General features: G+C 39.3%; 4 protein-coding genes and 1 long non-coding RNA gene across 10 annotated transcripts; 3 read left to right on the forward strand and 2 right to left on the reverse strand.

The window, feature by feature from the left end:
• The first annotated feature begins 3,277 nt into the window (after positions 1-3,277).
• On the forward strand, positions 3,278-6,171 carry LOC128734661 (methyltransferase-like protein 22). Of its 4 annotated transcripts, none has more exons than XM_053828954.1 (8): positions 3,278-3,547; positions 3,602-3,749; positions 3,863-3,964; positions 4,031-4,127; positions 4,187-4,471; positions 4,528-4,713; positions 4,770-4,949; positions 5,004-6,171. In XM_053828954.1, exons 4-8 carry the CDS (start codon positions 4,055-4,057, stop codon positions 5,294-5,296), a joined length of 1,017 nt encoding a protein of 338 aa, XP_053684929.1. In that variant the 5' UTR covers positions 3,278-3,547; positions 3,602-3,749; positions 3,863-3,964; positions 4,031-4,054; the 3' UTR covers positions 5,297-6,171. The 4 variants fall into 4 exon arrangements, with proteins under 4 accessions (XP_053684929.1, XP_053684930.1, XP_053684931.1 ...); XM_053828955.1 differs by having other exon boundaries at positions 3,602-3,659; XM_053828956.1 differs by lacking the exon at positions 3,863-3,964 and having other exon boundaries at positions 3,602-3,659.
• A 1,862-nt stretch (positions 6,172-8,033) lies between these two features.
• LOC128738474 (uncharacterized) lies at positions 8,034-8,446 on the reverse strand. Its single transcript, XR_008412117.1, has 3 exons — positions 8,344-8,446; positions 8,208-8,278; positions 8,034-8,145 (listed from the first exon to the last, which is right to left on the reverse strand). It is a non-coding gene; the product is annotated as an uncharacterized LOC128738474 (long non-coding RNA).
• Positions 8,447-20,350: 11,904 nt separating this feature from the next.
• On the forward strand, positions 20,351-23,150 carry LOC128733920 (G patch domain-containing protein 1 homolog). The gene is made up of 2 exons (XM_053827793.1): positions 20,351-20,463; positions 20,521-23,150. Exons 1-2 carry the CDS (start codon positions 20,403-20,405, stop codon positions 23,055-23,057), a joined length of 2,598 nt encoding a protein of 865 aa, XP_053683768.1. The 5' UTR covers positions 20,351-20,402; the 3' UTR covers positions 23,058-23,150.
• On the reverse strand, positions 22,629-24,206 carry LOC128733921 (oxysterol-binding protein-related protein 11). 3 transcript variants are annotated; one of them, XR_008411957.1, is made up of 3 exons: positions 23,876-24,149; positions 23,117-23,820; positions 22,629-22,968 (listed from the first exon to the last, which is right to left on the reverse strand). XR_008411957.1 is itself a non-coding variant. In XM_053827795.1 (3 exons), the coding sequence occupies exons 2-3, from the start codon at positions 23,958-23,960 to the stop codon at positions 23,273-23,275; spliced, it is 633 nt and encodes a 210-aa protein (XP_053683770.1). In that variant the 5' UTR covers positions 23,961-24,074; positions 24,183-24,206; the 3' UTR covers positions 22,966-23,272. The 3 variants fall into 3 exon arrangements, 2 of the variants coding, with proteins under 2 accessions (XP_053683770.1, XP_053683769.1); XM_053827795.1 differs by adding an exon at positions 24,183-24,206 and having other exon boundaries at positions 22,966-23,820; positions 23,876-24,074; XM_053827794.1 differs by having other exon boundaries at positions 22,966-23,820.
• A 17,433-nt stretch (positions 24,207-41,639) lies between these two features.
• LOC128735752 (polycomb protein suz12) lies at positions 41,640-60,600 on the forward strand. Its single transcript, XM_053830240.1, has 8 exons — positions 41,640-41,672; positions 43,607-43,796; positions 51,615-51,661; positions 51,723-52,575; positions 52,630-53,323; positions 53,389-53,746; positions 59,244-59,517; positions 59,648-60,600. The coding sequence occupies exons 1-8, from the start codon at positions 41,640-41,642 to the stop codon at positions 59,920-59,922; spliced, it is 2,724 nt and encodes a 907-aa protein (XP_053686215.1). The 3' UTR covers positions 59,923-60,600.
• The last annotated feature ends 2,135 nt before the right edge of the window (positions 60,601-62,735 follow it).

A 62,735-nucleotide genomic window follows, 5' to 3' on the forward strand; every position in this document is an offset into this window, starting at 1 on the left:
TACCAGTTGTTCAAATTAAAAAGTAACCCCGTTAGTTTGCATGAGGAATCGTTCAAACGAACGGGGGTCCACTGTATTGCTTTCCTGCTACCTTACTGAAATTAAAGATTGTTTTTATTATCCATGGTTTCCCACGATAAAGGGATTTTATCAATTCAATCCTATTTTATCAACAGCACATCTTTTCACTACACTTCTAGTGAAACGGCAAGCATGCGTATTCATACAGAGTCTTATGATTACCGAATAGTACAACTCTAGCACATTTTTCCAACACAGATATCAAGTTCGCCGAGGTTTAATCGTCACGCAGTAAAGAATTTGCGATCTGTTGGGACAACGAACTTGTGTCATTTTTTCTGGCACACTTCCCTAACACAGACATCAAATTAGACTAGGTTTAATCGCATTCGTAAGAAATCTGTTGGCACGAGGGGGCTTTGTTACTCTCTCTGGCGTACTTCCCAAGCAAGGACATCAAAATGGTCTAAGTTGAACCGCGGTGTTAAGAAATCTTGTTGAAATGAGGATACTTGGTCACTTGTGGTCTTGTTGAAATGAGGATATTTGGGCTTACTTCCCAAGCACAGATATCAAATTGGTATTGGTTTAGATCATTGTAAAGAATCTTCCAACCAATCACGAAGCGAGAATTCTGGTAAAACATAGGTTTATTATTTTCAATTTTTCAATAGTTCAACATCAAGAATCCATACTTTTCTTCATTTGGGTCAATTCTTAGAAGATTTTCCGATCGACTGGTGTAAGAATATTGAAAATCGATCAGAAAACCGCTGAGCTATTAGCGCTCAAAACCTTTCATTTTTCGTGACGCTCGCATTTTTCGATTTTTTGGAATGACAACCTATCTCATAACTTGCCGTAAGACGTAGTCCTACGTCAAAACACTTTTTGGTTTCGCTTTGTTGATGAAGCAGAATGATAAACGAATTCGGTATTGGTCTCAATTCGGCCCCGTGTCGTGATTTAACAATTATCAATTGGGTAGTGCTGTTTCTCACAAGACAAACGATGCATGAATATGATATCGTCAATAGGATATAAATGCAAGCGACGTAAATGGCTGCTAAATATAAACTGGCGAAATGGCTATTACCGCATCTGGCCAGAGCAACGTAGCGTCACGTGTGGATTGACTCAAAAGCGAAAGTATCGTTCCTAGACGATTGACCTACTGGTGTTAACTGTAAGTTCTATAAATAGGCCTCTACTGCCTGACTATCCAGCTTACTTGAATAGTCGATCTCCGATATATACTAAGGCAAGCTTGAAAAACTCTCACAATTTGACGTTCATAGCATATGAATCGTCAGCGTTAGACGCTGACATTGAACTTTGCAGTGACGTGTGGAACAAGAAGAAATTGGTTGGTATTAGTAAAATTAATCTACATACTATTACAAGCGGTTATTAGTTCGTCAGTTGGGGTGCTCGTTATAGTTGGGCTATCCTCGGGGTCGGAAATAATATTCGAAACACATGATTATTATACGTTGCATGAACAACGCCGTCATCGACTCAAAAACAAGCTAATAGGATAATGGACATACAACCTGTACTCGATTATCTGGGTGTTAACTAGAAATACTCAAAGATGAGAGATACGCGGAAGTAGCCATCTTGGGAGCCTATCGAGCAGCGAGAGTTTTCAAAAGGGAGCCAATCGAACACGCATACTTTTTGCTTAAATGTTTGATTAACAAGTATTGAAATAGTTATTAAATCTACTTAAGCTATTGTCACGCACCTTGCATATTATACTCGGACACAGTGTGTATAAAGCTTTGTAATGCATTTTACACTGACTAAGTTGAAAGATATAACAAAACAGAAGCGGATCATATGTCGACTAACATTTGAAAGGGGCGGATGAGCCAACTGTCAAACAGAACGAGTGAGAGTTCATTTTCCTATGCTGCTTCAGCAAAAAATAACTCTCACTCGTTCTGTTTGACAGTTGGCTTATTTTAATTTTGCGGTTGTATCGCGGTTATCTCCTGAGCGCGTTACCACCACCGCAGCAGGAGGATTTATTATAAGCGCCGCAATATTTTGATATTGCAAATTGCATCAAAGACGCGAAATGCAAGAAACTTGCAGACAGCATGGAAGTAAAATCCCAGCAGCGAGCTTTCAATAATTGATGTCAATTTAATAGAATTGACACTCACAATAAGTTGACAAATATTTGATAGCTCGCTACTGGGATTTTACTTGCAAACTGTTAACAAGATTTTTGCATTTCGCGTTTTTAATGCAATTTGCAATACCCTAAAATTTAATCGGCTGATTGTAGTACCGGAAGTCAAGGAATATCTGTGCTACTATCTGGGAGAGAGGGTTAATCGCGAAAAAGTTTTTCTTTCATTTAACTGTATACACACTCAAAAATTTTTACCGAACAGCGCAATTTTTTGACGAAATTAAAACTGCTGAACTTTCCGTAAAAAATTCGATGATGGATATTAAGGTGAAATTAGTCGTCATCGATTCTGTCAACTTCAAAAGCAGTTTTTTGTTTGAAACAAAAATTCTGTTCATAAAATTATATTCGCTGTGTTCAGATTCGCAAGAAAAATGCAGTATTTACGTTTATATATACATAATCCCGCTTTTGGACCCAAAAACTGCTTCCGAAATTTAGCTCTCCGACGAAAAGTTAATGACTGCTAATTTCCCGTTAACGTTTTCGAACCTTTTGTAACGTTTGGCATCAACGAAATTTTTACCGAACATCCAGCAGTTCTTATTTCGTCAAAAAATTGCGGTGTTCGGTAAAAAAATTTAGTGTGTACACTTATAAAACTTTAAACCTATAACAATTATAGGACCTGAACACATACTTTTCATGTTACTTAAAACATTATATTTATTTGCTTAAATATAAATATCAAAAGAAAATTCTTATTTATTATGAGACAGCCCATAAAAGGTATATGACGTAGAAATTATATTTAAGTGTGAACTGCTATAAAAATTCTGTTTCATATCTTATAGTCGAAAATTATGTGCTCTTGTACATACTTTTAATGGGGCCATAAATGTTATTCATGTATATTCATGTTTTATTCTCGCATTGTTACAGAAACATCTGAACAAGGACTGACATCCCTATTCAGACGTCCAAGCAGAAAGCGTACAGCTAAAATTTCGTGTTTTCACGGCAAACCCACCCTCAGATGAGTGTGTGTTGGTGATAATTGCTAATTTGCGAGCGAAAGGCCTTTTATTTTGTTGTGTAAACAGCGTACAGAAAGTGCAGTGATGGTCAGATAATTCTGCTCGCGGCATACCTCCTGGTCAGAAAGGCCAGAGAGTTCTACCGCGTTGACGGTCAATAACATCGTATTGTGATGATCATTGTTTGTATCAATGGATCCACTAATGCTGTTCGACATGCCTTAATGAACACCAATTCGTAGTCGAGAAATTGTTATTGTTTGAAATATTGCCCACTTGCAACAGGCAGGCCAAAAGAAACTATCAACAAAGTTGTTTGGCACTGTGAACTGTTACTGTTGATTGGGTAGGTATATTGTTCGAGTCGAATCCATCTGATCCCATTTTAAATTTTTTTTAGGTACAAACCGTCAGTAATAACAGTTTAATCATTAGAACACAAACATCAGGACAAAGAGGTAAGATAAAATGCCAATACAATATGAGTTTACGGTGTACAACCTGTGGTGACTATCTGCCAGCTGTTTTGTTGACTGTATAGCGTATAGGTAACTATGGTAACTATATACCAAGCAGCATCCTATGAAAAGCAAGATATTGCTTGCTAATTCAAGCTAAGATTATTTATATACAAAGTTTTGCTCTTTTGTTCCACACTCAGTTTGATGCTCAGTGTGAAGTGTAATAGCGCAGTAGCGTTTAGCTATTCTCTCGGGGTGCCAAAATTGCCGCTCTTAGTTTTCCGGTTACAAATTCGCAATAGGTACTTATGAAAGCTGGTATGAGTTAGACATCTGTTGAATCAAGTCTGATATTGCTGTCTCATTAGGAATTGAAACGATTTATTTAACGGATGGCATCGTTTGAAGTAACTTCGGAACTCTATGCGGAGACAGATTTTGCTACGACCAATTCGGCAAATGGAAGTAAGATGCTATTTTCTAATGTTACCTGCAAACACAATTTCAATTTTGATATTTTACAGACAGCATTTCTAAATTTACATTTACGTATCCATGTAGAGGAGAACAGTTAGATCGTCAAAATAGGAAAGGCAAGAAAGATATGAAAATAGATTTAAATCAGAAGTGTTGCAATAATGGTTTTTATGAGCGAAGCGAATCTTTGAGCTCAGAAACAAAATTAGGTAGCGTGAAAATTTCAAACGGAATTGCCGACAATAGTGAAAACAGTAACAAGGATTGCGTGTTGGCCGACAAAGATGGAGATTTACTTTTAGAAAGGAAACGACAAGGTGTAATTGAAATAGGTAATTATTTAATAAAAAATGCATTATAAAATATTCCTAAATATGTAATATTATAGAGCATCAGAAGTCGACAAATCTTAATCTGGTAGGGTTACAAATTTGGCGAGGTGCTCTGCTTCTAGCAGATTACATTCTACATAACGAAAAAAAATTTAAAAATAGAAAAATACTGGAATTGGGATCAGGCGTAGGACTAACTAGCATAGTGTCAAGCTTTTTCGCTCGCGAAGTAATCTGCACCGGTAAGTGAGATAAAAACGGAAATTTTCAAATGATAACTTGAATATTGTTGAATCAGATATCAATGTTGGAGGATTGTTAGAGCTTATCAAATCCAACATTACACGTAACTCCCATTTGTCAGACCCAGATTGTAACGTGGTCGTTACTGAGCTAGACTTTACAGTTAAATATGAAGATTATTCTGATGATTTAAAAAAACTGTTACAAGATGTGGAATATGTAGTAACTGCTGATGGTAGGTTTTAAATACTCTCTATATATACATACTTATGTGCTTTATTAATTTCAGTTATATACGATGACACCATAACGGAAGCATTTGTTCTTACATTGGAAAATTTATTGCTAGAGCTGCCAAAACTGAAAGGAGTTTTTATAGCATTAGAAAAACGTTATGTATTCACACTGGAAGACATGGATTCTGTCGCGCCAAGCTATGAGCATTTCCTAAGAGTATTTTATAGAAGAAATAATCGATTTGGTATCACACGATGGAAACTATCACAAGTGTCTTTAAGTTTTCCGCGTTATTTTGAGTATGAAAAAGTGAAAGAGCTAGTATTATTGAAAATATCTAACTAGTCAGATGCTTTCTTGTAATAATTTGAGATGATAACACGTCTATTAAAAATGATAATTAATTTATCAAATCAGTTTTCGGGGACTTTTCAAATCGCCGTACATGGCAATGAGGGATTCCCTTCGTGTCTCCTCTCCCGCTTTTCATGGTGATACTTATAAAGCATTGCATGCAGACGTCAGTGATTTTCTTTCGTCTCAAGTTTGACAGTGTTGTGTGGTTTGTTTTGATTACTTATTCGCAAAAAACTGCAAAAATGACAGAAATATATGTTGTGCAAAACTTCTATCATTTTCTGCTTCGGAAAAGTCAGGAATTTCCGGTTTCCGCAAACAAGCGGAACGAATTACTAGTAATAAATCCACTAGCAATAAATTTAGGTTACAAAGGGAATCAAAACAAACCACACAAAAACTTCAAACCAGAGTTGAGATCAGGTACCATGCAAAGGTCTATGCATTCTCGCCTGGGAGAGGCTGTTAGAATCAATAGGAATAGGATCGTAGCAAATGGCCCTGCAATGGATCATTGAAGATTTTTTTTTGTTAGGGGGGACTTAGACTACTTTGTCCATTGAATTGAACTTTTGTAGTATATCCTTATTTGCTGTATGTGTCAGGCAAACCAAACACCATTATACAAGCGATTGGCCATTTGCCGTTACACGTTCCCGGTCAGGTATGATATGGTTTATGAAACCAACCCAGTAAACCGTTTGGTTTGTATATCTCGATTGCAACTGAGGTATACTAAATCGTATCTGAACGAAAAAGTTATATTTTACGCCATATAAGAACATATATGTACCAAAGTGGAGGCGATTTACGTGCGAAAATTTTGACAATTATTTGTAATTCTATTTGTTACAATTTCCTAAATACATGCACAGAAACCAAAACCGTAAAAGAAAAAGACTCTTAGTTCGTTCCGGCCAGCCAATAATCACTCACGAGACGCATAGATGCCCTCAAGCCAAGTACCTTGCTCAAAATATCAGAATAGCTTTCGATAATGGTTGCGACAGTGAAACAAAACATACATTTTACTACTATCTATTTAGCTCGCCATTTACACCTGTCTCTCCTACCTTTTCCTTGCTTACTCTTACATATCACCTGTGCATTTCGTTGGGGGCCCCATAATAACGGCTTACTATTCCTCGACGGATGAACGGTGCTCCAACGTAGACTTAATCTGATGACTCCATCACCCGGACGAAGATACTAGAGAATGATGCTACTGCAAAATCGTCACAGCCGTTCTATCGGCAGTCGTCGCTCTCACCGACGCCGCTTAGCTTCGAGTCACTGAGTGACGTTCACCGTAAAACTTAATCCGTATGCACCGAGGCTCTCGATCGGCTATGCTCGCCGCGCTGCAAACGATGATCGTCCTCGGTGGATCGCATGAGCGCTCTTCGCCCTGCCAAACTGGTACGCTAGAGTCACGACGTCCACTTGCCAAGTTGCATCCAAAATAAAAAAGCCCTGTAACAAACACTGCGTTATCTGCCTGCATCCTGCATCAAAGGATTTGTTATTTACCTCCTTTTGAGGGCTTCTGTTTGCGTTCTGCAAAGGTGTTGACTCTGTTCTGACCTGCTGCGTGCCTTGGAATGAGTTTTCCGTGTGAACCCGTGAACCGTATGAAGTGCTTAGTATTGGACTGCAGATTAAATTTAGGTTAAGTACGACATTCATCCGCGTGCGTATCACATTTTTACCTCTAATCGGAAGATTTACGAATCGTTGTTCTGCTGTACGACCTTGCACGTGAAATACCGTCTGCTGTCTGTGAAATCCAATGTATGCATCAATTGGAATCTCAATTCCAATAGGAATCATGTGATTTTAATAGCTACTTTGTACCGTTTTGTGTCCAAATGCGAGTGTGGACCGATTAATGGTCTATCCGTGGAGGTAATCTTGTTTACGGCACTTAGTTTCACTGGATTAAGGCAACCGAGTTAAAACAAACGTGTTCAGCAGCGATTAACTTGTAGATCATGGACTAAACTAATAATTTATTGTGCCTTGATATTGTGGCGACCTTTTTCTTTAATGGTTCACCGGAAACTGCTTTGTTCTTCGCAGCAGTCAGGGAGAGTACTTTTGAGAGCTAAGCTTAGAGAGTACTTTCTTGTGTGCCTCTATTGAGAGCTAGTATAATGTCGCTTTGCATGTTTTTTTACTGCAGATGCATGGGCTGCGTACTTATAGGTAATGCACTATGAGAAAATTTACGGCATTCGGCATAATTTCGATGTGTAACATATTTTGCGTAGTTTTTATAACACGCAACTAAATACTCCTGAATATTGCCCCTTTTATGACTATTTAGACTACTGTGATAATCATTTAATGCACCGTACCGCATTTTGCACTGTTAATCTGACACTAGAGTGGCTTTTAGTTTGATCTACTAGTGAGTTTGACTTCTTTTTCTTTCTTCCTCTTCTTTTTCTTTCTTCCTCTTCTTTTTCTTTCTTCTTCAGTTCAGTTCAGTTTCTTTGAGCAAAATCGTGTGCGAGATTCGACTGTGATAATCGTGTAAATCGGGGTAGTCTAAATAGGAGCAAATGTCGCAATATAAGATTAAGATATAATCAAATATTGCAATCGTCTATACTGCTTTATAATTCACAGTTATGAATTGTGTTGTGACGCCGCAGAATAAAAAACGATCTTTGCAATTCGAGCCTTTTTAGCGTCGATCAAAACTAAAAATATATTTCGACCGTTAGTATTATTTTTGTCTTAATGTTTTTCTTGCTTTCTACTCACATTATTGTTTTCTATCTGCCTTTATGTGAACTTCTTTTCCTGTCGTTCGTCGTTCAACTTGAACCACCCTAATGAATATATTTCCGGCTTTAGTTTCATTTGTTACTATAATGCATTATCAATTACTCACAATTCCGCTATTTGTAGTGTTGTAGTGTTTTTACTTTTCCGTTTTAATCGTTTCCGTATGTACACTCGTACCTATAGTTATGAATCAATGGTTGTAAAAACATCAAAGTCCATCAAATTCTCTTCATTAGACTTACTCAAACTATGTTGCTTTTCCTAAACACTTTCCGCGAACAAAACAACTATCCTTCTCGCGCTTCCTTTAAAACTCACTTTAAGAAATCTGTCCAACTTTTATGCTTTCTAAATCTTCCAATTAGCTTTATATTTCCCTATTAACAAGTTTAACTTCAACTATCTAGGATGACTTTCAATTTTCCACAACTTTTCTTCTCTCCACTGTTTATTTTCTTCTGACTTGTTTATTTTTCTGACAACCATCCGACTGCCAGCTAGCATGGCTGTCAACTTAAGTTCGTTGCGCGAGGGCCTCACCAGTGTGGCCAGAACAAATTGTATATGAAGACGATGAAGACACGCATGACTGCAAAACAACTTATTGTTCACTTCGATTTGACATACTCTAATCATTATACAAGTCCAAAGTGAAATTGACATGAAAACGATTTAATGAGAACTTTCTATTACGATTTTGTGTTATCTGGGAATAACCTTCCCGGGATTAGCAGACCAAAGCTCACCGGGAGATAAACACCTCTTGTCGAGAAATTTAAATCTGCTCGTATATAACGCACCACAACTGCATAACAGTTGTGCGACATCATCACTATAGTTTCCCAACTAATTTGACATAAGTTTTATCCAAGTGGGGACCTTTCGCTTGGATGTCTGTTCTCTGTGGTACTACTGAGTGAAATTCACTGGAAACTGGAAATCCAGAACTTTCGGCTAGCTGCGAACATTGTGTGCGATTGGTCAGTTAGTTAGCAGTGATGTGATTAGTTAGCAGCAGCAGTGATTAGTTAACAGCAGAAGTGGTTCGTGCTAGTACTTTTGACACCCCGTCTTTAGTTTACGCATATAGTACTACTTCCTGAGCTTATCGCTACTTTAAGTCACTCACTGTCTGTGCACGTATATTTTTCATCCAAAAAACAAAAAGCAGCAGTAGATGGCACGAGAAGAAGTGGGGTTTTTGCGCACCGGCAGCGGGAGCTGGTCACGCGATTACGGCACAGAGAACAGACATCCATTCAGGAACAAATTTTTCGGGAATTTTTGGATAAAATTTCAAATTAAAATCACCTAATATGCTAGCGACACCACCACTATAGTTTCCCAACTAAATGATTCATTTGATTTGCCCACTGACAACCTTTGGCTTCTCTGGCGCTAGTATATATAGACTATATGCGTTATGCTAGCGCCAGAAGCTAGCTGTTGTGAGTTTAGTGTAGAATTTCATGCGCCTTTAGCGACACCATCACTATAGTTTCCCAACTAATTTGACATAAGTTTTATCCAAGTGGGGACCTTTCGCTTGGATGTCTGTTCTCTGTGATTACGGTACGTCGCTACCAGCAGTGGTGGTATCGCCACTATGCCACCCGACCATAACAATTCTGGTGGCTTTAGCTCGACGCTATTCATTTCGCTGAGCAAATCTATTGTGAGTAACTCGCAAAGCGTCAAGCAGAGCTGGTTGCCTTGGACGAGGGATAACGACACGCCGAGGGAGAAGATACATACCGTCCAAACAACAACAAATAAAAGGATTGCCACGACCAGCAAAGACTTGTCTCGGCTAAAAGTGGTTATGAAAATTTTTTCTATTCTTACTCTGTAAAAAAAAGAAATAAAGTGTACCTAATATAAATTTATATAAATTATAAAGTGTAAAGTATAAAGTGTCATTCAAGTTATTGGTGTTATTGGCTGCCATCAAGCACTTTTTATTCCACACCTGCTCTTGGTGGTGCTACTGATACGTTTGTACGACGATTAATCGACACATATTTCACACTTGCTCTCAACAACGCAGCAGATACGTTTGCGCAACTTTCATTCGACCCTTATTCCATCACTATTCCACACTTGCTCTCAGCAATGCTGCTAATTCGTTTGCGCAACATTCATTCCACTTTTATTCTGCACTTGCTGTCAGCAATGCTGCTGATACGTTTGCGCCACGTTTATTCCATCCTTATTCCACTACTACCGTCTGCCGGGGTGAGATTGTGCCAAAAAAGCATGCCTTTTCGTTCTTTAGCCTGTTACACACACAATTTAGCAATTAAATTGACTCAAAGCCTGTCAATATATACTTCAATGTTTAGTTAACACTTGCCGTAGAGATGGTTTAGTTACAATGGATTCTGATTATATTATAAGTATATGAACTTTGGCACAATCTCACCCCTTCTAGGGGGTGACATTGTGCCAAAAACATAACATCATGTTAAATACTTATAAAACAACGTAGAACAAGCATCTATGTGCAATACACATAAATAATATTGTGAAACAGTTCGTATTGGGCCGTCCATGAGCTATGTGGACTATTAGAGATTGGGGGTCGGCCAAAAATAACGAAAATTACAAATCAATACCTGAAAAAATGAGTTTCTGTTTGAATTATCCTCATGGACTCAAAAACTACTGAACCGATCGGCGTGAAAATTTGTATACATAGGTTTTTGGGGCCGGGAAAGGTTCTTATGATGGTTCCAGACCTCTCTCTCCTCTGGAAGGGGAGCCCCATACAAATGAAATATAAATTTCTGCATAACTTGAAAACTAATCAAGGAAATGGAACCAAATTTGGCATGTTGTGATTTTTGGAGGTAAGGTTTTTTTCTATGATGGTTCGAGACCACTCCTCCCTCTGGAAAAAACGAAGAAGAAACAAGGTGGGCGAAAAATCTTAGAGGACTTATCTATTTGATCATTTCAAAAGGTTAATCATGTAGAATTCGTTCAAGAACATGCAGAAACAAGACAGGTGATTGCAAACTCCCTTGAAAACAGTCAGTGTATATAAGGTATAACAAATTTCGCTTATTTTGAAGAGTTTATTCTGACCCTTCTAAACAAAAGTTAAATTACAATGAAACATGCCTTTTTAAGCAAGTTTTATTAATGATCAACAAATATTAAAAGATAAACAGAAATTTACTTCTGTTTTTTACGTCTGGTAGTCATATTCAGCTGTTTCTTTGGGGGTTCATTCTCCTTATTGTGACCTTCTTTCGTTGCCGTACGGCCACCAGGATGAATTTTCAACTTCGGACGTTTTGGTGTGATGTTCTGACCCTCGTTCTTCCGCTTTTCGTACTCATGGATCTCTTCAGCCGTAATACTGGATCCAGCAGGGATGTCGAACTTCTTTCGTCTCTTCCGTGTTCCACCCTTCAAGACAACTACTCGCTTCGAATTCAAAAACCCCTTGAAACTGTCTTCGATGGCAACAGGAGAACTGGATACAGCATTGATGCTTTTCAGCAGAGGTTCTACGCTGGTTGGATAAATGCCACATTTCTTAAATCCGGCCTGGAGATTGACTTTTTGGTTCTCCTTAAGGCTATCTAAGAGATTCTGAAGCAAGAGTGGGAAATCTGCCTTTTGGAGGGTCGATGCAGAAGAGTTATTTTGTTCTTTATAAGCCCGCAAAAGTTTTCTCCAGTTACGTTTCATTGTCCCAAAGAATGCTACATCGAGTGGCTGTGTGAGGTGGGTCGAATTCGGGGGAAGACACGTGAAGATTATATTGTTCGATTCGCATAGTTGAAGCACACGTGGCGAGAAGTGAGAACTAACATTATCCCCAATCAGAACTTTTTTCTCGTCCAGTTTCTTTAGGATGGGGAGCATATGAAATTCAAACCAGTTTACGAAAGTCGCTCCATCGAACCATCCACTTTTCGAGTTGTTATATCTTGCTCCAGGTGGCCCGTTCTCAACCCAGGTGTTCCAAAGCTTAGCTGATTTGTAAACCACTTAGGGAGGGTGCAGGTCCCCTGCCGCACTACCTGACATCATTAGTGAAATACTGCTTTTTGACGTGTTCAAAATATTTCCCGGATATTTAACACCTCTTTGCACAATACACTTCCGAGCACCAGGATCGTCTGTCAGGTTCGTCTCATCATAATTGATGATGTTTTGTGGGGGAATATCGGCTGTCACATTTCTTAAATTATTAATGTAATTCGTCAAGATCTCCGGTGTAATAGCTGCCCGATTTTTTTTAATATTAGGAACGAAGCGTACAGAAAGGTCGGAGTGCCGATTAAGGAACGATTTAGCCCAATCTGGGCCAGGATAGTTGTCTTTGAAGCGATCAACGGTTCTGCCGACCTTGACGAGGTAGTCCTTGACAACATGCCGTAAATCTTCCTCGTTCACAGGAAACCCCGCGTCACACATAGCTACCAAGCATTTCACAAAAATGTCTTCTTCCTCTGGTGAGAATAAAGTTTGACCACCGAACAGTTTGTTACGATTACCGTGAAGCTTGTTAAAAATGGTGCTCCTTGGAATTCCAAACTTTTCGGCCGCTTCCCGGTGAATCATACCATTTTTGATTGCCTTAAGACACAAATCCAACTTGTCCTTGGGGTAATTTTGGTAAGACCGTGACCCAGGAATGCGCCTATGTTTGCGAACCATTCTCTGTAAGTTAAATGATAGTTTTAATTACTATAATTAATATATGACTTAGCAGACTTACGACGCTGTTTGCTCTAAAAAAGATAATACAATGTAATCTGTCAAAATATTGTGCTCGCTTGTAAGCCATACGAGTGTATTAGTGTACGCCGGCGTATTTTTGTTGTGTGTATGAATTTCATACACTGGGTGGCTCATTATAGCTTGGCACAATCTCGCCCCAGTGAAGCGCGGAAAGTGCATAACGTAGGAAAATGTTTTTTTCGTAAACAAAAGCCAACTAACGCATAATAACCTTTCACTACATTATAAATGAATACTTTATATACATTCAGAATAGCAAGTTGATGCGATTTCATATTTGGGTTTGTTTATATGGGACATTTTTTGGTAACGTTTTTTTCGAGTATTTTTGACCCTGAACTTTGAAACACTATTTACGCCAAATCGTTCGTTAATATTATCTGTGTTCCCTTCCAAGTTATTAATTAATATGTTATGTTTCAAATCATTTTGAATTTGAGTCCCCAATTTTCATGGTTTTAATATATTTTCTTAAAGAAACATTTTCGGTTTTTAGCACAATCTCACCCCCGTGGCACAATGTCACCCCGGATGGCGGTATTCTACACGTGCTTTCTGTAATACTGCTGATACGTTTGCACAATGCTTATTCCACTTTTACTCCACAATTGATCTTAGCTGATACGGTAGCTTTTAAGCGACCGGTATTCCACACCTGCTCTTAGCTGTGCTGCTGATACGTTTGCACAATGCCTATTCGACTCTCATTCCACACTTAAATAACAACATGTAGGGTAACCAACCTATTTTGGACCCCATCAGCAGCTGTACATAATTTGGACACTTGCATTTGATTTTGCTGTAAGTGTCCAAATTATGTACAGCTGCTGAGGGGGTCCAAAATACGTTGGTTACCCTAGATGTTGACTAGAAGCTAGGAAAAATGTGAGATATAACGTTTAAACAACGCGTACTTCAGCAAATTCGCTTATTCAGCACCGGATGCTACCACACAACTCTTATTCCACACCTGCTCTTTTAAGTGCATCCGCTTTGCTCCTTGGGTATGAAATACTCACAGAACTTCTTAAAGCATTTAGTTCCACGTAACCAGCTTTTTACGCGCTATAATGGCGGACGCTATAAATTGTGTTCGTAATATGCGAACAATCTTTTTGACAACTCTGCATACATCAAAACTGGGCACTCTTCTCCTGTACGGCAGTGTTGCTCTTTCTTTCGTTTACGCAAAAGAAGGAGAGCAATAGTTTTGTTTACATTTCGCATAATTCTGATCTCCTTCTTTGGCGTAAACGAAAGAAAGAGCACGGTAGTGTTTATTTGTTTATTTATTTATTTATTGAATAAAATTCATCTGACAAAATATTGTCTTAATGAAAAATAAAACGAACACAGGATCATGATAGTCTTCTCATAAAAACATGCAATGGAATGTTAAAGTCAAAAATGCTGTAAGCGAGATTGAATGCACTGGCAATGGCACGGATTGGCTCATTTTGTCCGTATTGTCGACTACGAACTGCGAGGTGTAAAAAGTTGCGTTGACGTATAACTCTTTTTGGAGCATAGAAGTAAAACTGCCAGAGTAGTTCAGGCGAATCGACTTCCGAAGTGATGATCTTAGCAGCAAAGAGAGCTTGTGCGATGAATCTTCTCCGTTCTAGGGTATCAATTCCAAGTAGCCGACAGCGATCAGTGTAGGAAGGCAGGTTCGTAGCATCATGCCATGGTAGCCAACGAAGTGCGTAGCGAACAAACCTTTTTTGTACCCGCTCGAATCTAGCAATCCAACACGCTTGGTATGGACACCATACCACACTACTAAACTCAAGAACTGAGCGGACTAGTGCCCAATACAACGCCCGTAGGCACAGCGGGTCGCGAAAGTCTTCGGAGATTTTGAATATAAAACCAAGTTGTCTGTTGGCTTTCGTCAGAATGTCGTTGTAGTGAGGTTTGAAGGTCAACTCACAGTCAAGAGTAACTCTCAAGTCTCTAATTTGGTAGACCCGTTGCAGTCTGTGTCCCGCAATTGAATAAGTAAACATGATCGGTTTCTGTCTACGGTGAAAGGTTATCACATTGCATTTGTTGATACTAAGTGTCAAAAAATTCCGGGAGCACCAACTCTGCATACGTGTTGCAAGAGAAGAGTGCCAGATTTGATGTATGCAGAGTTGTCAAAAAGATTGTTCGCATATTACGATCACAATTTATAGCGGCCACCATTATAGCGCGTAAAAAGCTGGATACTTGATATACACTACTAATCAGCAAGAAAGTTCCACGGAACTGAATCTGAACTAATTATGAACTTTCGAGTTCGCGTGTCAAGTAATATTCGAACTTTTGGTTGCTTGGGAACGTATCGTAACGGAACGTCAGTGATGGTCGCATGCATTTTCAATGTGCGCATTCACACGCGTCCGGAACGTCATATCACGGAACGGCAAGGTACTCGCAAGCAGGGATGGCCAGCACCTCAACTTGCAGCGGGTGCGAAGAGTGATTCACACAGTTCTCTCAGCGAATAGCAAGGATGCAGAGGTATAATCATTAGTTCACTGGCTCCTAGATGCAGTGTAAGTGGCAATGGAACTGACGACAGCGTCTTTTCTTCTCCGAAACACCGCACAAAGCGGACATGAAAACAACTACACTGCCACTGTGAAGGCCACTTCACTGGCAGTGGCAGTGGCTTCACTGTGAGATACAAGTGTGACTTGGCTGTGCGATCCTTACTGTGAATTCACACTTCATAGAACTGTATAGTTCACCAGCGCGCTGCAGTGGTAAAGATACTGAGAAGTCACTTGGAAGCAGTTTATTGGGGAGTACGCTTTGTGTTGTTCCGTTTCGATGAGCTACACAGAAATCTAAATGCTTCTATGATGCATGTCAATGAATGACTTTTTCGCGTGGAGCTGGCGGTTATAGGATATTTCGAACAATCATATTTTTATTGCCGTAGGACTACGTCTTACCGCAGATTGCCAAAAACTTACTTGCACCGGACAAATAGCTCTAAGCGAACTTTTCAAAGATAAAATAGTTGCAATCGTTGATTAATAATATTTAGTCTATTTCCTACGCATTTACATTCTATTTTTTCATTTCCAAAAAGGGACTCGATTTTAGCACGGTTTCGAAATCCTACTGTATTACAAATCACACCTGGTTGTCCGCGCTCCATTCTGGTCCGATTTTCGAATAGATTCTATTGTTGCCATCAACGTAAAAACCGCGTGGGTTATTCCAAACTACCATATAAGGATTTAATTGTCTCGATATTGGTGTTTATGGCATATACGAAATAATTTTTGATTTGATTTTTAACGGCTAAACATTTAATTATGAATAAAATACACCAATGTTGCATGTTGTAGTATAATCGACGCATTTAGTTAATAATCGAGTCCGACATGATTTCGTTCAACCATTTTCGCGGTATTAGCAAGTAGGCACTATCTAAAAACTGACATGTAGCATGTAGCATGTTTTTATAATTTTCCCAACATTAATGTTGCCCGATGTTTCTAAGAAACTTTGGCCACACCCCACAAATATTAGGATGGCGACAGAAGTAACATTGATCAAAAATGAACAAGTCGCACCTTAATTAACATTGACACAAAACATTGAACAGTAGGCGAGAGTAGTCAACAGTGAGTCAACGGGAATAGCTAAGTCATAAAACAAGATCCATGATATTTACATGGAAAGTGAAGTTTGTGAACCTACATCGTATAATGCAGTTTGAAAAAAAAATGTTGATTTTTAAATATATTTTTCAACAAAAATCAATTTTAGGGGGTCAACATAAATTTTTTTGCGATCATTTTTAAGTGATGTTCAACAACAAATACATATTAAATTAAAACTAAAATTACTGCACGGCATCACATAGTAATAATAGTTAATATTAAAAAAACATTGTCCGCTAGTTCACTATTTTTTATAAAACATTCCTATTAGCAACGGTGACACACAGAGATGCGGGGGACACTTAGACATAGGGATAACCTGTAAATAAATGTGTTAGTTAACACTCCATTAGTCGCGCAGCTAAGCACAATGTAATTTCTTTTTTCTTGTTCATTCAGGTATATGCTTCAACTAATGCTTGTGGGATATTAATTTATCAAACATAAGGTGTTTGTCACAAGACAAGTCAATTGCATACGTTGTGTAATTTCTGAGAAAAAGGTACATAAAGTTTGAAAATCGTGTTTTCCAGGAGCGGCGTTTTATTCGGCGTGGTTGTTTTACGCCGCACTGGAATGCTTATGTGTATGACTTTGTGTATGATTTTTTTTCAAATAAGGCCATTGCAAATAATTTCAAAAGTTTTTGGGTTCTACAGCCTGAAAAACTCGAAAAATGAGTGTACGAGTTGAGTTAATGCTTCTAGCACGAAACAGAAATAGAAATTCGAACAACGGAGTTTCAGAATATCGGTAAAAATGCCTAAGATTAATATATTTTTTTTTGCTCGAAAAAAAAAACGAAAGAAAAATTTTTCGGCCGATTTTCGGAAATTTCGTTGTTTGAATTTCCATTTTTGTTTCGTGCTAGAAGCATTAACTCAACTCGTACACTCATTTTTCGAGTTTTTCAAGCTGTAGAGCCCACAGACAATTGATTTTATGCAAAAAATGAACTCATACCCTACAACTTACTTTTTGCCCCCCTGATTTTTCAAGCCAATTTCCAAGGGGGGGGGGCAAAAACTTTTGAAATTATTTGCAATGGCCTAACTTTTAAACGAAACCTCGGACTGCAAAACAATTCAATAGTGATCAGTAACACCTTTCAAACAAGCTTAACGGCGATCAAATCGGTTAAGCCATATCCGAGAAACAGATAACTAAAGTCAAGAGTTACAACACACACACACACACACACACACACACACACACACACACACACACACACACACACACACACACACACACACACACACACACACATACACACACACACACACACACACACACACACACACACACACACACACACACACACACACACACACACACACACACACATACACACACATACACACACACACACACACACACACACACACACACACACACACACACACACACACACACATTTTTAATCGTTTATGTCCCCTTAAACAACACATTCGACTAAAGATTGAGACCTGTGAGTTCGACTCTCACCCTCGGTCTATTCGCTCTAAGTCTATATTTTTGGCCTAATATTAAGAAAATAGGATATTTTCAATTATCTTAAACTTCGCATATGCAGTATGCTGCAACTGCAACAAAAATCCTGACAATGCTAAAACCCTAAAATATTAGTTGGTACTTGTCACCTAGCTTGTCACCATAAATTGCAAAATATAATTACTGTTTATTTCAAGCACAGAGAACAGACTACCAGGTAATCGACAAAAAGTGTGTAAAAGGTTTTTATGTAATCTACGAGTAATCCTTCAATAGAGCACCCCTCGAGCAGTAAGTGGCAAACTAAATCTTGATGTCGCTGCCATCACTGCTATGTAACTCCAGCACAAAGAAATATTGATAAAGGTACATGGATATTTTTTGTTGCGTTTGGCAAACTATTTCTGGAGGGCGCCACCGACAGATTTTACACACGAAAAATCGATTACGTCCTTCGAGCCTGTTAATCTGTTCTCTGTGTTTCAAGGATTATTTGTTTCGAATTGATAGATATCTTATTCAAAATTTATACTATTTTATTCAAACTCACTTGCTGCATCGAACGGAAAAATATGCTAGGGGTATTCACGTAGCGCTAGCAATGTTGCGTATATGATGTATTACGAATTTATACTGCCGCTATTTACATAACAGTCCATCTCCATAGAAACTGGGACTGTTATGCGAATAGCGGCAGTATATACACGAAATACATCATCTATGTAACATAGCAAGCGCTACGCGAATACTACTGCTATGTCTTCTATTCCGTGCCGTCTTGCATTTGTGTGATATCTACGCAGTTTTGGCTGTTCGTGCCAGCGCACGCTTCCTCTGTGCGAACTAGCGAAACACGATGGAAAAGAGGAGACTAACAAGTGTGAGTGTGAAGAAACAACACACTCACCTTTGAGTACGCTGCACCGACGCTGTGTGGCAAAGTAAATTGATATATACCAGGTATATGACAATGCGAGCTGTCATATACACTTTGCACTAACACATCTACACTAGTTCTAAGATTTCGAGCATTTTGTATGGAAAATTAGTTAATTTTTTAAAAAAATCGTTGGATACGCAAAATTTGTCTATTTTTTCTCTCACAGTTTTTATGTTTATGCTTAGAACATTATATCTAGTATGTATTTTCATGAATACAATGAAGTGCAACATTCCAAATTGCAAGCGGTAATTTTTTTGTCAAAACGGTATCAAGATATCTCAAAGAAATGTCGTTATATCGCTTTCCTACAAGTAGTAAAACAAAAAAGATTTTTTTTAAAATGCTCGGACATGATTGTTCAATAAGCAGCATGAGCAACATTGTTATCCGCCCGCGATATTTTTCGTCTGATTTCTGGTAAGCTTTTAAAGTGTTAATTATCTTCTAAGACCGTTTTGTAGCAATCTAAGATTACTTTTTATGGTTTTCTACGTAGTGTTGAGACGGGTAAATTTATGATAAAAAGGTATCATCTTGGAACAGTGACTTCAACTTAAGGATTTTCAAGCAGTAGCACAAGCATCTATTCGAATAAAACTATTTTTTAAAAGAAGACATCAAAGGCAGATATTCAAGAGCATCATGCAAGCAAAATGTTGGATGGAACGTGTTTTAATTTAAGCAACCTTATACCGTATTGATCGTGAAGTATTAGAAACATTAATTCATTTTTCAATTGCACATCGAAATAGTTAGTCATCCATGTTCTCAAATTTTTTACGTATAATAAAGAAGGCTACAAGTGCAAATGACTTTAAAATATATTCCTTACATTTCATTGTAAATGTTCAAATATTTCTCTGGAATAATATAGCTGCATTCATTAATTACAATTAATTTAGTTTTAATTTTCATGCAAGTTCCACCATATTTCAGAACTATTTCTTCTTCTTTCTACACACACTAATGCAACCCTCGATGGTCACATACCCGGTATATATCAATTTACTTTGCCTCCAGCATCAGCTGTTTCCCAAAATGAGGTAAACATCATGTATATACACGCGTATTTCGTGTTCGCTAGTGTGGGTGCTTGAGCTGTCAGAAAGCTCTATGCGCTCATTGAAAATGCATGCGACCATCACTGATAGCGATAGCAACGACCGGTACGAAAACGAGTGACTAAAAATATAGCAGCGCTGTTCAAAGTCACCAGAGCAACTAAAATACTAGCGCACCGTTACGGATGCTCTTAGTCAGCTTAAACCCAGAAAATTCGAGTAGCCGTAAAACTGCTCGATTTTTCCGGTTTTCGAGCAGTTGCAGATATTTTTTTTAGAAAATATGGCATCTCTGCTTTATTGTTTTGGTTCGAGCGAGACCGAGAAGAGAAATCTCACGAATATTTACTTTTATCGTTCTTGCGATTTAATATTTTCAAAATATGGAAGACAATGAAGAAATCTTTTGCAAATATGGGACTCCATTGCCCTCATATGGAGAAGGTTAGTAAATATATATTTGTTTAATTATTTTGTCTAAGATTGGAAATTTGTCTTCAGATGAAATTCCCGCAAAGAAACCAGTCTCTGTTGAAGATCAAATAGTACTTGATGTTAATGGTAAAAGACGTTTCCACGGTGCTTTTACCGGAGGCTTTTCAGCGGGGTATTGGAATACTGTCGGTTCGGAAGAAGGATGGAGACCTACAGAATTCAAGAGTTCCCGTAAGGACAAAGGTACGTTCAAATTGCAGAATCCAATGGATTTTATGGATGATGAGGATCTAGGCGAATTTGGAATAGCACCTCAGAGAGTTCAGGCAAAGGAGGATTTTGCACATTGCAGCAAGGGTGTGAAACGTTCTATAGCTCAGATCAACATGGCTGGTCCAATTCCTGGTCAACCAGTTTTAAAATCATTGTTGAGACCAGCAAAAGAAAAAACAGCTGTCTGTATATTGAAAAAAATGGGATGGCGAGAAGGACAGGGTATTGGTGATCGACAGAGTAGGACTGCAAAAAAGAAAACAAGGGAACGAAACAAGAAGGAAGAATATGTAATGAAAATGTACGGATGTGCACTTCCAACTGTAAATACCGAAAGTAATAGCTCAACCGATTCCGAAAGTGATTTCTCTGATTATGAGGTCACTTTTGCTCCAGACGATTTCGACCCTCTTGTAGCAGCGATTAAACAAAACACTTTTGGTCTTGGTTACTGTGGACTGCAACGTGAAGCTGCGAGCGGGTTCAACTTATTTGATACATTAGAAGTCGTTGACCAAAATAATAAGAAACTTTCCATTCGCGGTCAAGCTTTTGGAGTCGGGGCTTTGGAAGACGATGATGAAGATATATATGCTAAAGATGATATGTCTAAGTACGACTTTTCGTTAGAAAACGGATCTAAAAAGACAACTATTAAAGAGCTTAATGCTAAGTTCAACTGTTTAGAAGGTTTCTGTCCAAAAAAAATAACCTGCAAACAATCCAAAAAAGTATACAATATAACTATCCCAGAAAATTTTATACCGCGAAACTGGGTAAAAAGATTTAGCAGGTTTGAGCCGTTGGATGAGAAACGTGCCAAGAATTTGGAGAAGAAAGAGCATCATATTCATGGTCTTGGACGGCATGACATGACTCCAATAGAACGTAGCCATGTTTTAGGAGAAACTCAGGCTGCAGAATCGAAATCGTCAGAAAATATAGCTCCACGTATACTGGATAGGAAAACTGAAATCGATGCCGCCGCCAAAATATTTCATAAAGGCAGTTCATGCGAACAAGTAAAACAGAATCTTAAGGGTCCTCTGTTGTCCAATTTCCAGACACAGATGTCAAATTTGGGGTCTACTAAAGAAGGTTTCAAGCCATTCATAACTGATCCTGACAAACAAGACCGATACGAACAATTTATTTTATTCAAGCCAAATGAGCAGTATAGCACAAACCGACATTTTCTTGCTTCGCTTCAGCCTCTTGGGATGTCGGAATGGGATAGAGAACGTGAGTTAAATGAATTTGTCCAAGCTCAACGTATGTATCGGCCTATGGATGGTCTTATGTCCGATCGCTTTGTAACCGAGTCTAGTATAGTGGCGGAAAAGCAAATCGAAAGCTCAACCAAAACTGATATTAAAATGAGACGATCAAAATCTATGTGGAAACCAAATAAGGATCTTTGCAAACGCTTCAATGTTCCGGAGCCTTTTGGCGGAACGATAGAAAAGGAAATTGAAAAACCTAAAATAAAGTTTTCTGTTTTCGACTACCTTGAGACACCAATAAACAATAAGTCCAATTTTGTAACACCAGTGGTAATTCCACAAAGTAGCGCGAAACTGGTGGAATATGCACCGGTGAGAGAATCAACGATAACAAAGTTTATAGAAACAGATATACCTTCAACCAGCTCCGCCGGTATATCAAGGAAACCTTTAGTTTCCAACGAAGGTACCATCAAAGTTATTGAAAAGAAACCTGCAAAACAATCGAAGTTAGAACTGATAGTATTAGAATGTGTCAACAAAAAACCAGAAGAAAAGAAGGATCTTTTTCAATCAATATTTTGCAGTAGCGATGAAGAAGATAGCAATGACGAACAGGTAATGGAGAAATCGGAAGCATCATCAATGACCGCAAGTGAAAAGCTTAAGCTGGTTGAAAGTCTTGTTGCCATAAAACCAGCGAGTGAAATTAATGTCCTTAGAAACGATTCCCCACCGCGTGGTATCTTCAAAAGTATACTAGAAATTAAAGTAACTCCGCAATCACTAGGAACCAAGGCACCTCAACAACCTGTATCAGCAGAGTCTTCTTCCCATTCAGCACGCGCAGGAGTAACTGAGGAGTATTATGGCCCAAAGCTTCCCGATCCAATCGCAGTGAAACAATCCATTTTGCCAACTTTGGCATCTAATGAAGCATTGGATGCCCGTTTGGAAGCAGCCATTAAAAAATGTGCTTCCCATGGTGTTGTAGAAAAATGGATAGAAAAGGACAGCGCTGTAATCAGTAAAAGCAAAAAGAAAAAAAATAAAGATCATAAAAAGTCGAAAAAACATAAGAAAGAAAAGAAGAAAAGTAAACGATAGAGAGCTATTGCACTCATGTAATGTTGAAAATTTTATATTAGAGATATTTTGTTGCTTACTATTTATTGAATACATTTTCAAAGATAAAGCAAACGTAACGATCCGCTGTTTTTGTTTCGGCTCACAGATGTTTCTTTTGATAAATATATATCCGTTGAAATATATTTGTAATAATGGCCATAAATAAGATCTCAAGAAAAACAAATTGCGTCATGTTAAAACGCTGGTTCATTTCGTGTATCAGCAAACTCATTATATCGCTGCAAAAGTCCTAAGCACTGTAATAAACAGTGTGTACTGGCAGCAGAGAGGGCTTTCAACATTAGTAAATCTGGATCCGTTGGCAATAACGGATTACTAACGCTTTCAATTGCTCGAGCAAGCGCCGCATTACTTAATTCTGTTTGCTGCATTTGCTGTCGTGCTGCTCCAAATGCATCGTGAGCCGCCAGCTGATCTCTTGGAGCAAGTGATGTTGCTGAGTTTGAATGACTTTCTACGATAGCTCGTAAGCCGTCAACCCATTCTTGTCTTGCGCGAGCATCACCGGCTCGTAACTTCAGCATATCACCCGACGCACAATTTACTGTAAAAGTTTTTGAATCCTCATCGCTTGGACAGATTACTGCTCCAGCGAGATGAACTTGACCTCTGGGTGAGTTACCGACGATGTGAGGATTGGTATCGTCATTCGATTGATCGCACAAATAGTAACTAAGAAGACCAGCTTGTGCATCTACGACGAACCAACGATATTGCCATCCTGTAAGGAAAGTGATGTAAAATTTGTTTCAAGGTAGGTATGTAATGTTAAATACCTTTCATTACATTTGTATATTTATACAACTGTCCATTGAGCTGCTGTCGGTTCATGTTCAATATCCTGCTCAGATTGGATTCCATTGTCGAATCTGACGACGTTGAGTGATATTCAAAATATTTCTGTTTACGTTTTTTCCGAAATACACCACGCCAACTTTTTAAACTAACAGCCGTTTTCACTAAATATTTGAAGGTCTATAAAAAGAAGTACGATATTAAATTTGACGTCTTAATAAAAACTTGTCATTATTCTGATATTTTTATTCGATTTATTCCTTTATTTATTCACTACAAGTGAACTACAGTTCACATCAGAAATCATCACACGCTTAACCTCGGCTACTCAAAATTGAGTAAAAAACTACTCAGTTTCGGAAAAACCGTGGGTACGCAAAAATGAGTAAAGGTGCTGTCACTCAAAAATGAGTAGGCATACATTTTCTCCAAAATGAGTAGTTTTTGCTCAGTTTTATTTACTTGGATAAATGGGTGGAAACTACTCATTTTTGAGTAACCGGGCATTTTGTCAAAACAGAGTAGTTTCTACTCAGTTTAATTAACTAGAATAATGGGTGGAAACTACTCATTTTATTGAAGGAAATGGTTAGAAAATACTCATTTCGAATATGTTATTTCAATTAAAATATCCAATTTAGTATGATGTATTATTATGAATATTTATTTGTAATTAATTTGTAAATTAATGTAATGCATTACGAACATCGGAAAAAGTTTCACATTATTTGAACTTAAGTTTTGAGTTTGCCCTCATTCTACCGTTTTCAATCCGAATTTCGTTTTCTTTATCTCGTTTCAAAGATATGACCCAAAACTGGCACCTAAAGTAAGTTGAGGAATATTTTGTTGACTAATGGCCACTTCAGCGTCGGTTTCGGAACATCCGGTAACTGTTTCGGGTGACATTTTTGACGTAGGACTACGTCTTTGTTTACATATACTGGGTAGCAATTTGTGAAAACGAAAATAGAAGTGAAACGTTTTAATGAATCTTTTAAATGATATTGTCAATTGCAAGGAAAATTGTCCAATTAATCAGTGCGCAATCGCTCATAAAAGTGCTATTTTAGCTTAAATCGTTTCAGTCTCTTAGGCGCACTTATTGCTTGGAAGATAACGAAAAAGTGCGCCGAAGACACCGAAACGATTTAAGCTAAAATAGCACTTTTATGAGCGATATCGCACTTTGGATGGTACAATTTTCCTTGCAATTGACAATAATAACTACTAAACTACTGAATGAAACCGAACCGGGATTTCTGTCTATCTGTCTGTCTGTTCGTATGTTCCTTATATACTCGGAAACTACTAAGCCGTTCGGCGTGAAAATTTGCATTTAGGGGTTCTTGGGGCCAAGAAAGGTTCTTATGATAATTAGAGAACCGTATCTCTCCTAATACGGGGTGCTCTCATACAAATGAAACACAAATTTTTGCATAACTAAAGAACTTATCAAGCAAATGGATCCAACTATGACATGTGCGGGGTTTTGGAGGCAAGAAATTTTTCTATGGTGAATTGAGACCCCTCATCTTTTTAAGAGGGGGCTCCCATACTAATAAAATACAAATTTCCTCTTAACACAGACATAACTCTTATAAGAAAAATCAACAATAATTATCGTACCTAACATTTAGCCTGAACATTAGCACCATCTATGATCGACATTCCCAAATATCAAATAGCAACATGGGTATCCATCGAAGTAGCAAGTATTTTTTATGGGGAATTCCACTTCTTTCGTCAAAAAGCACCAATTTGACCAAAACGGAGACATTCCCAATTAACCTAAATTTGAAATGACGGTTTAATCGGTACGAAGAATGTAAAACGAGTGTTATGTCTGTTTGTCTGTGCTCTTAACTTGAGGACTAATCAAGCAAATGGAAACAAATTTGTCCTGTGGGGGGTTTAGGAGGCAATACTTTTTGACGTAGGACTACGTCTTTGTTTACTATACTGGTAGCACTGGTAGTCAGAAGCTATACATTAGTTGAATAAGCTACTTGTAAACAAAAATGTTTCTCGTGACGTGATTTTGCGGCTGCCGTGCGGGAATGGGATAAGCAATTGCAACAAAATATGTTGGAATGATAGCGTAAACCGAAGATATCAGATGGCTCTGCAACATGTAGGCTGGCTGCCTTTTCCCTGAGAGGGCCAGGCTAAAATACGCAGCAGGTTGCTATAGGCATTTCCTTGCAGCATGGAGGATTTCGTCACTTCACAACTTAACTTATCAATTTAATAATTTTTGCAACAAGTATGAGTATGAGTTGCTATTAAAAAATGTGATGTGATTTCATTATTTTTTCGTGCATGAAAATCTTACGTAAGAAATGATTAAACTCCCTCCCCCCATCATGCCTGGAAACAAGCAGTTGTTTTACGATTCATTAATAAATTAATAAATTAAATAACTTATGTAGCCTAAAATCATCCCAAACTCGGGAACCGTATATTATACGACTCCAAAATGTTCCTATTGTACATCAGTCTCATTTCATCATTTGTTCCGGGATCGACGCTGAAGTCGCCATTAGTCAACATCAACAAAATATTCCCCAACTTACTTTAGAGGCCAGTTTTGGGTCATATATTTTAAACGAGGCAAAGAAAACAAAATTCGGATTGAAAATGGATGAATGAGAGCCAGCTCAAAACTTGGGTCGTTTTCACCCCAATGAATAATGCTCATGAACATGAGGACCACCTACCGGTAGTGTCGTATAAACATGGAGAAACGCTGGCAATGGCTATAGATTGGATAAATTCCAAGATTTTTGAGAAGTAGAAGCTACCAGAGGACTGGATGGAAGGAATGGTTTGTTCCATCTACAAAAAGGGCGATCGGTTCGACTGCTGCTGACCCTAGAAATGAGCGCAAATTCCGCCAATGATCAATTCCAAACAATTCCGGGGCAAAATTTGTGGTAATAACCAAGGTCAGGCTGCAATAGGCCAAGGATACAACATCTTATTCTGCTCCCTGAAAATAGAAAGACGTACCAACTACTAAAGATGTGTAAGAATAAAAAAACAAAAGTAGTAAAGTAGTTGCTTAATAAACCAATACATACATAAAGAAATGATGAGAGTGCATTCATTGCAAAGCTTGGTTAATAAATAATGCATATAAATTATTATTGATATTCGTGTGCAATAATTGATGTATTCGAAATTGATGCAAGATTACAGAGGTGGGCACTGGTAATCAGCTAACCGCGAACTAGCTAGCGCATAGTGCGTTCGTCAGGTTTCAAATGGGTTAGTAGTTTTGTTAGCTTGGTATAATAGGTTTTTATAATCTTATGAACGCATAAGGTAAATGGTAAAAGATGGTAAATGGTTGGATAAAGCGCAAAACAGATCCCATAGTTGTGCTTAGCCTCCTATCCCTACGTCCACGTGATACCAGCCGAAATACGAGCTACCTCAGCGGAGATCCGGTAACCAACCCCGGTAGAAACAGAGGTTGTATACCAACAGGGAAGGAGGCACAGTGTTGTCTCGACACTTTAAGATGGCAACCCCATCACGAGACTTGGTAGCGTAGGCCTTAGTACCGTCTAGTAGTGTCTAAATCTAAAAAACTAAGAAAGTCAAGAAAATTGTACTCAGAACATTCGGCATAGACAAAGGCGACGAAATAAGGACATGCAATGGAATCTTGGTACTGCAACTGCAACTGGAACTGCAGATCGCTAAATTTCGTTCGGTGGCGACAGAGTGCTACTCGATCAGTTAGAACCCCGATATTTTAGCATCGTGGCACTGCAGGACTGTCGCAAAGGCGAAAAGGTATGCAGGGTCCGTGGCGGCAACGTGCAATTTTACCAGAGCGTCGGAGCGACCAACGAGCTGGGAACGGGCTTCGTAGTGATGGGCAAAATGGAGGATCATAAACATGTATTGTCCACACGAAGGTAGACCCGACGACGAGAAGGAAGCGCTCTATGCGCACCTCTAGGCAACGTACGAGAGCTGCTCACCACGGGACATCAAGATCGTCATCGGGGATATGAACGCCCAGGTCGGCAAGGAAGCAATGTTTAGACACAGAGAATAGACATTCAAGCAAAAGATCCCCACTAGGATAAAACTTATGTCAAATTAGTTGAGAAACTATAGAGCTTGATTAGTTCTTGAGTTATGAGGAAATTTGTATTTCATTTATATAGGAGCCCCACCCCTCCTCAAGTTGGGAGGGGTCCCAATTCACCATAGGAAAAATTCTTGCCTCCAAAAACCTTCACATGCCAAATTTGGTTCCATTTGCTTGATTAGCTCTCGAGTTATGAGCAAATTTGTATTTCATTTGTATGGAAGCCCCCCCTCTTAAAGGGGAGAGAGGTCATAATTCCCCTTCTAAAGAGGGGAGGGGTCTCAATTCACCATAGAAAATATCCTTGTCTCCAAAAACACCCACATGTCAAATTTTGGGGGGAGGGATCTCTAACCATCATAAGAATCTTCCCCGGCCCCAAAAACCCCTATATGCAAATTTTCACGTCGATCGATTCAGTAGTTTTCGATTCTATAAGGAACATACGGCCAGACAGACAGAAATCCATTTTTATAGGTATAGATTTGTATGGGAGCCCCCCCCCCCCTCTTAGTGGGGTAAGAGATCTCTAACCATCATAAGAACCTTCCCTGGCACCAAAAACCTTTACATGCAAATTTTCACTCCGATCGGTTCAGTAGTTTCCGATTCTATAAGGAACATACGGGCAGACAGAAACCCATTTTTATAGGTATAGATTACCAACAAATGCATATTTAATTTTTATCGTAGAAGCCACTCAAAAATCAAAGCGCAGCCTTCACGGTTTAATTGGCTTTGTAAGCGAATATCGTTTGCCAGACACCCAAATAAGTAAAACTGTTTTTAGTAATCATTATAAAATAGATACGATAATAAGAAAACCGCTTAAATAAACAAGAGATAATTTGACAAAACAGATCTTAAAACATTTAAATCAATCAAAAACTGAATTGCTTTCCATCTGGTTCCTCTCTGACGTCACTGTTCTGGGGCAAATTAAGCAGTGTCGTTTGGCCGACTGGCATATAGGCAACACCTCGCGATATCCTCTGCAGCCTCAATTCTTCGCATTTCTACAAAACCGTCATCGCCAATTTAGCCAAAAAAATTCGCTGCTTCAGCATTCCCCTCCGTCGATACGACAGCGGCTTTCTTCTTCTGTTCGGCATTCTCGATTATGAAACGATCTTGTCAGCTTCCCGTTAGGCAACTTGTTACATTTATATCGCTTGGGTAAATTCATTGCCGAAAGTCAAATGAGTAGCGGAAATGTGAATTGGCCAGGCTGAAGCCGACTTGCGTGTGTCGAGACGCACAATTAATTGGCTACTAGTAGCGCAGGATTAAGTACAATGGAGAGGAATTCTTGATGCGGCAAGAGCCACCGCGGCTCTCGGCTGGTAAAGAAAAAAGAAAGTTCTGGAAGCCTCCGATAAATTAAATATTTTCAAAATAATAACAAAAATAAGCATGAGATGGAAAAAATGATAAAATTGACCATTGGCGGTCGCGATGCGAGTAAATATAATTGATATAAATAGATAGTTGCATTATTTCCAAAAAAATCCTATACTTATTTAACTAAAGTTTATTTAGTGGAAGCTAATTGGAAGCGTTAACCCATTTAAAACCTAGTGAACACACTATTCGTTAGCTAATTCGCGGTTAGCTGATTAGCGGTGCACACCTCTGCAAAATTAAATTAGTAAAACATAAAAAGTCAAATTTAAAACTATACAATTTACGATTCTGCGTTTAGCACGCAGAACATCGTAGTTATGTGAAATAATTAAGTTCAAAACAATCTCACCGGCACTTACAATATGTTCTCTTGTCCGTTTCATCAGCAGCAGCACATCTATGAATTTGCTGCAGTCCAAAGCAGGTCAAGGTCATCTCCAACAGTAATTAAACAGTCAGCTCTAACCGCTCCAACTCGCGATTTGCACCGAACATCCACCAGCAGTATTTAAAAAGTTTGATGACTCGTGCATCTTGCGTTCACTTTTGTTCACAAAAATAAACCAGTAACTACTTTAAAAAACTTAAAAAAAAACAAACGAGAGCGAACAAGCGTTAAATCAACAACAAATTTTCGCGAAAAAATCTGATTGCGGCAACACTCAATTTTGAGTAGTTTTTGCACAGTGACAATATGCAATTCTACTCATTTTTTGACAGCCCCATACAACGATTAAAAAATTAGTAGTTTCAACTCAGTCACTGAGTAGTCCTGGCTAAGCGTGCACACAATCACTGTCATCTGTCACTGAATGTCGCAGTCACACAATGAGGTTTAAAAAGGTGTGGCAACTTAAGACATTTGATGGTATTAGTAGCGAAAAATCAGAAAACAACGTCAAACTACAAAAACAAACCGCATCGGACGATGGGGTTTGTTTTTGGAGTTTGACGTCACGCTTCATCGTGATTGGTCGATTTACGATTCCACCCACACCATGATGAAATTTCTTCATTGCACTAACACCACTTAACTAACATTGCCACACCTGTATATATCACATTGGCAGTCACAGAGAATCTGCATCTGATGCCAGCGGGGTGCTATCCCTATCTTAACGAACGGTGTTTGACAGTCGACTTAACGAAGGGCGCTATTGCAGGAAAAGCGCCCGTCTGACAGGTAAATTTGCTGCCAACCAGCCCGGTGTCACCAATACACTCTCGCATATGATTTGACAGTACCCCCATACTGATGGGCCCCTCGGTGCTGGACCCCAAACAACAATGGCGGCTCCATAGAATTTCTATGAAGTGATTTCCCGCCCAGTGCTTTTGACGTTTAGATTTTAGTCATAGAAAAATGGCGATGTGCCGGGGGGTCGCTGCCAACCTTTGTCGAGATGTGCTGAGATGTTGGCAACAAAAACATGGCACCCATCGCAAGCCCCTGATACCTACCTCTTTCACCGTACAGACGGTAGATAATCTACAGACGCGCAAAGAGAAAAATTACCAATTCGGCAACACTTTTTTTTGTTTATTTTATTTAAACAGTTTTGGCAACCAGTCAGAATTGGATCAATCTCCCTATAATCAGCAGTAAGTTGCGTGAATCGCAGGGTATGTTCCATGGAACTTCGCGAATTACGACGCATATTTTGCAAATTGAACAAGCCAATTGAATTTTTCAAAGCATTATATGATATATCGAGTGTAACTAATCCATATGTTGTTAGTAAATCAATAGTTAAAGTTTTAATATTTCAGGTAGATTACAAAACTTAGTCTTCCCTGCCTATACGAAACACAAGTTTGTTTACTTTGCTCATTTGGTGTCTCGATTTGACGGTTCGATTGGTGTTTTATGCCACGCTCTTTGCGCGTCTGTAGATTATCTACCGTCTGTATTTCACCGTTGTACGAAGCTACAACTGCTCGATTTTTACTGCGCGCAGCGCCAATGACTGGTAGTTGTGATAACAAAAACTAAGCAGAATTTTAAATTAATTATTATTTTGCAAGATTTTGGCAAAGATTTAACGCTAAACGCTCGGCATCTTGAAATTTGTGTTTACATTTCGAGAATAGGAACAAAAAACAACGCTTAGACCATGCAATTATAGATTATCGGTGATGAGCACAACCACGTACAACGTACAGTAGTATGTCTGTCACCCTTCCGTTGTACATGTACAACGCTGTACACGTACAACGCTGGTACAATTGTATGTCTGTCTAGGGTATTTGATGCCAACCATGTCGAGATGTGCTGATGAGATGTTGGCAACAAAAACATGGCACCCATCGCAAGCCCCTGGATAGCAGCCCGCTGCAGGAAAAGCGCCCGTCTGACAGGTAAATTTGATGCCAACCATGTCGAGATGTGCTGAGATGTTGGCAACAAAAACATGGCACCCATCGCAAGCCACTGAAAAAATATCTATAACTGCTTGACAACAAGGGAATGCGCCATTAACGAGAGCAGCGAGTACAACATCGAACAATGAAAATCGATGTTTTGCTTTTTTCTTTTTTTTCTCGCTATGTTACTGCCATTGAAATTTGACACTTCAAGAGCAACATTTCAAATAGGCCGAAGTCAAAACTGACAGTTTCGAGAAAATCGATGTTGAAACTTGAGCATCATTTTTTAACTCCTTATTTGATATAAACAGTGCTGCTTAGAATTGAATGTCACATTATGATGCAAAAACATAATAGTTTAATGTGTAATGCAACAACTAGCAGAAAAAACATTGATTTACTTTGTAATTTGCAAAAATATGCGTTTGGCCGTTTTTGGAGATCATTCGGTAATACGACTTTTTCATAAGGCTGATTTGATTATCGATTGTTGATGGGGCCTTTGACATGAGGCTTTTATTTTGTTTTATTCGTCAAGCATTTGTAGACTACATACAATAATATTATTACAATGTTTACTTATATACTATACATTATTCCTATGGCTAAGTCGTAGTTTAATTTGGATTCTGGACATAGTGATGTCAATTCTTTCGCAATTTTGATTATAAAGGCGCATCATGTTATTGACTGGTCCATTTTTCGCATAATTGGTTTTATATGATTTTTCCATAAATATTTTTCTAGTTCTAAGGTTACGACTCGGCGCATAAAAGTTTAATTGAGCAAGCAAATCTGCGGACTGGATGCGTTGAGAAATAATGTCATTGATAAAGTAAAGCATTGCTTGTTCGCGACGTTCTTTAAGTGTTTGTATATGGATAAGCATGCAGCGCGCTTCATAAGATGGTAATGGAAATACTGTCCAGTTAAGTTTTCGAAGCGCGTATAGTAGAAATTGTTTCTGAACAGATTCAATGCGTCCTTCGTGTAACGCAGTCTGTGGGTGCCATACAATATTGCAATATTCCAGAATAGGTCTTACATATGTAATGTATAAAAGTTTTATTGTGTATGGGTCTTTGAAATTATGACTGAAGCGTTTGATAAAGCCCAGCATTCTATTTACTTTGTTAATAATGGTATTGTAATGTTCTGTAAATGTTAGTTTTGAGTCTAAGATTACTCCTAGATCCCTTACAATTTTACATTTTGGTACAATATTGTTTCCTAAGTATATGTCAATAGAGGGAGTTTGAATTTTCCTGCTAAATGCTATTGAGTTACATTTTTTTACATTGAGGTTTAGTAAAGATTTGTTGCACCAAGTGTTGAATACATTGACTTCATTCTGAAATACTGCGACGTCATGGGCATTTTTTATTTCCATATATATTTTCATGTCGTCTGCATATACAAGTACTTTTGAGTGGTTAAGTATGTAGGAAATGTCATTTACGTGCAAAATGAAAAGAAGTGGCCCTAAGTGGGAACCTTGGGGAACCCCAGAGGTGACTTGAATAGGGTCCGAGAGGGCATTTTGAAAGCGAACAATTTGTTTACGTTCCGTTAAATATGATTGAAGCCATTTCAAGAGCTTCGGTTCTATTCCAATTTTGCCTAATTTGAAGATTAATAATGGTATGTCTATTCTGTCAAATGCCTTACTAAAGTCCGTGTAAATAGCTTCTACGTGGTTGCCACTGTCCATTGCATTAAGAGTAAAAGCTACAAATTCCAGAAGATTTGAGGCAGTAGAGCGGCCTTTAAAAAAGCCGTGTTGCTGACTTGTAATTTTGTGTTTTACTTGTTGAAAAATTTTTTCATTTATAATTGATTCAAATAGTTTAGGAATGCAAGAGATAATAGCAATTCCACGGTAGTTTCGGATGTCTGATTTTGTTCCTGATTTGAAGATAGGGACTAAATACGAAGATTTCCATATTTTCGGGAATTTTCCATTTTTCAGAGACATGTTAAATAGGCGTTGTAATGGTGTAGCAAGTTCTTCGGCCAGGTTTTTGAGAAATATGGGTGCTATTCCGTCAGGCCCCGGCCCTTTTGACGCATTCAAGCCTTTGAGTGCTTCAAATACGTCAATTTCTGATAGTTGAGAGACAGATATGTCGTTAGAAAATTCGGGGATAAATGAGAAATATTCTTGGTCGCGGTCTTCTTCAGTAAATGTTGTATATACTTCTTGAAAGAAATTTGCGAAAAGGTTGCAGATTTCATTAGTATTATTTCCAATAAGCCCGTCAAGTTTCATTTGGGATGGGAAATTACTGCTTTTCAATTTAGTATTTACATAGTTAAAGAAATTTTTTGGGCATGATTTGACTTCATTTTCGACTTTACTATTATATTCTTCATACGCGATTTTAGTGGCCGAGTTGAGTTCTTCGCTAATATTGAGATAATTATTCAAGTTAATGGTATTGTTTTCATTTTTGAATTTTTTGTGTGCTTTTTGTTTTCTATTTTTAAGATTTTTTAGATGTGGGTTGAACCACACAGGCCATTTACTATGTTTACTTCGTCTTCTTCTTTTCATTGGTACAGTTTCGTGTAAAAGGCACTTCAAGAAAAGGATGAATTTTTCTGTTTCATAGTCGACATTTCCTTCAGTACAAAACACATGTTGCCATTCTGTTGTACATAGTCTACGCTTAATTTCTATAAAATTTGCTTTGTTATATTCCGGCACTTCTTCATATTCCAAGTCAGTAGGGTAAGAGCTATTGTGTGTGAAAATTGAATATTCGATTGCTGTGTGAAATGCTTCATTCTTCCATAAGGGAGACAGTGAAGCATTTACAGCAAAGTCGTCTGTGCAGTTTGTAAAAAGTAAGTCCAAATAAACATTTTGACTATTTTTGACTGAATTTATTTGATGCAAGCCAAATTGTGAAATTTTGTCAAAAATGTAATGCAATGTTTCATTTTCGCCTACTACTGGAAGCAAAATGGATTCATTGTCAATGTCTACAATGAAGTCCACATTACGCTGATTGAAGTCGCCGTAAATATGTAGTTTTACTTCGGGTTCCATATTTGAAATAATGTCTTCTACTGCTTCGAAAAAGAGTTCATAAGACTGTTTATTAGCATGTTCGGGAGGAAAGTACACGGCTGAAAAAATGTGTACTTCGCCGTATATGGTTGCTTTGGCCCATATATTTTCAAATTCGATGTGCTTTCTAGTAATTATTTCTTCCGAAGTAAAGTCAGAGTTTATAGCTATGAGGACACCTCCTCCAGATTTTTTCTGACTTAAAGACAAATTACGGTCGTGCCGGAATACGTTAAATAGATTTCCAAAAATTTCTTCGCTTTTGACGCTTTCGTCCCAGCTACTTTCGGTTCCAAGAATGACTTTGAAAGAAGATGATATTACATTTTGATGAATTTCCTTCATTTTGGCTGGACTTTTCATGCGGTTGAAATTCTGGCAATACACAAGAATTTCAGCCGCATTCTGTTTTAGTGCAGAAGAAGTTTTTGGAAAATTATTACTACTTACATTTACGTTTACTAGCTCCAAAGAGCGCGTCGATAAAATTTCTTCTTCATTAGACTGGGCGTCGTCGTTTGGTGATTCAAATTCTTCCGTGTTGTGCGTCAATGGTAGAGAAAATTCGCGTTGTAAGATTTACGTGACGGTACAACGCTTGTCGAAAATTTATTGTTACTTTCGCGCAATTGCTGAAGGCGGTGAGTTCGTTCGCTTACTAAAAATTGTCTGTACGACTGCAAGTCAGCTTCTGCTTCCGGCGGTAAAAGTCCATATTCCTGGTAGACTTCTAGAAAGATGCGCTTTAGATGTTCGGGAGACGTCGGGAGTCCTTCGGATGCCAAAAGCATTCGAATGCTGGTTGATGTTAGTCCTTCTATACAGACTGACGGCTGCTGGTCTTTCATATATGCCAAGTACAGGCGGACGATTTTCATTATTTTTGGGTCGCGCAGTCTAGCTTTCAGAAAGCGTCCGTCGCCGTTTGTTGACTGCTGAGTGAGCCGGACTATAGGTGGACGCATTGGGTCGCATTCAAATAGACTGTCTTGAGGAGGTGCTGGAGCTGGGTGTGAGGTATTGTTATTGCTGGCGTTGTTATTTCCGTTTTCGTTCAGGGTGGTGTTGGTCTGGTTTTCGGTTCTATATGGATTAATTGTTTCGCCTTTTTGGAAATTTATGAATTTGGATGTTATGTCCGTTGTTGGTGGTCCAGAAAATTGAAGTTTTGCAGCTGCCAGCAGGTCCTTGTCCAGAGGTAATGCATAATTTTTTGGAAGCATTGGCTGATTGCTTTCGACAGTTCTATGGATATTGTTGTTGGTGTTGTCATAGTCGTTGCTGCTATAGATATTATTACTGACATTGCGGTGTTCGCTATTGTGCTGAGTATAGTCGTTATTATTGTGATGATTGTGACGTGTGTTATTATTGATGTTGTCCGAATTTTTACGCTGTCGTCTACGTTGTTGTCTGCGTCTTCGCGCTGCAATTTCTGCCTGTTTTTCTTGAAAGCGGCGGGTTCGTTGCCTGGAGTCAAAAGAACTCCAGTCAGCTTTCCAGATTTTTTTGCTGCCTACTATACGCCAGCCGGAATTTTGTGAAGGGTCATTTTTCGCGTCATTTACAGGTGCGGACGGATGCAGTGATCGTTCCATCTCTTCAGAAAGACTAAGGTGATTGACGGACACTGGTGTTGTATGCATTTTGGAGGTTTCAGCAGAAAGTACTTTTAGTTCGTCTAGTACTTCTTTTGCTGCAATACTACAATTGAGCTTACTAATTGACGAGGCTTCAATTGATGATTCAATTGCGTCAATTTTTGATTCAAGTGTAGCAAAAGCGTTTCCAAAATGCTTTTCCAAGAGTTTATTTGTGTGTCTTTGGATTTCTGCTACAATTGTGTCATTCACGTTTTCTGATATTTTTTCTTCGATACGATGGAATGATTCTGCCATTTTCGCGTTAAGCGGCTTAAAAAATTCGCTGTTAGCATTTCGTACGACGACCGAGAGGTGGTCGCTTACGTTTGCTGACAAAGAATGTTTTGATATACTGGCTAATGTGGTGGCTATTTGCTTATTTCCCACATGCCAATGTTGTTCAATGGCAGCCATTCGTTTTTCGATTTGTTCCACGGCGTCCTGCATATGCGTGATATTCTGCAATTGTGTGATGATTCGATGTTGGCTTTCTGTCTGCTTGCTGATTATTTGCTTCAGCGAGTATTTTTGCGTGAAGTCTGGTGTGCATTCTGTACATAGTGGCAGGACGAAATTCCGTAAATCGTCCTCCCACTCACGTTTATTTACTGTCAGTGGTGATATGATTTTGGTGTTGGGCCGATTTTTAGACAGCGTTTCGCGTTTGGCCTTTTTTGCTGGCTAGAAAAGGTTAAAAATTCGTGACTGGGACACCGATCAGCTTTATTATTTCTACTAGAAAAGTTGGGGTTTAATTTTATCGGCAAATCTGCCACCGTTGAACAGGTTTGTGAAGCAGAACGTGTTACCCGTGAGGTGCGGCAGTGCGGCAGTCGCTATTGGTAGTGTGAAGCAGCAGCAGTTCATTCATTTAGCATTTCTAACTCACCACAGCGTGCAAGTGCATCACGCCTTGGCAGTTCAGCGATAGTAAATGTCTCGGGCGCGCAACTAACGAACTCTGTCCGGTTCCTCCACAGGTGATATATATATACAGCGAAATAACTTTTTTCGTGTAAGCGGAAAAGTAACAAATTTTTGTTGCCGCGCAGGCTTAAATACTGAACATGTCGTGTCTGTGAATGACTGTGTTATTTATGCAGGTAGCATCGTATTGTTTTTTTTGGTCGTCCGTCGAGTCTCTCGCGCAATTGTACTGCGGGGATCATCTTCGCAGCAGCAGCAAGCAGCAGAAATCCCACAACAAAAATAGGGCCGAATGCAAAACAAAACATAAACTGTGTATAGGCTTTTTCATACAGAAGGGCCAACGCACAAAATGAAAACTTTGTTGCCAGTTTTCACATAAGGCTTTTTCAAATTTGCTTTTTAAGACTTATAAAGTTTTCAAATCGCTATGATGTTTGGTATTATTATAGATACTTAAAAAAGCTTTAAATATAACCAAAAAACCAGTTTTTTTATATTTTGCACTTGGGCCCTATTGAAATGTTGCTCTTGACTTTTGGAAGCGTTGACAGTTTTGGAAGCGCGATGTTATCCTCTGTCAAATACATAGCGAGGGATAGCACAGCGCATCCCCTCGCTTGACAATGATTCGATTATCGAAAAAATCTGCCCACTTTTTCTAGGGGTGTGAAATTGTCAAAATTTTGCGGAATAAATTAATGTTAGAGAGCCTTAGAGAGTCGCCACCTTAAACCGAAAATTCCAATCGAACAGAATCAGTTGTCAAAAGTAAGTCCAATCGAACAAGAGACTTGTCAAAACACCGATTAGAGAGCCTTAAAAAGAGTAACGACTAGAGAGCCTGTTAAAGATAGAGAGACGCCATCTCAAATCAAGAACATTTTGACGTAGGACTACGTCTTACGGCAAGTTTTGAGATAGGGTGTCATTCCAAAAAATCGAAAAATGCGAGCGTCACGAAAAATGAAAGGTTTTGAGCGCTAATAGCTCAGCGGTTTTCCGATCGATTTTCAATATTCTTACACCAATCGATCGGAAAATCTTCTAAGAATTGACCCAAATGAAGAAAAATATGGATTCTTGATGTTGAACTATTGAAAAATTGAAAATAATGAACCTATGTTTTACAGGAATTCTCGCTTCGTGATTGGTTGGAAGATTCTTTATGATGATCTAAACCTATACCAATTTGATATCTGTGCTTGAGAAGTAAGCCAAAATAAATGACAAAGTTTCCCCATTTCAACAAGATTTCTTAACACCGCGGTCCAACCTAGACCTTTTTGATGTCCTTGCTTGGGAAGTACGCCAGAGAGAGCGACAAAGCCCCCTCGTGCCAACAGATTTCTTACGAACGCGATTAAAGCGGGGTACGCTGCTGAAAAGTAATGGGTAAAAAGATAGGACAAGAAATGCTCAAGAAATCGATTTCGTTTACGATTTCTTAAGCCCTGTATAGAGTTCCGAGCGAAGTGAAAATCCCATACAAAACGTTCAACTTTTTCACTAGCGCAAAAACTGCATTTCGCTTCACTCGGAACTGTAAACAAACGTGATCCACCGAAATTAAAGATTGTGGATGACATCTTTTTCACTTGGGTACTTTTCTTTCGCGCGCGTCTACGTTCGTGAACAAAGCTGCAGCTAGCGAAAACTTGACGTTTCAAGCCAATGAGTGTGTACAGGTGTGGAAAAGGGAAATATTTATTAATATTGGCAAAAAAAACTTCATGACTCCAAAAACATACCGCAACGAGCAATGTGGATTTTTTGTAGAATTAGACGTCACGCCAAACCGTTATTACTGATTTTTAAGTTTTAAAAACGTATTGATAATGTTTTGCGCTACACTTAATTACTGCAGCACCATTGCCCCACTTGTAAATACCGCATTGGCTTTAAATTTGTTTTCACTTCGCTCGAACTGTAAACCCTTCAATTCACTTCGCATGAACTGTAAACCGAAAGCTCATGAAATTATGAAGAGATCCACAGTCTTTATTTTCCGCGAGCGAAAAGACACGCTTTTTCACTTGCTTCGATTTTCACTTCGCTTGGAACTGTATACTATGCTTTAAGCAGTACGCACTTCATAAGAAATATTATTTCACGTTCAGATGGCGCAGTTTTACATGCAGGTGAATTAAAACGTCACTTTTCCGTACGGAATAATATCCGGCGCAATTATTACCACAAGAAAAAATGACAGGTGGTTGCTTGCATTGGAGTTGTCAAAATTTCTTCGGTAAATAGCAAGATTTTTTCTTGAGCTGTTTTCTTTTCAGCAGCGTACCCCGCTTAAACCTAGTTCAATTTGATGTCTGTGTTAGGGAAGTGTGCCAGAAAAAATGACACAAGTACGTTGTCCCAACAGATCGCAAATTCTTTACTGCGAGACGATTAAACCTCGGCGAATTTGATATCTGTGTTGGAAAAATGTGCTACAGCTGTAGTGTTCGGTTATAATACGACTCTGTATGAATACGCATGCTTGCCATTTCATTAGAAGTGTAGTGAAAAGATGTGCTGTTGATAAAATAGGATTGAATTGGTAAAATCCCTTCAACGTGGGAAATATGGATAATAAAAACAATCTTTAATTTCAGTAAGGTAGCAGGAAAGCAATAGTTTATGCTCTAGATTTTGTTAAATTGTTTTCAAATGCACAATCTTTTGAGAATTGAACGTATGCAATGCTACTACTTTGATAAATGTTACATACAACGCATGTAACATGTATATATGTTGCATATAGCATGTATATATGTTGCATATAGCATGTATACATGAAGAATCGAATGATTACAAGCATGAATACATGCTACTATCACTACAAAGAGACTTACGTAGTCCTGCGTCATCTATATATGCGGTCGTGTCTTGTACACAACCCCTATGATTTTTTTTGAGTAGATTTTTCTAAATTTTTAGCAGCTTTTTATGAATTATCAAAGATAAAAGCTTCAGAGGAAGGTTCTTTGAGGATGTTATTATTATATGTAGCATCGAGAAACTCGAAATCTTTAATTTAAATCGCTGGTTCTCAAAAGAATTGGCAATAACAGACAACAGCAGCATAACTACTTACGGTACGACCATTAACTGTGGTAAAATTATCATGAAAAGGAATTACATATCCAGATTTTATAAAAGTTATTTATTCCAAATGTCTGTTGATCACAGAATAATCTGTGCGTGCGGCAACACTGACATACGCAGCTGCATTGTTGCTAGATTATTTGTTTCAGATGGCGTCTCTCTAAGGCTCTCTAAGGGTACCGCCAGAGTGCAAGCGACATGCGACGCGACGCGACATTTCTTGCTGTAGTTATACGCGCAGCCCTTTTTCGCCCGAAGCAGGACTGTGCATTTAGCAACATGAGAGCGAAGTCGTGTCGCGTCGCTGTCGCGTTTACTCTGTACGGGGCCTAATTAATGTAAACAAAACCATTGCTCTCCTTCACTCAAAATATTCTGCACATAACTAATGGTAAATTTCCATATGAAATTCTAGATGATTATCATGTGCCGCATATAAACACAATCCGCCTAGAAATACACATAGAAATTATACGGATATGAATACCCAGGTAACCAATAAGCATTAAAATAAGCAGTAAATCAGTCGTTTATTAGCATCCCTGGCGTTTTATACTGCAGGTTGTTGTTTATCAGCTTTTTGACTGCATAACTGTTGTAAATTGGCATCCACAATTCTATTTAAACTCTTGTTGTTGGTAACTAGCTGCAAATAAGCATTGTCAGCACTATAAGAGGGCTAGCAGTAAAGTAGCCGCATATTTTGCCAAAATAGCATTTAAGTAGCATTTAAGGCAACTTAAATGCTTATTGGCTTGCTTTTAAATTGCATTGGAAATGCTTATTGGTTACCTGGGTAGTATGTGCAATTATACACATAAAAAATATGCGCATATGAATAGTATGTGCAAAAGTTTCGCGTATCCATAAATTATAACTGTGTGGGCTATAAAGTTCATTGACTAGGCACATTGCAAAAATCTATGTGTGGGACACATAGAAACTATACGAAAAGTTTTCTCAGTGTTCTTTCGCGTAAACGAAAGAAAGAGCAACACTGCCGTACAGGAGAAGAGTGCCCAATTTTGATGGATGCAGAGTTGTCAAAAAGATTGTTCGCATATTACGAACACAATTTATAGCGTCCGCCATTATAGCGCGTAAAAAGCTGGATATATAAGATGTCACGTAGGGGCTTTAGTATCCATCTAGCGGTAAGCATGAGCAAAAGCTGCCTACAATGATCCATTTAGTGCTGGATACACTATATTCACAGATTAACAGACGTAACACTTCGAACAAATTTTCTAACATAACATCGTTTCAATGACACCCTTAAAACTTGGAAAAAACACTAGCATCACCTGGTGTTGTCTTCGCGCTACGCAGAGCAGGTTGCTATAAATTGAGCAATGCCGTAAATTTAGTTGTACGTTATCTGACAACAACGCCAGCGCAAACGAACGGCGTTCTCGCGCAGCTACTGTTGTTTGAATCTTGGCTTAAGTGAAAATTTGAAATGATCGTTTTTATTGGCGATGGAATGAGGCTTCAGTGTTACGTCTGTTAGTCTGTGCTATATTTATGCAGGAAGTGATTTACCCTGTGCTTGAACCCGTGGTTCAAAATCTCTTTTGATGCTGGTAACGGCAATGAAGTAATTTGCGGTTTCGTCACTAACGAGAATGACATTAGCTGAAGGCTCGTTTATGTAGGACGTACGAGTGAGAGAGGAGCAAATAGTGGAGGAGATGATCCGGGAGTTTGAAATTTAATGTTGTTGATATTATTCCTACTTCAAACAGCCTCAGCGAGGGCCCCAGCTAATGTCAAAAAATCTTTAATTCAATGCTTAAGCGGGGTATGCTGCTGAAAAGTAATGGGTAAAAAGATAGGACAAGAAATGCTCAAGAAATCGATTTCTTTTACGATTTCTTAAGCAGTACGCACCTCATAAGAAATATTATTTCTCGTCCAGATGGCGCAGTTTTACACGCAAGTGAATTGAAACGTCACTTTTCCGAACGGAATAATATCCGGCGCAATTATTACCACAAGAAAAAATGACAGGTATTGGCAACCACCTGTCATTTTTTCTTGTGGTAATAATTGCGCCGGATATTATTCCGTACGGAAAAGTGACGTTTTAATTCACTTGTGTGTAAACCAACGTCATCTGGACGTGAAATAATATTTCTTATGAGGTGCGTACTGCTTAAGAAATCGTAAAAGAAATCGATTTCTTGAGCATTTCTTGTCCTATCTTTTTACCCATTACTTTTCAGCAGCGTACCCCGCTTTAGCGGTTACTTGGGTAGGATGGGTTAGACCAAGTAAATAAAATACTCCGGAGAAAACGGCAGGATCCCAAATTTATGCATGCACAAATCTGTATTTGTGGCAGCTGATGGCAGCGCTGATTCGCCTACCCGCCACAACAGAATAAAAACCCAAATGACGTTCAAATTGGCAGTACCAGGGATACCAGACTTGCAGATTTGTCTGCAAATTGCAGATTTTTGGAACGGTCTTGCAGATCATTATAAATTTGCAGATATTTGCAGTTTTTCTGACTTTTATTGTTTTGGTGCAGATTTTTGTTCGAAGCTCTTTAAACTTTCACAGACTTCCTAAAAAAGTGTGCAGATTTTCGCAGATTATTTTTAAACCAGAAAATTCGAGTAGCCGGAAAACTGCTCGATTTTTTCGGTTTTCGAGCAGTTGCAGATATTTTTTTAGAAAATATGGCATCTCTGGGCAGTACTAGATTCCAGCTAGCGTCATGTCAAACGTTTACTCACCTTTTGAGCGGGTTTTATTTTCCGAACGTCGACTTTTGCTAAACGAAGCACTCAGTCCGGCCAAGTGAAAAAAAGTGTTTTTCATTAAGAAGTACTTAATACAAATAAAAATAATAGTTTCAATAGCTGATTGTGATTTTAGGCGCGGTAAACTATTGAGGTGTAGCAAACTGGCTATTGTGTTTCGAAAGGTTTTGTCGAGCGTGGGATCGATTGAAGAACAGAAGGCTCTTACTGAGAAAAAAGAACTCTCCACCATCCGCCCATTTCTCACCCTCGCCAGTTCGTTTAGCTAGCAGCAGCAATTCATAATCGGTACATAACCAATACCATCAATTGCTTTCAAGCTGGACGGAAAAGAAGCGAAAAGCTGCAGCAATAGCAGCGGGGTAGGTGGTAATGGAACTACAGTTAGCGGAAATAATAAAAACCGAAAAACGGTTCCTAAAAAACGGGAAAAGGATGCTGAATTGCCCAAGCAGCCAAAAATTGACCATTTCCAGACTGATCACGAGCTTTTTATGCAGGCCTTTGAAAGTGAGTATTTTCTTGTTTGTATGTGTGTATAGAATTGTTTTTGGCGTAGGAATACGTATTGCTTACAGAGGCGACAAGAAACTTTATAAATGGTATGCTACTTAGCTGCCTTGCTTTATGAATAAGACGAACTCACCGTTTGGTTTCGAAATGGGTTGCTTGTCGTTTTTGTAGTGTATGGACTGTAGCATTTTCAGAGAATGTTATTTTACAATATTTGGATTTAAGCTAGCGTCAGCAAAAAGTGCAAGTTTTTTTGTATCCGCTCATATTAAATTGGTTTTGGTATTTAGTTATCCACTCAGGATTACATTTTGGTGATTTTGGTGGTCTACTTAGGGACAAATTTGTGCAAATCAATCGTTTACCATATAGCGCTTACAGATTTACACAATTCATTAATGATACCCATCCGGTTAATATTTTATCTTAATTTCTTGATGATTTTTTGGAGTCTTCAATATATTTTTCAGCAGAATTCATTAAAAAAATAATGTAGGTATTAGTAGTTTGGCAATTGCCAAACGAATGATAAAAGTTGTACGTTTATTCTTCAATTGCTTAATTTGCTAAAACACGGGCGACAATTATAGTGGCCAAGTCATTTGGGTACAAATGAAATGTTGCATATACAGGTACAAAAATAAACTAGGTACCTAGCTCTAATTTTACCAAAGCATCGCCTATCCAAGGAAATAGAAATTGAGCTTTTTTAGTCACCCAAGCCGGCACGGAACAGATTGCTCGTCCGCTCACTGAAAGATCGAATGAACATTGCAAAAAAAGCCTTGGGCTTCACAGCCTTCACAGCCGGTTATTAGAGTACAGGACAATTACGGGGCTAGTACAATTCTATTGACTCTATAGAATGAACATTGCATTCATCGCAAAAACCACGGAGTTATGTTTGACCATTTTCAAAACTGTCGCAGTGGTTTTTTAAAGCCAGCGTCTGTCTGGCGTACATAGAAGAAAAGTTTGACCATATTTTTTTTCAACAAAAATCGTCGACTTAAAAAAGATTGAATTTTTGTATTAAAAATTAATATTTTGAAAATAGAGTAACCAACCTAATTTGGATCCATCTGAAGCTGTCATAATTTGGACACTTCGATTGGCTGTAAGTGTCTAAATTATGTGGTTGCAGACGGGCCTCACTGTGTCTATCCGTTTGAATAAATTCTAAAAATTGATTTATTGAAATTGAAATATTTGTACAGCGATTATGGACAACCGGTGTTAGGCGGGGCTGACGAGATCACTTCTTCATTATACCACATTTTACCACTCAAGTAGTACAAAATGTCCAACAAAAAGTACATTTACATCTATCCCTTTTCCTCTAAAATCATTATTATCATCATCATCATCATCATCGTTATCATCACGTGCATGATATTGATGTATATCATCCTCCTTTACTGGTAACACTCGCTTATCCTTGCCCGATACACTTTGAAGAGATGTCCGATGATAGGGAATTTGACTTCTCGAAAGCGGACTTTTGCGATCTACAAGATTCTTTAAAAAAATACGGACTGATAATTACTGCTGAATAACACCGCCGATGTCAACGAAGCAGACCAAAGATTTTCTTTCGCGCTGACCCAACTTTACAGAACTCACGTTCCCGCACCCCTTCCTCGACCGAAGCCTCTCTGGTCAAATAGACGGCTACGCGAGTTGAAACGATTGAGAGCCCGGGCCCTTCGTCGTTATACGTATCTGCGTGACGCTCTGGCAAACTCGAATTTAGTTATGCCAGCAATTCCTATAGGACGTATAACCGGTTTGTTTACTCAAGATATTTACTGTATACCCAATCTAAGCTTAAACAAAATCCCAAAGAAAAACGAAAAGAGAATAGACTCCCATCTAAAAGGTATGTTTCGTGATAAAGGGTTGTATAACATTTCGCCGAAGACCATATCGCGGAGTACCGTTTCGCGGAATACCATTTCGCGGAAAACATTTTCGCGGAAAGTACCAAAACGTCGAAAAACCTTTCGCGGAAAGGACTATTCCGCGGAAAACTTTTCGGCGGAAAGAACCATTTGGCGGAAAATATTGTTTCGCGGAAAACCATGTTAGTAGCAAACGTTTCCTAGATGATTCAGGGCGAGCCGGCCGCAGGCAACGGCGAGTGTTCGCCGGTGACCCGCCGTCGGAAGCGCCGGCAACTGCGGGGGGCAGCCCCCCCCCCCCCCCCGCAGAGATCTCATCTGTCTAAGTCTATTCGTTTTCCTAGGTCTACTGACCTCTAGTTAGTTTTCCCTAGTCCTCGCATCGATTTAACTGTCGTTGAGTACAAAGCGGCGCTTTTTACGGCTTCCAAACTGAATGAGCGGTGGTTCTCCGCCAAATAGTACTTTCGGCGAAAATGTATTCCGCGAAATGGTTTTCCGCGAAACAGTATATTCCGCGAAATGGTATTCGGCGAAATGAAAAGCTCGTCAGGAGTCGAGAGCGTTATCCGCGATCGGTAAGCTGAAGTCATCAGCCTACAAATGCTCTATGGATATGTAAAAGAACTTTTGGTAAGCAATGGGGACTGAAACCGAAGATGATCCAGTGGATCTATTCGGCTATTGTGAAACCCAGGATTACCTATGCCTCGTTGGTCTGGTGGCCAAAAACAAAAGAGAAAGCTTCTCAGAAAAAGCTAGAAAGACTTCGAAGGCTAGCCACTCTCTCAATAACAGGTGCAATGAGAAGTACACCGTCGAAGGCATTGGATGCTTTACTTTATATGCTTCCACTGCATCAGTTCATACAATTAGAAGCTGAAAAGAGTGCTCTGAGGATCAAAAGATCTATGAACCTCTTTGATGGTGATCTTACAGGTCATCTCAGTATTCTAAAGACTATTAGTATTAATCCTCTGGTAATCAATAATGAAGACTGGATGGCGAAAAAATACAACTTTGACCGAATTTTTCGTGTATTTGAGCCTAGGCGTGATTCCTGGGAAGACGGTGGTCCCGATCTTCGCCAAGGCTCGACGGTTTTTTACACAGATGGTTCAAAAATGGACAACCAAGTGGGAGCAGGAGTAACTGGCCCAGGAATAGACATGTCAATTTCTATGGGTAGATGGCCAACTGTGTTCCAAGCTGAAATTCAAGCAATTCTAGAGTGTTCTACTGTGTGCTTGCGCAGAAACTATAGACATTCAAATATATGCATCATGTCCGATAGTCAAGCAGCTCTAAATGCTTTAAAGTCGGCGACATGCACATCAAAACACGTCTGGGAATGTATTCAATCACTCCAAAAATTATCTTGCCGTAACCAAGTCAACTTATATTGGGTCCCAGGTCACTGTGGAATTGATGGAAATGAAAGGGCTGATGCGCTTGCAAGATTCGGATCTTCTCATCAATTTATAGGACCTGAGCCCTTTTGCGGCCTATCTGCTTCTGTTTTAAAAATGGAGCTGAAGGCATGGGAATGTAGGAAAGTGGAATCAAATTGGAATAACACCTTCAATGCTAGGCAGTCGAAACGATTTATCTCTCCAAACATTTCTATGACTCGCAAAATACTGGAGCTTTCAAAGAAAGATCTAAGCATCTATACTGGTCTAATAACAGGACATTGTCCGAGCCGCTATCATCTGAAGCAAATGGGAAAACTTCAAGATGATATATGTCGCTTCTGTGGCATAGAAAAGGAAGACTCGGAACACCTGTTATGCCGATGTCCGGCAATTTTTAATAAAAGATTAAGGTTCTTCGACAGAGGGCTGTTAGAACCCTTTGATATTTGGAGAACAATTCCCAGTACGGTAGTGCACTTTATCCGAAATGTATCACCGGACTGGACAAATGCTATTAGTCAAATAATGACGGTCGCTTCTAATAGTGGTGCGTCATCTTGACAACATAGCTATAGTAAAATGGGGGATATATCACAATAGATCAAACAAATGGTCGCAGTGATAAAAATACCCAACATGGAAAAAAAAAGTCATCAGCCTCACATATGGACTTGACAGAATTCCCAAAATAGTATTAAATAAAAGCGCGATTGCCTTTCTGCTTCCCGTTAAGAATAATTTTCAATAAATCATTATCACAAGCTGTGTTCTTGGCATATTGGAAGAAATCTGTACTGTTTCCGGCCTTTAAAAAGGACATTGCAAGTTACCGAGGTATAAGTTCTCTGTGCGCTACCTGCAAGCTATTCGTAATATTAATAGGGAAAATTATGTTATATGTAGCTAAATCTTATCTATCCATCAATCAACATGGCTTCTTTTCAGGTAAATCGATATCTAGTAATTTAGCTCAGTTTACCTCACACTGCACACTTAGAAAAGCACCGAATTCGGTAAAATTTTGCCGAAATCTCAACAGCCGAACATTCGGCACTCGGCATGTGTTCGAGATATAGCCTTGGTTGGAATTTATTTATTGTATATTGTGAAACCAAGATTGCTGGCTCGAAAAAGACCGATAACTGCATATCCATGATTACATCTTTCTTGGCTTCCTGAATCGCGATTTGGAAATGCTGGAATATTATCCTTCCTGTTACATGCTGCTTTTATGGGCTTGCAATCTTTTATATATTTTTTGTGTGAGCTCATCACTGCTACCAGTACAGTACAGTTAATCTATTGTGATATCACCCGGGTGTTTGCTGTATCCTGGCTGCATTTATTTTTGCTAATATCGCTACGGAATGAGCGATATTACTTACTTAATTGGCCTAAGGTCTTACGACAAGGCCTGCGCAGTATAATTCCTCCATCTATTTTGGTCCATGGCAGCTGGTCTCCAATTTCGCGGGCACCCAGTGCTCGTCAGATCTCGGTCCACCTGGTCTTGCCACCCCGCTCGCTGTGCCCCTCTTCGTCTTGTTCTTACCGGATTTGATGCGAAAACCATTTCTGCAGGATAGTTGTTCGGCATTCTAGCAACGTGTCCTGCCCAACGTATCCGTCTAGCTTCAACCAATTTCTGAATACTTGGTTCGCCGTAGAGGCGCGCGAGCTCGTGGTTCAATCTCCGCCTCCATACACCGTTCTCTTGCACTCCGCCAAAGATGGTTCTTAGCACCCGCCGTTCGAAAAATCCGAGTGCTCGTAGGTCCTCTTCTAGCAGTGTCCACGTTTCGTGCCCGTAGAAGACAACCGGTCTAATTAGCGTTTTGTACAGTATGCACTTTGTACGGGGGCTCAAATTGTTCGACCGCAAGTGTTTGTGGAGTCCGTAGTAGGCCTGACTTCCACTGATAATACGTTTTTTAATCTCACGGCTGGTATTGTTGTCCTCGGTTGCCAGTGAGCCAAGGTATACGAATTCGTCGACTACCTCGAACTCATCCCCGTCGAGTACCACGGTACTGCCCAAGCGGGCCCTGTCGCACTGGGTCGCGCCCGCCAGCATATACTTCGTTTTAGACGTATTTATCTTCAATCCAATCTTTTCTGCTTCGCGTTTTAGTCTGGTGTACTGATCTTCCACCGCCTCAAATGTTCTGCCGACAGCATCCACGTCGTCAGCAAAGCAGATAAATTGAAAATGGTGCCCGCATTTCAATCGCCGCTCGTCTTATAACACCTTCAAGCGCAATGTTGAATAGCAGGCAGGAAAGACCATCTCCTTGTCGAAGTCCCCTGCGAGTTTCGAATGTGTCCGACAATCCACCCGAGATTCTCACACAGCACTGGATCCCATCCATCGCAGCCATGATAAGTCTAGTAAGCTTACCCGGAAAGCCGTTTTCGTCCAAAATTTCCATAGCTCTTGTCGGTTACGCTATCATATGCGGCTTTGAAATCGATGAACAGGTGGTGCGTGAGGACTCGGAATTCGCGGCATTTCTGGAGGATCTATCGCAGGGTGAAGATTTGGTCCGTTGTAGACCGACCCTCCATGAAGCCGGCCTGGTAACTTCCCACAAATCTATTGACTGTTGGCGATAGTCGGTGAAAGAATACTTGGGACAGCACTTTGTTGGCGGCATTCAGGATAGTGATTGCTCGGTAGTTCTCACAATCCAGCTTATCACCTTTCTTGTAGTTAGGGCAGATAACCCCGTCTTTCCACTCCTCCGGTAGTCGTTCCGTATCCCAAATCATGACAATCAGTTGGTGCAGACAGCCGGCCAATCTGTCCGGGCCCATCTTATTAAGTTCCGCTCTAATGCCATCCTTTCCCTCTGCTTTGTTGTACTTCAGCCGCTAGATGCATTCTTTAACTTCCCTTATCAATGGGGGTGGCAAATCTTTGTTGCTTGCTACACCAATGTGGTCGCTGCCTCCGCTTCTCCTCATGGTCTTCCGCCTGCACGCCATTCAGGTGTTCATCGTAGTGCTGCTTCCACCTTTCGATCACCGCACGGTCGTCAGATACCTCCATCTTTATCTCTGCACATTTCGGCCCGCGGCACAAAGCCTTTGCGAGATCCGTTGAGTCTCTGATAGAACTTCCATGTGTCGTGAAAGCGGTACAGCTGTTCGAGTTCATCCCACTCCTTCTCCTCTTGGTAGCGCTTCTTCTCCTTGAAGAGTCGGGTTTGTTGCCTCCGCTTCTGTTTGTATCGCTCCACATTCTGATGGGTGGCTCTACGCAACATTTGTACCCGTGCTGCGTTCTTCTCAGCCAATATCTGCTGGCATTCCTCGTCAAACTATTCGTTACGTCGATTTGATGCCACACGGTCTAGGACGTATAGGGTGCATAAACATATTACATAACGTAACGTAACCTAAATCATACTACAAAAGCATCCCAGGTAACCAATAAGCATCACCAATGCTATTCAAATGCAAGCCAATAAGCATTTAAGTCGCCTCAAATGCTATTTTTGCAAAATATACAGCGACTTTACTGCTGACCTTCGTATGGTGCTGACAATGCTAATTTGCACCGACACGAAGAATTTGAATAGAATGTTAAATGCCAATTTACAACATCTATGCAGTCAGAAAGCTAACATACAACAACATGCAGAATAAAATGCCAGGTATGCTGATTTGCTGCTTATGTTAATGCTTATTGGTTACCTGGGATGGGTAGTTTAATATACAGATTTGCAATTTTTGCTCACAGTAAAGTAGAAAACAACTCCCCTCATTGCTTAGCCAGAGAGCGGATAGCAATATTCGCCGTGATTGTAAAACATTTTGCCGAACACCATTTCGCGAAAAAGCTTAAGCGGAATGTATCATTTTACGGAAAACTTTTGACTAACGTTTTATTGAAGAGTCGAATTTTTCGAGTTCGATTAGTTTTTGAGTTACGCAAAAATTTCTGTTTTATTTGTATGGGAGTCCTTATCCCCCTACCACAGGGGTAGATCTCTCACTAACCATCATAAAATAAATTCAAGACTCCAAAATCCCCCACATGCCAAATTTGGTTTCATTTGCTTGATAATTTCTCGAGATAAGAGGAAATTTGTATTTCATTTATATGGGAGCCTCTCTTAAAAGGGGAAGAGGTCATAATTCCCTTTCTAAAGAGGGGAGGGGTCTCAATTCACCATAGAAAAAAATCTTAATCTTAATAAATTCAAGACTCCAAAATCCCTCACATGTCAAATTGGGTTCCAATTGCATGATTAGTTCTCTAGTTATGCAGAAATTTGTGTTTCATTTGTATGGGAATACAATGTGTCCCCCCCCCCCCCTTAAAGGGCTGGAGGGCTCTCTAACTATCATAAGAATCTTTCCCGGCCCCAATTTTCACACCGATCGGTTTAGTAGTTTTTGATTCTATAAGGAACATACCGACAGACACAAATCCATTTTTGTGGGTATAGATTTCCATACAGCGGACCTCACAAGTTCTTTTTTATTTCTTCCAGAACCTACCCAGATTTATCGTTACTTACGAACGCGCAACATGATATCGGTGAGTTGATTGAGTTCTTTCGCACGTGCATATATCATTAATCTAAACATTTTTATTGCAGCCTATTTTTTTAAATCGAAACTTGTCCTACATGCGCCACCGGATGTCACGTTCGCACAAAACGCGTAATACGTTCAAAATCGACATTATGTTGGCGCAGAAGATGAACAAAATCCGCAACGATAAAGCAAATGGAATATCTTTGACCGGCGAGTATTTGACACTTCTGTTTTTGGGATTTTTCGACAAAACACAAGATGACGATCTAATGGATGGCATCGTTAAAAAGTCCGATGTTGAGAATACAAAAACAGTACAGGTTGAAACGGTTCTGTTGAAGATCTCACATAATAAACGCAAGGACATTTCGTCTGCATTGATGCAAGTCGCCGTTGGTAAATCAGACGTTATCTTGAACCCTATGGAACGCCCGTCGGAAGAAAAAGTACCAACGATTAGCATAGCCACAGAATCATTTAGTTCAGTAGGAGTAAACCAAGTAACTGGACCGCAACTTTCCTTCCTACTGCTCTTTCGGGTGCACATGCACACCAATGGAGGTAACGGATATTGCGCTATTGCGAACGCCACCGATGGGTATGAAAACGCTGGAAGCGACGATGAGCCTGCAGCCAAGAGACAAAAAATTAGCGGAATAACTAAATTATATAGCACTGAACTGATAATATTTGATAAGTATGGCAGGTGCTTGTTAAAGGATGGAGATTACGAACTCAATGTACAAGAAATATTACCGCATCAGCAGCAATTACAAAAGTACAATTCACCGAAGAAAAATTCTACCTGGGAAACTATTCAATCAATAAATGGTGATCGTAACAATATAGACATCTTGGATATCTACAAACAACAACACAAGGGGCTAGATGATCAGAACACCGTATTACTGTTTAGTAAGTCACCAAGTTTGAAGTTCCGCTTGCAATGGACTAAAGAGGCTCTTCCAGGTTTTGTTGACAGACCAATGCCTATTGCTATTAATCTGAACAACAATGAAAGTAACGATAAGGAAAACTATAAACCTGAAACTCTGTCCAACTCATTTAAGAAGAACCTCAATATCAATAACAACAGCATTTTGACTCCAGCTGCCGCGAATGGTCTTTCTAATACTGCTTCAAAGCTAGATGGCAGTTCTAGTGCTTTTGTGAATACGGGAGCTTTGAATATAAGCACCAAATCAAATGGCTCTTCAACTGAGTTGAAACGGTACGCTGATGAGCCTAAGATCGATCATATCATTTACCAGTTCGTGTATAATAACAACTCCCGCCAGCAGACAGAAACAAAGTTGGATTTCCACTGTCCTTGGTGCAGTCTAAATTGTAGCTCACTATATCCACTACTTAAGCATCTTAAGCTTTGTCATGCACGGTTTATATTTACTTATATCCCAATACCAAACGGAGCGCGGATCGACGTTTCGATCAACGAGTTATATGATGGTTCATATAATGGTTCACCGCATGATTTGTTAGATACGGTGAGTGCTTTCTCACGTCGTGGTCCTGTACGAAGAACTGTTGTCACGAATCTTCTCGTGTGCAGACCACGACGCCAGAAGCACAGCCTGATCGAGTTTATCGAGTGTGACGAAAATGAATTCGACAACCAACGACCATTTATCACTGGTCATAACAGGTGAAAGAGAAAAACCTATTTTAGATTGACACCTTTAGTTTTGATATCGCATATTTGCTTTACAGGATGTACCATCATACGATGACATGTCTGCCAGTTCATCCCAAGGAGTTAGATATTGATTCGGAAGGAGAAAGTGATCCACTTTGGTTGCAACATAAAACTATGCAGATGATCGATGAGTTCACGGATGTGAACGAGGGCGAAAAGGAGCTGATGAAAATGTGGAATTTGCACGTCATGAAGTTCGGTTACGTTGGCGACTGTCAAATTCCCATTGCCCTGGAGATGTTCATTGAGTGTCGCGGACGGGAACTCTTGAGAAAAAATCTCTATCGCAATTTTGTGCTGCATATGTCTTCGATGTTCGATTTTGGGCTAGTTTCACCCGAAGTCATGCAAAAGGCGATTAGGAAACTACAGGTAAATTATTGTTTTATGAATTATTCAGGGTACCCATTCGCAAAGAGATAATATGTTTCGTTGGCTAGTTCAAGCTTTGAACGACAGACATTTTCTGTGTATATATAGAATTTTTATTTTGTTCGACATTTGGTATTTAGATAGTAAGTAGCATTAAGTTTTAGAATCCGTTACACGGACTCTATTCGGCTGGCACCGGCTCCATACTGGTGTGCAATACTCGAGGTTGGAGCGAACCAACGCACAGATAAGTGATTTCAAACAAATATCATTGAAGTTTTTGGCGATACGCATAATAAATCCCACGTTCCTGCAGGCCTTGTCGACAACGAATGAAACATACTGTTTGGAAGTCAATTTAGAGTTCAGCAGTATCCCAAGATCTTTGACGCTATCTACACGGCGTAAAGGTACGCTTGATAATCGGTAATCGAGTAATACAGGATTCAGCTTTCTCGAGAACGTAGGGGAAACAAGGGAGACTTGATCCCCATTTTGTTTTTTGTATATTTCTCAAAAGTCTACTAGAAAAAAAGCCTGGGTTTTCAATTTTTCGGCAGTTTACAGTACAGCTTACTACCTACAATTTATCAGTTAGTGATACGTAGCGCTAAACAAAAGATATGAGATATTTTGAAAAGTACAGAAAATTGTACATATTCAAAATATGCGGGAGACTTGATCCCCTGTTTAGGCACAATTGATCCACTGGAAATATATATTTTTAAAGCTCAACTTTCATTTGGAAGTTTTATTAAAATAGGCCTAGTTCATATAGTATCATTATTTAGTGTATAACAGTTTAATTCAAAAGTATAAAAAGTATTTAGAAATCGTTAAGTGCATCGATCTGTAAAAGTATAGCTTTGGACATCTTTTATAATTTGAGACGAGAACTTTTTCGTTGGGTTTTAATTTTTGAAGCATTATATTTTTCCTGTTTAATAATCAGAGCAGCCTCCAGCTTCTATTTCGTTGGTGCATCTGTAAGGATGTGTATCTCCTCGTTTTCATACTCTTCGCATGTTTTTACGTGGTGATTCCTTTGGTAATAGTTTTATATTTACAGGTGTTTTGATAATTGTATTGTTTGGAATCATCGATTTTGGTACCTGATTAATAGAATTCTTCAAAGAAGATGAGCTGTTTTGTGCAGATGAATTCTTTGTCCGAGCAGTCTTTCTTCATCCTTGGAAAATGCACAGGTTGCTCCTCCGTAGTCCGGTTGGTAAATGATCTTTTCAGAAGCATTTTTTCGCTTTCTCACATATCGCTTAAGTGTCATTACAATCAAATTGAACATTTTTGCGGTCGTTCTGACCGGATTTCCAGACTATTCGTGATTTTTACATAATGAATGTTTACGACATGGAAAATTGTTCATTTTATTATTTACGACATAACGGCCTCCAAGCTCTTCACTACCTAACAAAAGGATCAAGTGTCACTGAAATTATGTGGATCAAGTGTACCTGTCGTAGTAAGTTTTACTGAAAATTAATTTTGTAAAATATACACAAGTTTTATTGTAAAATGTATACAGCATCAATGAATAAACATGTTTAGCTAATTTTTTGTTTGAAAAGTAATACAAAAATTTCAAGGCAGTTTTCCGTAGCCAAAAAGTTGAACTTCACTAAAAAAATAAGTATAGAGAATTATTCCGTTGCAAATCTTATTATATTATATTTTCCTTGCAATGTAAAAATTTATTACATTTTCGTTTTGCAATTTTGTTAGTTGAATGAAATGTACAACTTTGTTTTTTTCTACATAAAAACAACATTGTATTTACTGAGAAACAATGAATGGATCAAGTGTCCCAAGGGATCAAGTCTACCTGGTCTCCCCTAATCACTTCACATTAAATGTAGGGGCTTAGTACCAAAAGCGATTGTTTGCACCATCCAGCGAATATCAACAATTGCTCCTGGAGTCCGAGAGTGTACGATGAATCGTTGACTTTCGAGAACAGTCTCAAGTCGTCGGCAAACACAAGCATTAAGTTGACGTCGTTGAAATAAATAAGCAAAACCAACGGTCCGAGATGGCTACCTTGTGAGACTCCGGAAAAGCGGTGCAAGCCGGTGAGGTGAACCTAACGATAGTCACAGTAATAAGACGATTCGACAGATACGATTATTCTTTTACTTCGAACCGGTTCAGATGTTCCATGCAATTTCTTCCATAGCTTCTTGAGTCGCCACCGAAACATCCATATATCAGCTCACTGATTACTTTCATAACCTCCTACTGTGTTGGTGGCTCCACACCTTGACCATCGTTCCCAATTTTTATCCTGTTTCTGCTGATCTCCGTGCCAATCAAATATATGGAGTTTAACAGGCACACCATCGCCATGCGCGTACTAGTTTGATAAGTTAGGCAGTGCGCCCAAAATAACGGAAATATTTATGCGTAACGGAACATGAGCGAAACGGAATAGGGTGCATAAACATATTACATAACGTAACGTAACTCGGCCATTCCCGACCTTTGATCGTCTCGATCAACTAACTTCTACTGAGTATAGATGTTTATAAATATGGATTACAAGCGGAATCACGGAAAAATTCGTACTCATTACTATCGGATACGCGGAAAAGATCGCCTAATAGTTTCCTATCGATTCCGGATCAACATTTACTGTGATCATTAACATTAAGTGTTATTGGATTTATATAAAATTGTAATCATAACCTAAGTCAACATAAAACAAACCCGGAGCAGAAAACAGTCAAAACTGATCGGAATGGGTAAACTGTCTCCCTTCGGAATAAAATTTGGTCGTACAGAAACGAAACTTAATTGAATATCGGAATCAGGAACAAGCTTAAACGGAAACGGAATGTCCGGAAAACTCTAATTGAATATACACAAAACTAACGCGTCGGAATACCGAGTCGCCAAACTACTAATGTGTAAAATATCTGAAGATGGCGGATATGCGTTCTGTTTCGTATCTTTCGATTTTCGACGTAAATTGACTATCATCCTCCTCGTAACATCTTTTGGTTGAAGGAGCTACGCTCCGAAGCGTCGTCACAATCCGGTGTTCCACTGTAGTTTTCGCAGAGTAGTCGTAAAAGCCTCACTGTTGTCGATGACGGAAATTTGATTTGGTTTTCTTCCAACCAATCCATGACCTAAACTAGCAATCGTTTTCCTATTAATTTCGGCATCTAACTGGTGCTCGTCGGGGGTCCTCCGCCCCGAAGCGTCATTATAATCCGGAATTCCAACATAGTTCGGCATCTAACTGCTACTCGTTACGGGTGCTCCGCCCTGAATCGTCGCCGTTGTCAGATGCCTCCGTAAATCGGCGTCCGTAAATCGACAGCAAATGCCGCACAATCGACCAATGACGAAAGTTCGATTTTCCATACGATTTGTAATTGCACTAATAATTGGCGTGTTGTCCCACTTCTGAAGTTGTGGTAGTGGAAATTTAATACTATGAAAGATGAAACATTATGGAGGACGGAAAACACTTGCAAACTGAATTTTATAGCGTCTGCCTCCAACAATCGTACAATACGGAATAATCTTTCATGTCCTATCATGTACTATCATTTGTTTGTTGACTTTAAAGCCGCATATGATACCATCGACCGGAAAGAACTATGGAATCATGGACGAGAACAGCTTCTCCAGGAAGCTCACCAAACTGATTAAATCTACGATGGATGGTACACAGTGCTGTGTTCGGATTTCGGGTGGATTGTCAAGTTCATTCGAATCACACAGAGGGCTTCGTCAAGGTGATGGTCTTCCAAGCTTGCTGTTCAACATAGCGCTACAAGGCGTTATGAACCGAGCGGATATCAACACGCAGGACACGATATTTAACAAATTTAGTTAATTCGTCTGCTTTGCCGATGACATGGATATTATCGGCAGGACTTCTGTGGCGGTGGCTGAACAGTACACCAGACTAAAACGAAGCAAAAAAGATTAGGTTAAAGGTAAATACGTCTAAAACAATGTACATGCTGGCCAGTGGAACCGAGCCCGAACGACACCGCTTGGGCAGTAGTATTTTGATCGACGGCGATGAGTTTGAGGTAGTCAATGAATTTGTCTACCTTGACTCATTGGTAACAGCGGACAATGATACCAGCCGTGAGATTCGGAGGCGTATTATCAGCGGAAGTCGTGCTTACTATGGGCTTCACAAGCAATTGCGGTCGAGTAGACTAAGTCCCCGTACAAAGTGCACCCTGTACAAGACGCTTATGAAACATGGACAATACTCGAGGAGGACCTCCGAGTGCCCGGAGCTTTCGAACGACGAGTGCTAAGAACGATCTTTGGCGGCGTACAGGAGAACGGAGTATGGAGGCGGAGGATGAACCAAGAACTGGCACAGCTCTATGGCGAACCCAGTATCCAGAAGGTGGCTAAAGCTGGACGGATACTATGGGCAGGGCATGTTGCAAGAATGCCGGACAACTACCCTGCAAAGATGGTGTTCGCCTCAATTCCGGTAGGAACAAGACGACCAGGTGCGCAGCGAGCTAGATGGTTAGACCAGGTGGAGCGAGATCTGGCGGAGAGTACTCGGTGTCCGAGGAATTGGAGAGCGGTAGCCCTCAACCGAGTTACATGAAAACTTTGTTCAACAGACTTTGTCTTAGGACAATGCGCTTACCTCGCTTTCCTACACACACACACACACACACACACACACACACACACACACACACACACACACACACACACACACACACACACACACACACACACACACACACACACACACACACACACACACACACACACACACACACACACACACACACACACACACACACACACACACACACACACACACACACACACACACACACACACACACACACACACACACACACACACACACACACACACACACACACACACACACACACACACACACACACACACACACACACACACACACACACACACACACACACACACACACACACACACACACACACACACACACACACACACACACACACACACACACACACACACACACACACACACACACACACACACACACACACACACACACACACACACACACACACACACACACACACACACACACACACACACACACACACACACACACACACACACACACACACACACACACACACACACACACACACACACACACACACACACACACACACACACACACACACACACACACACACACACACACACACACACACACACACACACACATACACATACACATACACATACACATACACACACGCACACATAACACTTTTGGCGCGTACTATAGTTTGATGAGTTAGGTAGTGCGCCCAAACTAACGGAAATATGAGTAACGAACCATGAGCGAAACGGAAGAGAGTGCATAAACATATTACGTAACGTAACGTAACATAAAGCATACTACAATTTACTTTCTAATTTATCATTATTTATACTTCAATCCAACTATATGTGTTTATCATAAGGATCTTTCTTATAGAAACTGTTGTTTGAAAGTCCAGATCTGCAGAAGCAGGTGGCTGCAACTCGTGTGGATCAAATGAAATATTGGAACGACGTAACAGTGCATAAGCAGTCTCAGCCAAAGACCGAGAAATCTACGGACAAAACTAGCGCAGGCGCTAGTGGAGTTCCATCGACTCCATCACATAAGAGTAGCTCCGGTGGTTCAGGTGGCGAAAAGAAAGTAAAACCTACAATCACACCCGCCAAAAATACTGGCGCTGCTCAACATGTGGTCCCGGACAAAACTGGTAAGTGTTCGGTTTGTTGAGTCGATGTTGTGCGTAGCTCTATTGACATATAGACACCGCTTCACGCTCATCCACCATGCATTCATCTCGATGTTTTTCACGTGTTTACGATTCATCGTTCATATTACAGCCATTTCACTATCCCGCCGCAGAAGTGCCAGTGCTGCACTTCATTCTAATTCTTCATCCGTCAACAACACTGCCAGCAAAGATACAAACCAATCACCCCACAACCATTCCTCTCAAACTTGTCCTTCCATACACTCCACCAGAAGATCATCCACGGTCAGCATCTGTCCTGTGGCCACCAATAGAAGCAACACCACGCGATCTTCTACTATTACCACTAGAAGGAAGTCGCTTTCCATTGGTACTCACCAGCAACGCAAGCGGTCCATCAATTGATTTTCGGTTTGACAAGTGGTCGGACATCAAACTGCCGGAACTACCGCTACCCTGAATGGATCGACCTTAATAGTGACAACTAGTTTTGTGGCGGTTAAGTCGATTACAATATCAAAGAAAAGTCAAGAGCGATTGCGAGTGAGTGTGCGGTGCGCGCTGTTCATAACTATTTTATGGGACACAAATTGTAATATGCGATAAGGATAATTGTATTCATTTTAGAATATAAATAGTGGAAGTATATATCGACATAGCGTTCGGCAGGGAATGAAATATTGCTGCATGTAAGCACTTCAGGAATAAAAGATTTCTTTTTTAAGAATTTTCGGGGAGAGCCTAATGGTCTGACTGACAGCCCGCAAATGTGCGATAGATAAATTTAGTTTCTCTTATGAAACAAAATTAGGTTTTCATGTCATATTTTGCAAAAGTAAAACAATGCGCAAAAAGGAAAAAAAGTCGTCAAGGATAGAAGTGATACTTTTGAAGTGCCGGTGAAAATTTTAGTTCACGCCAACTCTAAACATCGGTTAAAATTTTTTCTTTTTTTCATGATAAGGTATCTAGGCAATATCAATGGATAATATAAGAAAAAATCTAGTTTCGAACAGTTGCTTGTTGTGTACGTTTACTTTACCTGCCATTTTTTGCTATAAAATTTAAAACAATCGCGTGTTTTTGTAGGATATGCTTTTTACTGTTCAAATGAATTGATTAAATATGCAATAAAATGGAGAAAGTTTTACATAACAGTTAAATTAATACCATTGGTACCAAATTGATGACAGAACCAAATAATGATTAATGATTGTCACATATCGCTGTGGAAATCAAATTTAAAATATTAGAAAACCTTTGAAGATGGGTCATTGTACACAATTACAAAATTCTTCATTCCGTCAGCAAAATCAAATGGGCAAAACAACTCGTTTGATACAAGTCGAACGAAATAAAGATCCGCTCGAAATACAGAGTAGGGATGTATATATTTCATGTGATATTATTTACCTAAAAATGATTAATCAGCATTTTGGCTAAAATTCTTCTCTTTTGTTTTCTTGTTTTCTCTCTATTGTTTTCAAAGTTTATCATTCAAATAATAATATAAAATAATAATAAAGTGTAACCTAATTCAGACTATTGTTGCAGCTTGCACTAAATGGCAGTATTTTTTTACAGAAGCATTTTGTCAAAAGTGAATGCACAAAAAGCAATAAGCGATTGGATTTGAACGTAATACAGGGTGTCGATTACCTGGAAAATCAGGGAAAACCTGGAAATGTCAGGGAAATTCGTTTCAACCTGGAAAAGTCAGGGAATGTCAGGGAATTTCATTTGAAGTCAGGGATTTTTGACATGGGAAGAAAATATACCGGAAAAGTTAAGACTTCGCAAGAATAACATTTACTTCAAATATCTGGCACCTTTTCATTCAAGGCTTTCGCGTATGCCTTAATCAATTAGAATACGACACGTTATTTTTACTCACGTGCAACCATCTGCTGTGTATAAATTCCCGAGTTTCGAAATTTCGAAATGCATGAATGTGCGACTGACCTGCTTTAAACCTCAACAACGGTTAAACCGATTTGATCGATTCAGGTTTCAAAGGAAAGTGCTCACAATCTAATCGATCATTACCAATATCTTTTGGATTCTTTGATATTAATTGGATGTTTAGATCACAAATTGTGAATAGAAAATTTCTTATTTTGTACGGAAAGTGGCATAAAAAGGCCATACCAGCAAATTGTGCCTCCAGATAATTCCAGACTTCCGGACCGAGATCGGACTGTAACTGGAACGAGGACTAATCAAACTGAACCTAGATAAGCCTTTGAAAATTTATTACGATGTTCAACCTGAACGAGCCGGAACCCGGACTTTCATTTTAATTCTCATATCGATCACCAGTGAAACCCTACGAATGCGTATTCTAATGAAAGACCCTCAGCTTCAAAATTCTGATTTAGTCTAACAATTTAGTCATATCTTCGAAATTCGACTTCGAGCAAAGGGTCAATAGAGTCGCAAACCCGAAGTGTTCCTGAATATCAAAAGCTGGCTACAACTAGGTCGAATAAAAACAGGTCAGGTTCTAAATAATATAACGATGCTGCGATGCTCGTTGAGGCATTTGGGCTCAAAATTTTTTATATTCCTGAGGAACAATTATTTCCTCAAATTTTGATAACAAAACGAAATAGCTGCTCAGACAAATCGGACTTTGTGTTCGAAAATGTCTTCTGATTATGTTCTAAACTAAAGACCAACTTTTAAGTTTATTGTTTTGCATAGTTAAATGTTTGAAGCGGATTTATACCCATTCGTTACATGTGATCTAACAGGCAAAACGGCTCATCCCACAACCCTTTGATAAACCAGCAGACTATTTCATTTTTTTCCGAAAGGACATCTTGCAATTTTTATTAAGCTTGATTCTTTAATTCCGATGTGCCTTAATTAAGTTCGAATCAATTTTAATTTTGCACTTAGAAATTTTGCATAAAAAGATGAATTTGAAATAAAAAGGAAAATTAAATTCATTAGGAAATGATAATTCAAGAGTAAACAACCAATTTAGCCAAATAAACACTTTGATAAGTGAAATTAAGGAGATATTTTGCGTCTGGAATTTTTAGAAATACACCTGGAAAAACCTGGAAAAGTCAGGGAATTTTATTTTCGCTGGATAATCGACACCCTGTAATAGCATGACCTTTTTTACATATAGCTGAAAAATCACAATCGGCGATTGTTGGTGAGCTCAAACATCTCAATGTAAATAAATATCGTTTGTAATAGCGTTTTTG

This window comes from Sabethes cyaneus, chromosome 2 (genome assembly GCF_943734655.1).
Source record: "Sabethes cyaneus chromosome 2, idSabCyanKW18_F2, whole genome shotgun sequence".
In the NCBI taxonomy this organism is placed as follows: Eukaryota; Metazoa; Arthropoda; class Insecta; order Diptera; family Culicidae; genus Sabethes; species Sabethes cyaneus.

Coding starts and splice junctions, on each gene's coding strand:
- LOC128735752 (XM_053830240.1), top strand. CDS start 41,640: ATGTCACGTAGGGGCTTTAGTATCCATCTAGCG. Junction 51,662..51,722: donor GAACGCGCAACATGATATCG/GTGAGTTGATTG, acceptor TTTTTATTGCAG/CCTATTTTTTTAAATCGAAA. Junction 53,747..59,243: donor AGGCGATTAGGAAACTACAG/GTAAATTATTGT, acceptor TCTTTCTTATAG/AAACTGTTGTTTGAAAGTCC.
- LOC128733920 (XM_053827793.1), top strand. CDS start 20,403: ATGGAAGACAATGAAGAAATCTTTTGCAAATATGGGACTCCATTGCCC. Junction 20,464..20,520: donor ATTGCCCTCATATGGAGAAG/GTTAGTAAATAT, acceptor ATTTGTCTTCAG/ATGAAATTCCCGCAAAGAAA.
- LOC128733921 (XM_053827795.1), bottom strand. CDS start 23,960: ATGGAATCCAATCTGAGCAGGATATTGAACATGAACCGACAGCAGCTC. Junction 23,821..23,875: donor ATATACAAATGTAATGAAAG/GTATTTAACATT, acceptor CTTTCCTTACAG/GATGGCAATATCGTTGGTTC.
- LOC128734661 (XM_053828952.1), top strand. CDS start 4,055: ATGGCATCGTTTGAAGTAACTTCGGAACTCTATGCGGAGACAGATTTT. Junction 4,128..4,186: donor GACCAATTCGGCAAATGGAA/GTAAGATGCTAT, acceptor GATATTTTACAG/ACAGCATTTCTAAATTTACA. Junction 4,950..5,003: donor ATATGTAGTAACTGCTGATG/GTAGGTTTTAAA, acceptor TATTAATTTCAG/TTATATACGATGACACCATA.